Source organism: Nicotiana attenuata, chromosome 1, assembly GCF_001879085.1.
Source record: "Nicotiana attenuata strain UT chromosome 1, NIATTr2, whole genome shotgun sequence".
In the NCBI taxonomy this organism is placed as follows: Eukaryota; Viridiplantae; Streptophyta; class Magnoliopsida; order Solanales; family Solanaceae; genus Nicotiana; species Nicotiana attenuata.
This window is the reverse complement of record NC_031989.1, coordinates 104,312,409-104,383,326: the sequence shown is the minus strand read 5'-3', so window position 1 is coordinate 104,383,326 and position 70,918 is coordinate 104,312,409. Positions and strand designations below refer to the sequence as shown.

The 70,918-nt window shown below is 37.2% G+C and overlaps 3 protein-coding genes and 2 pseudogenes across 3 annotated transcripts; 1 reads left to right on the top strand and 4 right to left on the bottom strand.

Moving 5' to 3' along the window:
* LOC109239261 (inactive protein RESTRICTED TEV MOVEMENT 2-like) lies at window positions 10,983-12,934 on the top strand. Its single transcript, XM_019405810.1, has 2 exons — window positions 10,983-11,297; window positions 12,285-12,934. The coding sequence occupies exons 1-2, from the start codon at window positions 11,183-11,185 to the stop codon at window positions 12,932-12,934; spliced, it is 765 nt and encodes a 254-aa protein (XP_019261355.1). The 5' UTR covers window positions 10,983-11,182.
* LOC109231570 lies at window positions 11,184-17,055 on the bottom strand (annotated as a pseudogene).
* Window positions 32,148-45,973, bottom strand: LOC109239254 (annotated as a pseudogene).
* LOC109231579 (putative pentatricopeptide repeat-containing protein At1g12700, mitochondrial) lies at window positions 50,276-52,183 on the bottom strand. Its single transcript, XM_019397234.1, has one exon. It carries the CDS (start codon window positions 52,127-52,129, stop codon window positions 50,381-50,383), a length of 1,749 nt encoding a protein of 582 aa, XP_019252779.1. The 5' UTR covers window positions 52,130-52,183; the 3' UTR covers window positions 50,276-50,380.
* Window positions 61,739-63,541, bottom strand: LOC109241947 (putative pentatricopeptide repeat-containing protein At1g12700, mitochondrial). Its single transcript, XM_019408776.1, has one exon. The coding sequence runs from the start codon at window positions 63,539-63,541 to the stop codon at window positions 61,739-61,741; it is 1,803 nt and encodes a 600-aa protein (XP_019264321.1).

Genomic DNA, 70,918 nt, shown 5'->3' with positions numbered 1-70,918 from the left:
CATCTCGGAATTCGATAATTTTTACACCAATAGATTCCTTATCTTCCCACGAGTTCAAAAATACCAAAAACTCAGAAATGCACCTCAAATGGCCCATCAAAACCTCAATCATAGGTCTCCAATCCTAAACCTAGCTTCCTAATTTCACCTTAATTTCCACAATTCTAGCTCTAATCCATGAAATATAGCATAAGACGAGTTTAGGTCCAAAATCCTTACCTCAATGAAGTTCCCTTGAAATCCCTCTTCCAAATCGTCCAAAAAGCTCCCAAACCGAGTAAAAAATGGTGAAATAACCCAAAATTCTCGAAGGACTCTTTTTAATTCTTCTGTCCAGTTGTTCCGCATCTGCGGCACAATTGCCGCTTCTGCGGTACCGCATATGCGGTCTATCCTCCGCTTCTGCGGAAATCACTTAACGGACCAATTCCGCATCTGCGGTCCACTCTCCGCACCTGCGACTCCGCAGGTGCGGTCCATAAGAAACTCACAGGACGTACCCAAATAACGAGCAAAGTATGATGACACATAAGAATAGGTGGAACCAGGATCAAATAATACAGAGGCATCTCTGTGGCAGACTGAAACAATACCTGTAATAACAGCATCGGAAGCAAGAGCATCGGGTCTGCCTGGAAGAGCATAGAAACGGGCCTGACCGCCCCCTGATCGACCTCCCCCTCTGGGGCGACCCCTGGCTGACTGACCTCCACCCCTAGCTGGCTGGGCGGGTGGTGAAGTAACTGGAGCAGAAGTCAAGGGCTGACCCCTCTGCTGAGACTGACCATCATGAAGACGAGGATACTTCCTCCTCATATGCCCAAACTCTTCGCACTTATAGCAACTCCCCGGTGATGGGGATGGGGACTGAAGGGAACCCCTGGCACCGGAATGACCAGTAGAAGGACCTAGCATGGAGGAACCCTGGACCGACGGAGCACGGGACGAACTCTGAGCTGGAAGGGCACTAAGTGATGAGTGGCCCTGATGAGAACTGTGAAAACCATGACCAGATGATGCCGCGATAACCTGGGCGAGCCGAATGTGCCTACCTGAAAGAACGGCCCCTGCCCTACTGGAACTGGCCCCTCGAAGGAGTACCACTAAAGCTACCAGATCCCTGAGGCCTCTTGGCCTCCCTTTCCTCTCGCTCCTGACGGCGAACCGACTCAATCTCACGGGCGATATCAACCACCTCCTCGAATGTAGCACCTGTCACCCTCTCCCTAGTCATAAGAATCCGGAGCTGATATGTGAGGCCATCAACAAACCTCCTGATCCTCTCTTGATCTGTGGGGACCAACCAAACCGCATGACGGGCTAACTCAGAGAACCGCATCTCATACTGCATCACCGTCATCTCCCCCTGACGCAGCTGCTCAAACTGCCTGCGCAGCTCTTCTCGGCGCGACTGTGGTACATACTTCTCCAGGAAGAGAACAGAGAACTGCTGCCAAGTAAGGGGCGCTGCACCAGCAGGCCTACGCCTCTCATACGCCTCCCACCAAGTGAAGGCAGCCCCAGAAAATTGAAAGGTAGTAAATGCCACACCACTAGTCTCAAGAATCCCTATTGTACGAAGCATCCGCTGGCACTTATCCAAGAAACCCTGGGCATCCTCGCCCTCTGCACCGCTGAATGTCGGAGGCTGGAGTCTACCAAACCTCTCAAGTCGATGCTGCTCATCATCCGGCATAACTGGTACCACAAACTCCTGAGCTGGTGCAACCGGCTGGGCTGGAGGTGCCCCGGTGTCTGGAGTCCCTACACAACCTGCTCAGGTGTGCGAGCAACGGGGGTCTGGATGTCTCCCCCGGTCTGAGAAATAGCTGCGGCCGTAGTAGCTGAGACCGCCTGAGCCAAACCGGTACACACTGATAAGATCTAAGCTAAAGCCTCTTGAAGGCCTGGAATCACAATAGGCACAGCTGGTGCCTGAGCTGGTTCTGCTGTAGCGTCCACAACTGGGACCTGATCCGGAACTGGGGCAGCTGGTGGATCTGCAGGTGCTGCTCTAGCTGCTCTGCCTCTGCCACGGCCTCGACCGCGACCTCGGCCTCTAATGGCCCCAGCTGGTGGTACTGGTGGTCGTCCATCCTGCCCGGTAGCACGTGTTCTCCCCATCTGTGAGAGAATGGAAAAATAGAAGTTTAGTACTCGGATCAACAATTCGCACGACAAGAATTTCAAGAATATGAAGTTTTTCCTAAAGGTTCTGCAGCCTCTCGAGGATAAATACAGACGTCTCCGTACCGATCCGCGAGACTCTACTAAACCGGCTCATGACTCGCGAGACCTATGTAACCTAGGCTCTGATACCAAATTGTCACGACCCCAAATAGCGGTCGTGATGGCGCCTATCACATTACTAGGCAAGCCAACTAAACAATTAACCACAACCTTTTTCCTTAAACATTAAGCCATTTTTACGCAGGTTTAAATACTATATTTTTATAATAAGCGTTTAAAATAATAGATAAATTTGCGGAAGTCAATAAAACATGAACTACACAGCCCCACAAATCTGGTGTCACGAGTCTAGAGCCTCTAATACATGTCTGAATACCTACTACACCAATAGTTTAAGAAATGCGGAAAAGATAACAAGATAGAGGGGAGAAACAGAGCTGCGAACGCCGTGCAGCTACCTGGAAATCTCCGCCAACACGCTGGATCAGCTAAACATTCCGAATAACCTGAAATTTTGCATACACATAACGAAGCTACTGCAACTCTCAGAATTCCATTCCGACCCCTATATCAAAATCTCGCATATCAACCAGAAATCGCCAAAATATCAACTTCGCCAATTCAAGCCTAAATCTACTCCAAACTTCCAAAACCCATTCCGATCACACTCCTAAGCCATAAATCACCTCCCGAAGCTAAACGAACCATCGGAACTCACATCCGAGCCCTCTAACACATAAGTCAACATCCGGTTGACTTTTCCAACTTAAGCCTTCTAAAAAGAGACTAAGTGTCTCAAACTTCACCAAAACCAAGCCGAATTCAATCCGACCAACCCGATACCTCAAAACACGGATGAACAAAATAATAAGAAACAGAAATAGGGGAAACGGAGCGGTAACTCATGAGACGACTGATCGAGTCGTCATAGAGAAACCAGGCATAATAAAACATCTAGCAAAACTACACTTAAATAGAGAATAATTCCAGTTTTAGCATTCAAGCCAAAGTGAGCGACAAACTAAAATAGATGAAAATATGTTCGGATTTAGTGATGCATCTTCGAAATCAATTAGGAAATATGGCTTGAGTAACTCAAATATCTACATACCTAAATGCAGTGAAATCAGCAAAATCAGACCAAATGAAGGCCGTGGAGACTAAATACAAAGGTCAGCCAAGCAGAAATAGCAAAATCAGCAGATCCAGACAAAGAGCAGGGCCAATTTTTCAACCACAGCAATATCTAGAACCCAGAATATGAAAGAGGAAAAAATAGCAATGTCGAACAAGGATGAAGCCTGGTCTTCTATCCTCTCTTTTTGTGAAATTTTTTTTGGATTACAGATCTAAGATTTAATTAAGAGCTTCTCCTTCTTTTCAATTGGTTTCAGATGTGTGTGTTTTGAGGGAGTGAGGTATGTGAATCGTGAGAATGAGAGACGTTTTTATTCTTCAGAGAAAATGGGAATGGAGGTGATGGCATCGGTTCTTAGAAGGGAAGGTTATGTTGTCTCAAAAATGGAAAAATGAAGGCAGGAGGGTTGCGCCGATGCTCGCTTTTTTCAGAGAAAGGGAGGGTCTGATCCTTCTTTAGGAAATTAGGGATTATCTTTATTAATGGGTAGGGAAAGGGGAAATGGGCTAGGCGGGTATTGGTATTGGAATTGGGCTGGGGTTTAAAATTAATTTGGGCCATTTTAGGAATTGGCCCAATTTTAAAAGAAACAAGACCAAAAATATGTTCTTCCTATTTTCCTTTTCTTTGTTTTTTCCTTTTTCTTTTCTTTAATCAATTAAAATCCTAGATCCATCTATTTTTGTAGAAATTAAAATTCTTTGTTTATTTTTAACAATAAAATAACTCATTAACTTAAAACTAAAGAAATGCTAATTTTAAAGTCTAAAATCTAAATATGCAAAAATGACCATTTTTTTTTATTTTTACTTAATAAAATTAATTCCTACATGCAAATTGAACCTAAGATGGCATGAAATTAAAACGTGTATGATTTTTTTATGAATTTAAAATATTAAAAATGCATGGAATGCAACTAAATAAAGAAAAAATCCTAAAAATCAATTAAAATTATTTTTGGTCTATTTTTAGGAGTTAGTTTCATGTAGGGCAAAAATTAGGTGCTCACAGCTACCCCTCTTTGCTCGGAAACATGAAAAGTTTTCGGGCAAAGATAAAGTGAGCAATTACGAGAAATTTTTGCCCGTTTGATACTCCATTTGGAAGCATTTTGAAAAAGTTTGACCGAACCTTGCTTCGGAGGTTGCCTACATATCCTTGGCTATAAAGGTTTCAGGTCAGTGTAGTTCTGGAAGTTTTGGTAGCTGGGATTACCAAGAAACTGTGATTTCACTGATGTTGTTGTTGTTTCTACTTGCTGAGCTCCTTATTACACCGAAATGAGATGATAAGCTAAACTAGCTAAGCCTATTAACTACGAGTTACAGGATTCCTATCTATAATCTTCTAAAGCTTGATCTTGAGTCTTGGCTGGTTCTTCCTGCAGACTCTGATCTGAATCTTGATGCTCGTTAGCTGCAACCTCTAGTTCATTCTTCTTCAGCTTTTCGGATCAAGGCGAGACATGCAAAGCTTGTGACTTCAATCATATATTGAGCAGTCCGCATCTTTTCTCTGCCTCTGCACTTTGGCTTCACATCTTTTCTTTTATTCTTTTTCTTTTATTCTTGATCGAGACTTCTTCTTTTGGTCGCCTCAAAACTTGTGCTCAAGATAAAAACCCGCTCAGGCACCAAAACAAACAAACAAACGAAATTTTCTGCCACAGTTTTCACTAGGAAAATTTCGTGAGTTATTGTAACAAAAATCTAAACTACTTCTTTATTGAAAGCAATAAAATCAGGATTGGATATCCTTGGGAAAAAGAGATCAGGGAGTGGGGACGCTATATCTAAAATGAAATCAACTGGGGATTGGAGGCCATAAGTTGGAAAGATTACCAGGTTATGCTGGCATCAACTAAGGAGTGGGACCTCATGTTGGGAAAAGATTACCAGGTTATGCTGGCATCAACTAGCGAGTGGGACCCTATGCTGGAAAAGATTACCAGGTTGTGCTGGCATCAACTAGAAAGTGGGACCCTATGTTGGAAGAGTCATCGGGTTATGCCAGAAGAGTCATCGGGTTATGCCGGAAAAGTCATCGGGTTATGCCGGAAGATTCATCGGTTTATGCCGGAAGAGTCATCGGGTTATGCCGAAAAAAAGTCATCGGGTTATGCCGGAAAAGTCATCGGGTTATTACGGAAAAGTTATCGGGTTATGTCGGAAAGTCATCGAGTTATGCCGGAAAAGTCATCGGGTTATGCCGGAATCAATTAGGGAGTGGGACCCTATGTTGAAAAGATTACTAGGTTATGCTTGCATCGACTAGGGAATGGGACCCTATGTTGGAAAAGACGTAGCTAGAGATTGGAGACCCTATGCTACCATGATTTTGAATTTTTCTTCTTTTTTTTTTCATTTTCACCATCATTTTTAATTTCAAGACTGAGTAAAAGCAGGAAAGAATTTTGGAAGAGACTTCCCTTTTTGGCGTTGTTGCTGCAAAGCTGTTTTTTAGCTCTTGCGCAGCTTCCTTTTGTTGCACCTGCTTCTTGCAAGGTTGCTTTTGGATTGCACCCATTTCCTGTTTTTTTAAACAAAGAACAACTTGTCAGTTTGAAACAGTGGTTGGTTTTGTGGCCTTGAGCGTTTCAGTCACTTGATTCCGGCCTTCTCAACTGCAACTGGTCGCTTCCTGAATACCGATTGCATTTCTGACCCTGGAGAAACTCTGGCTTTTCCGGACTTTGCCATGATGATTGGTCGGTGGGCCTCACCCTTTTCGACTTTATTTTGCCTCTATAGGCCTTTCCTTTCTGACTTGTTGTTTTTTTTTTTTTTCTTCTTCTTTTTTTTTCTTTTTTTTTTAACTTCGGAGCATTGAGGAACTTTTGGCTCCTCAAACATTTTCGCAACGGCTAGTCGCGTGGGGCTTAACCTTTTCCAACTTTTTTTTTCCGCCTTCATAAGCCTTTCATTTCTGGCTTCTTTCTTCCAACTCTAGTTTCAGAGCATTTGGGATCCTTTCGCTTCTCAAATCTTTGCCGAGAGAGTTAGCCACGTGGGACTTAACCTTTTTCAACTTTATTTTTCCATTGTGGGCATTTGACTTTGATTTCCTTTCTTTTCATGAGTTTTTGATTTCAAAGCATCGGCCATCATGGCCAATCGAAGTCGACTCGATGCACCTGCCGAGGCTGGGTATCTTCTTGAATATTGGCTCGTATCAAACAAAAGCCCAGTAAATCAATCTTGCCGACCTTTCTTTGCCTCGGTTTTGGAAAAGAGTTAGACCGAAAGGGATTCAAAGAAAACAAACAATGGAATGGAGAATGAGTGTAAACAAGAAATGTCCCTATCGGGGAAAGGAAAGAAGGACTTATCTGGAGTGCATGCGGACTTCAATGAGCATGACATGCCTTTTGGACTGGATGCCTGATCTGTGAAAACCGTCTGACTTTCAAAAATTCATCACAACTTTCGCCTCGAAACTGAGAAACATTGCCCAAGACTGTGTCAATGTCAGTGATTGTAGATCCTCTTTTTCGAACAGTGGTGCCCTTTGCGGGTTTTCACGAGCTGACCTCTCTCATTTCTCTTCTCACCATCGCCTTGTAGTGCTCTTTGCGAGTTTTTCACTAACAAGACTCTCTCATTTTAGTTTCTCCACTTAGTGTCGCCTCACGGTGCCCGTGTGGGTTTCCACCGATAAGACTCTCATTTTATTTCTCTCACTTTAATTGCATCGGATCCAAGTAGTTGTATTCCCCGATCCTTGAACATGCTCACCGATTGATCGGAAGGACTTGAAAGGATTCGGGTAAAAATGATTTGGACAGAATTACAACTTTGGAACCATTCAGGCGGGATCATCGCCGAACCATTATAACATATGCCCTAGTTTCATTTTGGGGGAATTTGGATTTTTATTTTGGTGTGACTGAACCCCAGGGAGAGGCTGCATACGTATCCTTTCGGAATCAAGTCGAACGTAGTTCAGGAAACTTTATTTTTAATTTTCTTTTTTTTTTTTACTTCTGTTTTGTTTTGTTTTCTCCTTCTTTTTCCTTTCCTTTTTTTTCATTTTTCATTTCATTTTCTTTTGTCTCTTCTTCCACCTTTTTTCTTTTTTGTATCTTTCTTTTCTTTCTTTCTTTTTTTCATTCTTCATTTTATTTTTCAATCAATTTTTTTTCAATAACACTTTCAGGTTCCAAAGAGGGTAATCATAGAAAAGTAACCGGCTCAAAAGGTTTACCATGGGTTGATAGTGTTTGGGTAGCGAGAATAAAAGCCTTCTTCATCCCAACCGGAGAACATTAATGTTATATAGAGGATCCAATATAGTACCTTTGACTGCATTTGTATTGACAGTTGTTTCAGAGACGTTTCCTTCGATGTCCCAAATACAACGCTCTCTTTTGGCAGTACTCTTGTTGCAATGTATGGACCTTTTCAATTTGGAGCCAATTTTCCTTTAGCTGTTCCAATTCTTTGTTTTATTTCCTTAAGCTTATCTTCTTTGCATTCTGACTCTTGATTCATTATTTTGAAGTCTGACAGCGTTTTGGGATCTGGGAATGAAGTCCGCAAGCATGTCATGTTATTAAAATCTGCATTTAACATAACTGAAAAGAGAATAAGAAAAGCGACAAGATTAAGCGGTAAAAAGCGGCATTTAGCACATTAGGCTCAAACATGTAAAAATCAGATAGTAAATAAAGTCAAGTATAACAGTTATTCTAAGCTCGAATTCTTGACTTTCCAGCAGAGTCGCGAGAGCTGTCACGCCTCCTTTTTTCCACCGAAGAGGGGATATAAGGGAGTTTTTCCAATTAAAGTGACATTAATCGAAATGGGATTATTTTATTTATTTTCAGAGTCGCCGCTTGGGATATTTATTGTGGTGTCCCAAGTCACCGGTTTATTTTAAATCCCAAATCGAGGAGAATCGACTTTATTTAAAAGTCTGCGAAACCAGAAATTCTAAGATAAGGAATTCTGTTAACCCGGGAGAAGGTGTTAGGCATTCTCGGGTTCCGTGGTTCTAGCACGGTCGCTTAACTATTAATAATTGGCCTATTATCTGATTTACTACATGTTTTAAACTATTGTGCATTTTTAACTTTATAACCGCCTTTTAATTATTTTAACCGCTTTTAGGATTTATGAAATTATTTCTTGAACAAGTTACGATTGTCGTATACTTCCCGTTCTGGGACACACCGCAAACCACGCTACATGAAATGTACCAGTGATTCGCGACATGTTTATTTTATTAGTGTTCAAAGTTGTTATGATCGCGTCACATGAAATGCACACCCGATTTTGGGAATTAGGTATTATAACTATGTCACAAAAATCGTACCCATAGTCATGATGATTTAGTTTCGCGCCTAAAGCAAGCTACGATGTTCATTACTTATTTCCCTAAGCTAACTTTGAGATTTGTTGTAAGGTCACGACTTATGGAAGTAACTTTGTGGAAATAGGATAAGTTTAATCGCTAGAAATTATTTACAACTTTACACTTCTTACTACTATATCTATTGACAAGATTCGGCCCAGCCGCTCATTTATGAGTTTTGGCCAGAGAACTCATGGGCACAAAAGCCCAATAGTGCACCAAACTAAATTTTAACCTGATTTCAAAGTTGTCTTTAAAGCATATTACTCCAAACGTTAACACATGATTCGACCAAGTTGAAAAATCATTATACAAAATCATAGCTCAAAATTTTTAATAACAACCTATAAACTATCCTTATACAAATTGAGTTTGGATAAGGCTGCCGACAAAGAAATCTCCAGTAATTGTTCTGCTCAAAGCTAGATTCTATATATTCATATTCAATACACAGCAATTTCACCACTTTCACTTTTCAATTGTTTGAAACAGACACAAAATCATTTGGCTTCAAAATTCTACGATTCAGATTTAATAATCAATTACTAATTTCAGCTCAAGTAATCAATTAAAATAATCAGTCGAAGAAATAGCTAACATAGAAACGACAAGGCAATTCCGGTGATGAATTCACGAGAAACGAGGCATAATAAAACATCTAGCAAAATTACACTTAAACAGAGAATAATTCCAGTTTTAGCATTCAAGCCAAAGTGAGCGACAAACTAAAATAGATAAAAATATGTTCGGATACAGTGATGCATCTTCAAAATCAATCAGGAAATATGGCTTGAGTAACTCAAATATCTACATACCTAAATGCAGTGAAATCAGCAAAATCGGACCAAATGAAGGCCGTGGAGACTAAATACGAAGCTCAGCCAAGCAGAAATAGCAAAATCAGCAGATTCGGACAAAGAGCAGGGCCAATTTTTCAACCACAGCAATATCTAGAACCCAGAATATGAAAGAGGAAAAAACAGCAACGTCGAACAAAGATGAAGCCTGGTCTTCTATCCTCTCTTGTTGTGAAATTTTTTTTTGGATTACAGATCTAAGATTTAATTAAGAACTTCTCCTTCTTTTCAATTGGTTTCAGATGTGTATATTTTGAGGGAGTGAGGTATGTGAATCGTGAGAATGAGAGACGTTTTTATTCTTCAGAGAAAATGGGGATAGAGGTGATGGCATCGGGTTCTTAGAAGGGAGAGTTCTGTCGTCTCAAAAATGGAAAAATGAATGCAGGAGGGTTGCGCCGATACTCGCTTTTTTCAGAGAAAGGGAGGGTCTGATCCTTCTTTAGGAAATTAGGGATTATTTTTATTAATGGTAGGGAAAGGGGAAATGGGCTAGGCGGGCATTGGTATTGGAATTGGGCTGGGATTTAAAATTAATTTGGGCCATTTTAGGAATTGGCCCAATTTTAAAAGAAACAAGACCAAAAATATGTTCTTCCTATTTTCCTTTTCTATATTTTTTCCTTTTTCTTTTCTTTAATCAATTAAAATCCTAAATCAATCTATTTTTGTAGAAATTAACATTCTTTATTTATTTTTAACATTAAAACAACTAATTAACTTAAAACTAAAGAAAAATACTAATTTTAAAGACTAAAATCTGAATATGCAAAAATGACCATTTTTATTTTTATTTTTACTTAATAAAATTATTCCTACATGCAAATTGAACCTAAGATGGCATGAAATTAAAACGTGACAATTTTTATGATTTTTTTATGATTTTAAAATATTACAAATGCATGGAATGCAACTAAATAAAGAAAAACTCCTAAAAATCAATTAATGTTATTTTTGATCTATTTTTAGGAGTTATTTTCATGTAGGGCAAAAATTAGGTGCTCACATATACAATTTAGGGGAAGGTCGGATAAATGAACCCCACATAGAAGAATATAGGAAAAAAATATAAAATTGGTCGATCGGTTGAAACTAATTGCATTCGCTAGCCCAAAAACATATAAAATATGTATATTTTTTGTATATGATACACATATATACAAAAAAAAAATATTTTGTCGGCTATTATTTTTAGGAGCGGCTAAAATATACATTTCTCGAAGAATGTACCAACTTCTCTCGTGCCAAAAGATACATTTCCAACAATAAAAGAAACTCTCTTCAGCATGCAGGAAGAATACCACAAAGTTACCCAAAGAAACTTCTGCGGGAAAAATTGTTCAATAGGAAACTGCAAATTTTGAACTTCAGGTTTCCTATTGTGGGAGTTTTTCTCATGTTTATTTATTGCACAAAAAAACTATGTAGAGTAAATAAAAAGGTTTACTAAAAAAGGAATGGGAATAAGTTAAGGAATATATAATCTGAAAGAAAACAAAGAAAGCAATTCAAGAAAGTTCTCTTTGAGGAATTTTCTGTGTATATATACACTACAAACTTCATCCTATCCATCAACAAGAACAAAGAACGAAGGATAAAAGGAAATATAACATAATAACAAAAAGGAAAGAAAGAAACACAGGAAATGAATTCAAAGGGAGCTTCAGCTGCTACACCAACTCAAATATATGAAGATTTTGTGCCAACATCAAAACTGGTTCAAGAAGAACTCTCTGACACTCTTCACCTTAATATTCCAGGTGCTATTCTTTACTCATATTATCTGTTTCCTCCTCCCACCACTGACGGATTAACAGCCTCTCTACCGGATCCCACTCGTGGGAACACATTGGATATGTTGTTGTGGATTCAGTATATTATATTGCATCTAACTCGCACTATATATATATATATATATATATGCAAGTGCTCGCCCATGTGAGAAACATGTTGGCACATATATAAAGAGTAAACAAACTGACGTAAAATCTGGATTCACCACTGCCTCCCGCCAAAGTGGTGCTGCAATACATTTGCGACAGAATGATTTAGACTGATCCAGTATTTAAAAGCAGTGGGTGAACCTCTCAATATATATTGATACTTTAAATAAAAAATTCCTTAAAATTTCTACAGAACATATATACAGATGACTCCATCTAGTGCATAGTATATGTTGGATTCCCCGCTGGTGATTAACCTTACAACATGATGAGAAATTACAGGGATTCTATAAAATGAAAATTTTGCTATACTGCTATATGAGATTTTTTCCGCTATGCTCAGAATACCCCCACTGGTGATTAACCTTACAACATGATGAGAAATTACAGGGATTCTATAAAATGAAAATTTTGCTATACTGCTATATGAGATTTTTTCCGCTATGCTCAGAATACCCCGACTGGTGATTAACCTTACAACATGATGAGAAATTACAGGGATTCTATAAAATGAAAATTTTGCTATACTGCTATATGAGATTTTTTCCGCTATGCTCAGAATACTGTTAATAATTCTCAAGAAAATGAAAAGTTCATAATCGGATGAAGATGGCGTATCTCACAGTAACTTATTCCATGCCTTATGTCAACTAAGATATCTGAGTAGTCATGTATCCACATCAGGCGCGACTGTTGTTATTTTCTCAATAATTTTCATAGTTAACCTTAAAGATTGAAATTCTATCTTCTGGAACATATTGATTTCATATATGATAACACACTGATCGAGATTGAAATCATCAGGTTTCAAGAAGGAACAGGTGAGGGTTCAACTGACCAGAACGGGAATTCTGAAGATCAGCGGAGAAAGGCTGATTGGGCAGAATAAATGGCAGAGGTTTCAGAAGGACTTTCCTGTTGCAGAAAATTGTGACAAAAGTAAAATCAGTGCAAAGTTTGAAAATGGCATTCTTCATGTTAAACAGCCAAAACTGATAACTTCAACACTGAAAAATGATAAGGAATTGCCAGCCTCAGAAGCTGAGAACACCCCTGCTAAAAGACAGAAGACCTCTTTACGAGATGAATTTACTAAGCAGGATAATGCTGATATTAATAACTCTGCTAAAGAGCCAGCAAAAGAAGAACGAAACAACACTAGTCCTAAAACCACTGAGCAAACAGAGGCTAGAAATCTTGAAGAAAAATCACCAGCAGATAAAAGTAGTTCAAGTAGTTCTTACAGTGAATCTGAAAGTGATGAATCGTCTGATGATTCGACGCATGATGAGACAACCGGAAACGCTAGCTGTTTCGCTGCAAACCTGAAGAAGCCAAGGAAAATGATGAAAATGACTCTTGTTGCTCTGTTGATTCTTGGTATTGGGATCTATGTCGCCAACATGATGAAGTCTGCGAACGAAGCTGAAGAAATGGATCTAGTTTTTCTGTAGCCCAAAATTGGTTGGGATATTTGCATTTCCTCCCAGCTGACTGTGAATAGAATAACTATTCAATTTCTAAACTGTAATCAATCAATTTGTTTGAATAAATCATAAGTGCTAACGAGGTGAAATGGTCTGCATCTCATGTGTGCTTTCTAAAGGGGCGAGCAAATGACCAAATCCAAGTCCTAATCGCTCATTTAACTCGACAGATAAAGCAGAAAAGGTGACTGTAAAAGGGAAATGGGATCAGGAAGCAGAGTATCTGCATCTGAGGTCTCTAACCATCTAGCAGCAGTTAAAGATATGACAAGAAGAACTCGGGCAGTTCCAGTTAGTCAACTAAAATATGACAAGAACTTACCCGGCTAAGTTCATATTAATACAACTTAACTTCCAAACAACTTCAATGTTTCAGAAAATAAATTATAAAAATACCTTAAATAGATGATAGCTATAATCATCCTTGCCAGCCTCTGTGTTCAAGAGGACACTAAACGTAAGTAACATGCCTCTGCAGTCTTCGTCATGGTAGAATTTGCATTCGGGATGATAGATGAATCGGATGGTGTCATTGCAACTGATGATATAGTTAGGCAAATGGCACAATGATTCCACTGCAGAAGGTGGCTTCTCATTTACATTGAAGATGCATCAACCTTTTCAGCACCTTGGACTGTGGAGATGGATATTTAGAGTGAGCCATCTCTTCTTCATCTTCCAAAGGTATGAATACTTAGTTGCATCAGAACCGGTAATAATAAGCCAATCACATTAGTTGGAACGGGTACATGGTGAAAAATACGAGACGGATCTCTGGATTGTTCTTGACAGCCAGAAATGAACAGAGTGAATCCATGCAAGGTTCAATTTTGATAAGTTCACCTTCCAATTCCGAGAAAACAGTTGAAGGATCATCGGTAAGGAAGGATTTGCCTGAAATGGGAAAAGATGTCAATTTACTGTACATAAGTGAAATTTTCAAAGTCATCCAACAGCATTAAAATGTCATTGTTTGTTAATCTCAAGACAAACATCTATTAGCTTGAACAAAGTCTCCTTAACATCGATTTGGCTTGTGTAAAGAAGGCGGAAGAGAATACGAACATTTTGTTAAAGCCATATAAGCAACCTCGGCAGCATAATACCTGAAGACTAGTAAAGAGCACTGAAATGCTATTCCTAGACTTACAATGTATCCTGAATGAATGTAAATCCGAGATCAAGTAGAAAGCTTCCCAGGACTTTCTAAACGGCAAACCCTCTCTTGACATTAATGCAGCCTTCTCAAGATCTTCAACCTCATCGTTAATAGCCAAAACAATTTGATAACAAGTCTAAAATCTGAAAAGCAATAAAACATCAGTCAACATAGATGTGTGTGATGCCAAATGGGGGAAAGAAAAGCGTTGAAGCTTAAGAATACAAACCTCGGTTTGTCATCTCAGTTTAAAATGGTAACACAGACTGTAAGCATTCCCTTCATTGGGTGCTTGCTCATGCTTTGTGCAGTGAAGACCAGAACACAGTCATTTGTTTTGTGCGACTGACATCCATAATGCGAGGCTTAACATCGCATCCATAACATTAAACCCATTCTTCCGCTGTAAAAGCTTCTCCTGGAGTTTGACTACTTTGCTGATTTCCTCTGTAAAAGGAATAACTGCACTAGTATATAGCGAACTTGTTAGCCTTGTATTCTAGTCGAAATTTTCTCATCTCTAAAGTCGCATTGTATTCTAGTCGAAAGTTTTCTAATCTGTAAAGCCACATTATATTCTAGTCGAAGTTTTCTTAGCTCTAAAGTCGGAGAAGAGTATTGTTTCCTGGAGAAGAATATACCAGCCATGCTTCACTCCGTCATGGAGAAAGAAGCTTCTCATCTGATAGGAAGCTGTTATTGATTCTCAAAATGATAGAAAATGATACGACTGCTAAACACCATTGAAAAAACTATTCTTAGACTTTTGATGTGTATAGAAAAGAAAACTCACATCATTTCTCATATTAAGAGTGAAATAAAATATGATATCCAAGATAAAGTAGAGTGGCATAACAATCAAACATTAGAACCGATGTACCTCCTCAACAAGCTTACTTGGATGTTCTAACTGCCATTCTTTCACCTTCTGCATTTCCATTAGATGTGATTTTCTTTGCAGAGGTAAAGGAAATTACATCATAATGGTAAATATAGCTGAATAAACCAAGTGAAATAAATATTCACTTATTACTTCCCGAGTGAAATTGTGGTATCATCCCCACTTGTGGGAATTCACTGGGTTTGTTGTTGTTGTTGAGTGAGTGAAACTGTGGTATCATGTTAAACAAAGAAGGATCCTCGGCGATAAGGTGTATAAGTAACTTTGCTGTAGCTGCATCAAATGAGAAGCCCCTTCCAGTCATTTCCTTCAAAAGAGTTGTCATTTCACTAGTTCTGCGAAACTTGAGAAATCCTCGAACAATAATATTGTACGTGGCATTATCTGGAGAACAACCATTATCTTCCATTTTTTTAAGCATATCTTTAGCTTCATCTAACAACCCTTCTAGACAAAACCCATTTATTATCATATTGTAAGTTATCACATTGGGAGACAATCCAATTAAAGAAAGCTTCACAAAAATAGCACGAGCTTCGTCGACCTTACCATTTCTACATAATCCGTCAATTACAATACCGTAAAGTTCAATATCAGTATATTCTTTCTTTCTTTCCAACTCATGAAAAAGCAATAAAGCTTTCTCAACACGCCCATTCAGAAAATAACCACCAAGCAAATGCCATTAGTGCATATATTAGGTTTGAGCCCTGTAGATAGCATCTCAGCAAAGAATTTATCGGCAAAGTCAGTTCTTCCAACTTCAAATAGACCTTGCAAGATAGTACTATATGTAACAATGTTAGGTTTCGGTCCATTTCGAGAAATTACACGAAACAAATGCATGGCTTCATCCAATTTCTTTTTCTTACAGTATCCATTAATTAATATGTTATAGCTAATAATGGTAGGCTCAATGCTCTTATCTATCATAGAATCGAAAAGTCTCCTTGCTCTATCCATTTGACCGCGCAAGCAATATCCATCAATTATCACATTGTAGGTGACCACATTAGGCTCTACGCCTTTTTCAATCATGTGTCTCATTACCTCCTCAGCATCTTCAACTTTCCCTTCTTTGCATAATCCATCTGTTACAATGGCCAAAGTGCGCACATTTGGATAAATATTAAGATTTACCATTTCAAAGAACAAAGGCCTAACCTTTTCCCACTTACCAAACTTACAGAGACCATCAATCAATGAATTATATGTGACAATGTCTAGAGGAATGCCTTTTTGTTTCATCTCTTCAAAAAGGCTAATTGCGGCATCTAACATTCTATCTTTGCATAGGGCATCTATAACAATGTTATAGATGTATTCATTGGGCTTAGTGCTTCCTTGTTCCATTACCCGTAGCAAATCAAAAGTTTTTTGAGTATGGCCACTTTTGCTAAGCCCATTCATGACTGTGGAATACATGAATTCATTCGGCTCACAAATATTCTCTCTCACCAACTTTTTGAACAAGTTAATTGCATCTTTTATCTTATTTTCCGCAAAGAGTCCCCTTAGTAAGGTGCTAAAGGTGACAACATTAAATGAAATGCCATTCTTCAAGTAAATGGCTAACACCGAAAATCCGCAATCAGAACGATGCATTAGGCAATAACTGTTAATCACAATACACAAGATGTAATCACTAATTGGGATATCAGATTTCAGCATTTGTCGAAAAAGGGAAACAACAGCAGCATAATGCTTCATATTTACCATAGTCTTTAATAATTTAGAGAAGCTAAAAACAGAAGGAAGAGGCTGCGTCCTAACCATTCGACGAAAGAGACTCAGAGCATCATCTAAACACTTGACATTCTCAATATTGCTATGAGGTGAAGAATAATATCTGATTGCAATTGCCGAAGCAGAATGGGAATTAGCAAAGAAGGAGATAAAGCTGGGAATAATACCATTGGAAGAGCAACGAAGCAGAGAAATTCTCGTCATCTGATTGCAATTGCTGAAGAGAAATTCTGTTTGCACTTTGCCCTAATTTGTTTGTGCTACGGATGAAATACAGCCAAGTAAATTTCTTGTTCACGTGACATTTTCTTAAAATAAACCTTTATTTCATTAATTTTTGAATTTAATATTATTTGTTTGTAATCGACTTTTTCAGGCTGAATTTGTGAAAAAACTTGGCCATTATTTAGGTTGAATTTCTTTTAAGCTAAAAGTAATAGAGGCTGAAAGCCAATCGTTTTATAGAATTGGCACAAAAGAAATAGAAAAAATACGTAAAAGGTGTTTGGCTAAGTTTATAAGCTGGTCAAACTAGTTTATAAGTACTTTTCGGCTTATCTACGTCTTTGGTAAAATTAAAAGTGCTTATAATCCAAGTACTTATAAGTCAAAAATAAGCCAAAAGCCATAAGCTGGTCACCCCCAACTTATTAATTTTTAGCTTATAAGCACTTTAAGTTTAACCAAGATTTTTACTATTTTATCCTTAAAATATTTTTTTTTAGAACAAAACTCCTACATCCATACTCACTGCCTCAGTATTTAACCTAAACNTTAGGTTTATTTTTTACGGAGAAACTTTTGTCAATTTATTAATTATTATAACTTATGATTATATGTTTATCATAAAATAAATTATATTTATCATAAAAATTATCTTATCTAAGCACAGTTGCATTTAAAATAAAATGACAAATAAAATATTTTGTATTTGAATCGATCTGGAACCTAAAATTTTGAAGAAATTACGCCCTTATAAATGTAAACAGTTCTAAGGTTATATAAGTCATTTTACAGAAAGGGAGCTTATCATCACTTTTTTATCAAATACTGCAGCAACTTATTTTTCAGCACTTGTACCCAAACATGTAACTGCTTATTTATTAAATCAATTTGAGCCCTTAAAAGTGCTTTTTAGCACCTAATGCTTATCAGCTACTTCAAATCAGCTAATCCAAACGGACTCGTAGTTTTAAAACAAATTATGATTGCATTTGAAGAAGAAATACAAAAATATAAAGTCGATACTCCATTATTTGGATAAAAAAAAATAATTGGCTAGAATAACATAACTCTAGCAACTTTTTTCTCTTCAGATTTGACCTCAGAAAAGGAGAAGTATTACATCTAAATAGCAAGAAATACACAGTTGAAACTCCATAATTTTAGCTAAGAAAAGTGATTCGGCTAAAAATAATAAATTCTAACTTAATTTTTATAGATTTGGCACGACAAAATAAGAAATATTCAATGAAAAAAGGTAGCCATAACATCTAAAGATGAATAAAGGTAAATGCACAGTTGGTACTTTATTATTTTGGTTAAAAAAAATTTTATTTGGCTAAATTTAATGGAGTTAAGTTTTTCTAAGAACCCTTAACACAATATACTTCACTTATGAAAGTACATATAGAACACATCAATTAATTACCCACATATCTATTTAGTCAGAAAACAATAACTATCATATAAACTTGCCCCCTAATTAAAGGAAATTATCTATATGAAGCAAATCCACTCCATCCATTTTTAACTTTGGACCATAATTTTAAAAAAAAAATCCATTATACAAAGTCTTTTATTATGGGAACCTTAATTGTTATTTTCTTTTATACAATAAACAATTATTCAGTAAACTATTCATTGTATACTATTATATATAGCATGTAAATATTACAAGTAAAATAAAATATAAACAATAAATAAAAATAAAGATATATTTGGTTTAAAAACTATATTCCAAATTAGAATATTCTGGTATATTTGGCTTGAATACTGTATTTTAAATTAGAATATCATGTGTATTTAGTTTAAGTATTGTTTTCTTTATTAGAATATTTTGGTATATTGGTTGGAATTATGTATTCTTCATTAAATTATTATAATTTGATATGTTCGGTTTGAATATTGTATTCCAAATTAAAATATAATATACTATTATATATAACATGTTAATATTACAAGTAAAATAAAATATACACAACAAATAATGTAACGACCCGATCGGTCGTCTTGTGTAATTGCACCCCGTTAACCCTTTTATTGCTTCATATATGTGAGTTTATGCTTTTATGACTTGCGGGGTTGGTTAATTTCATTCGGGGAAGCTTTCGGGTTGATTTAGACCCTTAATTCTAGACTTAGAAGTCTAAATTTGAAAATGTTGACCAAACTTTGACTTTTGTGAAAACGATTCCATAACTGTATTTTTATGACTCCGATAGCTTCGTATCGTGATTTCGGACTTGGATGTATGCCCGAAATTGATTTTGGAAGTCCGTAGGTTGATTTATGTTGATTTGCCGAAATTTGGCAATTTTAAGTTGAAAGTTCGACCGTAGGTCTACTTTTAGCTATCGAGCTCGGAATTGGATTTTAGGACTTGGAATAGGTTCGTTATGGTATTTAGAACTTGTCTGCAAAATTTGGCATCGTTCGGAGTTGATTCGATAGGATTCGGATGCTTAGTTGAAATTTTAGAAGTTCTTAAAAATCTCTTTGAAAGTCGTGTGTTTTAGAGTTTAGTTCGTAGTTTTAGATGTTAATTTTGTGTTTTGATCGCTCGAACGAGTTTGTATGATGTTTTTAGACTTGAATGAATATTTGGTTTGAAGCCTCGAGTGCTCGGGTGAGTTTCGGACGCTTAGGGAGTGTTGATGGGATTGAAGTTTGTTGTTTTTTTCTACATGCCTCTGATCTCGCATTTGCGAGATTTTCGTACGCATTGCGAAGTGCCCAAGCCTGCTGGTTTCGCATTTGATAACTCTTCTGGGATGGACTAGGATCGCAATTGCGATGATTTTGTCGCAAATGCGAAGGCAACAGTGATTGCAAATGCGATCCAACCTTGCATTTGCGAAGAGTCCCTTAAGCTTTCAGTGCTGCAATTGCGAGGCTTTGTTCGCAATGGCGAGGGTTCGCATGTCGCAATTGTGATGTCTGCAACGGATCAAATAGTTGGGAGATGGGATTTTTGAGTTCATTCTCTCATTTTTGAACCCTAGACTCGGTAGGAGACGACTAGGAGAGGGGATTTTCACCTACAAACCTTGGGTAAGTGATCCTAATCTATTTCTAATCATATTCCATCAACTTATCTTAGATTTTAATATCAAAATCACGTGAATCAAAGTAGAATTTATGAAACTTTGTTAAGTTTTTAAAAAAATAAGAAATTGAGTTTTGAGACTCGATTTGGACTGGGATTTTGAAACTAATCACATATATAAACTCGTGGGGTCATGGGTAGACGAAATCTACCATTGGACCCGGATTTTGACCGAGGCGATCCCCGGGTTGACTTTTGTTGACTTTTTGAGAAAAGTGTAAAAGTCTTAACTTTATCTATTGCAATTGAATTCTCTAGCATTGTTTGATGTTACCGAGTCGATTTTGGTTAGATTTGAGCCGTGTAGAGACGGACTTTAAGGGAAAAGCTATTTCCGAGTTGTGAATTGGCCTATTCAAGGTAAGTGTCTTACCTAACTTCGTGTCGGGGAACTACCCCTTAGGATTTTATATTGTTTGATTAAATTATGCTACGTGAAGTCCGTGTACGCAAGGTGACGAGTGGGTACACGGATTGTACGTAGTATTTGACTAGCTTAGGCTATTTAGACTAATGCCTTATTATGTTCTAAACCCTCATAGTCAAATTATCCTTAATTGTGTTATAATATCCTTAAATGCCTTAGTTGACTTGTTTAGTATTTGTTCTACTTCCTACGTGCTAAATTACTTCCATGCTCTAGTTGAACTGGTTGTCTTCTTTATTGTCACATGCTATTTCTTCATTGTTAATTATCATTGTTGAAGTAATTGTTCATGTTATCCCATTACTTGCTGAATTCCATTATTTGAGGCTCATTGTTGAATATTATCTCTTTACTGTGAAGTTAGTCTTTTCTAATATTGTAGTTATACATTGTTTCTCTCATTGTCGAGTTATTGGTGTGGAAGTTGCGGAAGTCGTTAATACGTTGAGGCGATGTTGGTTATTGTTGAAACATCTATCTTGTTGAGCACTTTCCATTCATTGTTGTTGTTGGCAAGTTGTGACATATGGGAACATGTGGTGCGAATTGTTATTGTGATACGATATTGATGTGCATGCGGCGGTATAGGCTTGGGTTGATATGCATGCGGCGGTATAAGGTGGGACTTATGTGCGTGTTGCTTGTAGGGGAACTACGTGAAGCCACGCGGCATCATAAGGTGGGCTAAATTGCGTGTAGCTATTTCGGAAAAACAATTTTCAAAACCTATTTTTCAAATGTAAGGCTCACGTGGCGGTATAAATAAAGATTGTGATTGAAATTGAGAAAAGTGAATACGAGGCAGTACCTCAGTTGTGATTTTTGATTATGCGAGACGATACCTCGGTTTTGATTTCATTATACACGAGGCAGTACCTCGATGTGATTCTTGTTGTTTATTTCACGTTGCAAAGTGTTCTGGTGGAAAATATATCTGTTGTTTTATTCTTTATTGTACATTTAGTTGTTGTCCGTACATGACCATTATAGTCCTTTAGTTGCTTCTTTTTGTTATTTCTACTGTTGATTTTCTGATATTAGATCGTGCTATCATCTTGTTCCATATTAGTTACTTCTTGCATCCATTTTATATTCGTATTTTATTTTTGTATTGTTTTATTGTATCCTAGTAGGTGTCTCGACCTGGCCTCGTCATTACTCTACTGAGATTAGGCTTGACATTTACTCGGTATTGTTGTGATGCTATGCTTCAGCACATCTTTTTGTGCACATCCAGGTACGTCAGCTCGTGCCGGTCGGTAGAGATTTCCTGCTAGCTGCTTTTACCGGAGACTTCAAGGTATGCTTGTTCGGCGTCCGCAGGCCTCGGAGTCACCTTCCCTTATTTTCATTACTGTTGTATTTCTGTTTTGGACAGTGATGTAGTAGTACTCTAGTTGCATTCTATAGAGCTTATGACTCAGTACCACCGGTTTTGGCGTGTGAAATTTTGAGATTCCGCTTTTGGAGGATTTTTATCTGTTGTTCAGTTATTTTCCGCAAATTTGTAAATTCGTATCTGTTTAGTTTTCATTATTGTTAGGCTTACCTAGTCGTGGAGACTAGGTGCCATCACGACATCCTACGGAGGAAAATTGGGGTCGTGACAAATAAAAATAAAGATATATTTTGTTTGAATACTATATTCCAAATTAGAATATTGTGGTATGTTTGATTTAAGTATGTAATGTTTCGAATATGTATTTTGAATTAGAATACTATGGCGTGTTTGGTTTAAATATTGTATTCTTTATTAGAATATTTTGGTATGTTGGTTTGAATTATATATTCTTCATTAAACTATTGTGATTTGGTATATTTGGTTTGAATATTGTATTCCAAAATAGAATATTGTGGTATGTTTGATTTGAATACTATATTCAAAATTAGAATATTGTGGTATGTTTGATTTGGATATGTATTCTAAATTTGAATATTGTGGTATGTTCGATTTGAATATTGTATTTCACTTTAGAATATTGTACTAGTTTGTTTGATTTGAATATTGTATTTTTCACTATGTTATTGTGGTGTATTGATGTAAATAGTAGTATATTTTAATATTTTATTTTAGTTAAGATATTGTATCCCAGATTAGAATATTTTCACCTTATATTAGCGTTTCTTTTGATTACATAGATAGAAGAGAAGAAAAAAACGATGAAGCACTTGATAGAGAAATTATTGGGGTTTGGACTTTTGGGTTGTAAGGTATAATCCCTATTCCTTAAAACGTGGGATGAGAGTGCTTTAAGGGATTTATTAAGTTGGACTGAGAGACAATTTAGTACCTAAAAGGTAAAATCTGTTTAATGATATATAATGACATTAACATTATTTAAAGTAAATAAAGTTTTATAAAGTAGATATACAAAGTAAAATAAATATTTTAAATGTATATGAAATTAATTGGTGTTTCCAATGGGCATACTGCGTAAATTTGGATTCAAAGGGAGCTGGTTCAACAAGAACACTTTGACAGTACTCTTCTTCTTAATCTTCCAGGTGCTCTTCTTCTTTTTATTTTTTTATTTTTTTTGGGTTTCCCATCTGGTTTCCGATACTCGCATTGGAGCTCGACTATATCCGGATTCGCGCCGGGTAGCGCCCCATTCGGAAGATAGCACTCTCTACCAAGAATTTTTTCATATCCAGGGCTCGAACTCGAGACCTCTGATTAAAGGAGGAGTAATCCCATTCACTGCACCACATCCTTTGGTGATCAGGTGCTCTTCTTTTAGTTATTCCTGTCATTAATAAGAATTTATTATTATATATAATAATGGAAGACTCATAAAATTGAATCCAACTTGCTTGAAATTGCGGTATAGTTATTATAGTCGTCGTTGATTAATTGTTTCCTTCCTCCTCTTGCCAACACGGTGCATGCAATGGTTTGTTTTTTTTTTTTAAGATGGAAAGTAATTTATAAATGATTCACCTATGAGCTAAAACTTGATACTTAGAGGAGGAAGTAGAAAGAAATCTTTATCTGCCCATGCAACTACAGGAAATTCATTGCAAAATCAATAGAATTTATTTGATTTTTCCTACAAAAATTCATATCGTATGAATCTGCCCATGCAACTAAATTACAACATAACGAGAAATTACAGGAACTCTTTAAAATAAAAATTTTGTTGAACTGCAAGATGATATTTTTTTCACTATCCTTAAATCTGTTAAGTTGATTAATACAGAATTTTAATTCTTAATTGATTCAAAGACAAAATAATTTGTATTTTAATTCACTTTCAATTTAACCTGATTATCTAAGATAATTTTATATAAGTTACTACCCTAATGGTACCTACGTGTATAGTGTCACGTGCCAAAAAATGAATAAGCTCATAGTTATTGGTTGTGTATGCACTATTGAGGATTTATAACTGCAATAGTATTACTTTACTCAAAAAGACAATCTACGCCAAATTGAATTTGTGCACAGTGACATCGATTTTTTTAGTTTTACTTTTAACAATTCACTCATCATACTGCCCTCGAAAATGAATTGCAAAGTATAGCCAAAATAACGATTTATAAGTAATTTAATTTCAGCAAATCAAAAGATTTCTTCTCTAAGAACTGCACCCCTCATGATCGGAATTTTGTCCTCACATCTTTCAACATGCACGAGCAGGGGCGGATTTAGGGGGCGCAAGGGTGTTCACCCGAACACTCTTCGCCGAAAAATTACACAGTATATATAAGGCAAAATTTGGTTTTTACCTCTATATATTAAGTTTTGAACATCCTTAACACAATCCAAAAGTGTAGTTTAGTGGTCAAGGGGGTTCAACATCTACATAAGATCATGGGTTCAATTCCCACAAGCTACAAAAAAACTTTTTTTGAACCCCCTTCGTGGAGATCCTGCATCCGCCACTGTGCACGAGAGAACTTTAATTAACTCCACTCTTAATAACTTGCCTAACCACGTAATGCAACAGAAATTTTCATAAAGCACTATCTTTTAGTGGTAATTAGCTATCTATAGATACCATTTGCTATATTACGGATTGTAAATACGTTTTCTGTTGTTATAAGATGTATTAGATGTATTTAAGCTACTATATTCATGAATACAGTAGCAAAAATAGGCGTGAATCAGGGAAGTCCAGCTAATCAGTTGTTGTATTCGAGTGTATTTGACTGTATTCATGGCGTGAAACATGGGATTACAGCTGGACAGATTATTGTATTCGATTGTATTCACGGCATGAAACAGGGGATTACACTGTTTTTAAACAGAAAGTGAATCAATTAACATAATAGACTCCTAATATAACTCAACAAACTCAATTATAACACACAAATTTTGTATTTCCAGTTATAAAAGATATTCTCAACCGAAAAATACCCAAAAAAAATAGCAATCTTCAGAAAAATTATATAATACATCTGAATACATAAATTATATTAATTAAAAAAAAAAACATATGAATACATTCATGGCATATAGTGAGACAGTGAATACAATGAAATACATAGAATACAGCGGGATACATTGAAATACAATGAAAAAAAGATAGTGAATACAATGAAATACATCGAGATACATTGAATTACAATGAAAAAAAAGACAACTGAAAAACATGAAAATACAGCGTGATACGTTGAAATACATTGAAATATATTAACAGAAAATCAAGTTGCTCAGCCCCAAACTCGTTCGTATTTGTTCAAGAACAAACCCTAATTTTCGGCGAATCCGCCGTCAAGCAAAAACCCTCAACTCTTTTGCCTTTCTCTCTCTCTTTCTCTTCACCGAATATCCCTGTAACTCATTAGAACAAATGAAAAGAATGGAAAAACCCTAGCACACAACTAGAAATCAGAGGCGCCGCACGATATAGACATAGTAATTCACGTTATTCACCGACACCACCAAAAACACATCCGGATATCTTGGTAGTCTTGTTTGGGTTAAGTCTTCAAGCAACAGAAGAAACAAGAAGTGACTTGATGGATCCGTCTCCCATCTCCTCCCCTCCTCCATCATGTGTGTCTAGTCCATTAATTGACTCCTCAGTTCATCGTACAACTTCAAATTCTCACTTCAAATACAGAAATACTAGCCTTAATAAAGTTGATGTCGGTTGAATAACGTGAAGGGCATGTATCAAAGTAGAGAGAGAAAGAAAATAGTGTAACTGAATAGCGTATTTAGTGGCTTAGGGGTAGGAGGTAACCAAAATTAGATATTTTGCTATAAACATTAAAAGGTATCTATAGAATATAATTTTTTTAAATGGTATTTATTTAAAATAAATAAGGTGTTAACCTTTGCTATAGGAGGTAAAAATTCTTATTTTATACCACAAGGGTCCGCAACCCACTCGTAGTTCTTTATTTGGACAAACCTCCTTAGCGAGTGGCAACTCTTTCAGAAAGGACTTAAGTGGATTATTGGTAATAACACACTTATAAAGTTCTGGACCGACTCTTGACTAGATGCTAACACGTCTCCTCGATATTGTTTGCCACTACTCCGCCAAGCCCTCTGTGATACCGTCTCCACCTACTTCTCCAATGGTCAATGGGACTTGACAACCCTACCTTTGGAACTACCGTCCCAAATTTCAAAGTTTATCCTCACTATTACTTATGTCCCCTCATATCACCATTCCCCTGATTCTTTTGCTTGGACCCTCACACCACATGGAACTTTCACCACTAAATCACTCTACAATGAGTTGCTCCCTACGCCCCCAGGGCTTTCCTTTACTTGGATTTGGAAATTATGTGTCCCTCCAAAAATTAAACACTTCCTCTGTTTTGCTGCCACAATCGCCTACACATTGTGGCGCACTACCACCACTAAGGCATTACTAACACTGCAAATTGTGCTCTCTGCCCTTTTAGCCCAGAAACTATTTCTCATTTATTCCTCATTTGTCCACCAGCCACACAACATTGAACCGATTTTCTCATGCTTCCTATCGTTGTTACCCTAGACTAGATGGTAGTGAGACCCCACAATGATATCCCTAATCCCTTTAATATTCCCAACTCCATCCTCATACCTTTCTTCCTATGGCATATTTGGTTAGCTAGAAATGCTAAAGTTTTTCGTTCCCATGCAACACCTTTCAAAATATCAAGACGTAAACAAAGCGGCTGAATTTTACTAACTCGCCATTCTACAGTTTTGCACACATACTCAAATTCCAATGCAAATAAAAGGGCACCCTCCTAGCTTTAACACATTCTATATACACACGGTTCAGCTAGGTTAAATACAAGCCAGGGAGGGGTTTTGGTGTCATACGTGACTCGTCCGACAGTTGGCTCAAAGGTTTTGCGGTCCACCTTATCACTAATGGGAGTATTGAAAATGAGCTGCTTGTGCTCTATAATGGATTGCAATTGACTTTTACTCATGGCTACAAGCCACACGAAGTAGATACTTAAACAGTTATCACTATCTTACAGAGCTCACACCCCTTATTTAATAATATTCTTCATGACTGCAGGTTCCTAATACGGCAGTTGGATGATCCCGTCATACTAGTACGAGAAGGTGCAAATAAAGGTTGGAGATCTACTAGCAAAATTTGGTTGCAACATGGATAGCTCTGAAGGCGTCACTGTTTTTGCACAACCTCCAGATTTTGCTGAGACGGCTTTGGAGGATGACCGCCTAGTAACACTTTTTGTTAGACAAGCTGTACCATCTACTTTACCACCAACTAGTTGTTTGTCACATCCACCTAGATGACTTGTTTGTAATTCCACGACTACGGGGATGACTAGCACTAGTTCCACCCCTAGATCCCCCTTTTGTAACGACCCATCACGAGGGCGCCCCCTTAGGTTTTCGCCTATGCTATCTTTAGCTCCTTGTACTACACAATGTTTATGTCATGACCCTAGTTCACCAACCGTGAACATGTCATGACGGCACCTGGTCCCCATGACCAGGTAAGCCTAACATTTGCGGAAATATAATAATTGCGAAAAAATAGAGAAAATCAAATCAAATATCTAAAGAAACTGTACTGAATGCCGCATGGCAAGTACAACTCAATATCACAAGTCTAAAACAATTCCCAAAATTCGGAAACTCACAAATCACAAGCTAAGGGATACATAAGAGGCTCTGACTCAAGAATATCTATACAAAGGAGAAATGCTGAAAGAGCTATACTTATTACAGAAAACTGGAAAGGGACTCCTCGGTCTGCGGACGTAGCAGATATACCTCGAAGTCTCTACCGATACGCCTCCTTCCAAGGCTGACAGAATTGAGTGGGAGTACCTGTATCTGCACAACAAAAATGTGCAGAAGAGTAGCATGAGCACACCACGGCGGTGCCCAGTAAGTATCAAGACTAACCTCGGTGGAGTAGTGACGAGGAACAGTCAAGGCACCTACCGGTCAATAAACAGTATAATCATAGGAATAATGGAAATGACATATAAATATGTAAAGACTGCATGAATGACCAAGAACGCTACAATTCACAATAAGGGAAAAATACAACACGTAACAACGAGAATATAATAAATGAGGATAGGAAATGACGACAGAATCACAATCCACATCCTAAGGCCACAACACAGCAATGGGGAAAACAAGTCAATAACTCATATCCTACAATGATGTTCACAAAGGTCTTACCCAACCCTTTCCACAATTTCACCAAGTCTCGGACAAACCACAACTCGCGAAGATCCAGCATCTGAAATCTAACTTTGGCATCATATGCTCATCAATCTCATGGTCATACCGACAACTAACTGGCTAACTAGGGCCACTCTCACAAATATAATGGATAAACGAGGGCGTACCTCCACCCTTAGCAAAATCAGGAGGAATTCACCTCTAATAGGGGTGTTCAGCTACGTGTATGCTTGTACAAATGTTTCTAACAAAATTCTACCAGCTAGTAAACATGAAAAGGAGAACGGACCGCACGTGCGATGTTCCCTCACAACTTCCAAGCGATAAAGATCATACCGGTAAGCAACCCACAATCACATTATTAAACAAATAGGAATGCCTCCACAGGCCGTCACAATTCTCTACAATCATCCCCTGACATAGCCCACCTTATTCCGCCACGTGTGCAAATAATAAGATAATAGGTACCGCCTTATTTCGCCACACGTGCATCACAATGTTCCCTCCTTATTCCGCCACATGCGCAACCCACATATAAGCATATAACATATCCCGCCTTATTACGCCGCATGTGCAAAACATCAATAACAACAACAGCACGGCAAAGACCTCGTGCAACCCTTCAAAATCAATCGCACGGCAGAAACCTCGTGCATCACAATATTCACAATCGCACGGCAGAAACCTCGTGCATCACAGTATCAACAACCGCACGGCAGAAACCTCGTGCATCACAATATTCTCAGCCGCACGGCAGAAACCTCGTGCATCACAATATCAACAACCGCACGGCAGAAACCTCGTGCATCACAATATCAACAAATGACAATATATACAGGAACAAAGCAAGATAATCAACTCAAGAGATTCCGTTCACCAAAAGACGGTACAACTAACGTACGAGGAAATAACTGTAACAGGGAAATACTAAGCGCAATAAGAACAACTCAACAAGGGAGAAATAATATGAAACAACTATTCCATAATACTCAGTTCTACAACAAGGAAGTTAACATGAATCAAATAATTACAATTAAGGAAGTATAAACCAAACATAGGATACCTAACTTCTTTCCAATTAAGACCAATTAATTACACGAGAGATAGAAATAATACTTTCCAGATAAAGACAAGCAGTTAGGAATGATAATGTGACTACAGAAGGGCAAATGTCTACAGTTAAACAAGTAAAAGTCATTTAGGCAACAAGAATAACCAAAAAGGGCAGATAAATTCCAAGTAAGTCGTGTAGAGGTGGAACTAATAACAGGGAACTCAATCGTATCAAGAACAACTTCATATTCGGTGATTACAAGGACCTAAGAGCCTAAAAGGGGCAATTTTCCACAAATAAATCCGAGCACGCACTCGTCACCTCGTGTACAGGGAATACAATCAACAAAGAAGACTCAAATCCTAAGGGGAAGTCCCCCACACAAGGTTAGGCAAGATACTTACCTCGAACCGGCTAAAATCAACTAGCAACTACGTACTTGCCACGAGTACTTGACTCCAAATGGCCCAAATCTATTCAATTAAATCACACATTGTAAATAACATCTCAAGAAACTGAATTCTACTATTTAATTCAAAGCTAAGGCGTGAAATTAGGCAAAATGACCAAAACGCCCCTCAGGCCAACATCTCGGAATCGGATAATTTTTTACATTTTCAGAACCCTCGTACTATCACGAGTCTAACCATATAAAAATCTCCCAAATCGGAGGTCAAATGCTCACTCAAAATCCCAAAGTTTGGCCTAAGAAGTTCTAACCAAATTCCTCCAATTTTAGTCCCAAATTCGAATTTTAAATGATGGATTTAACTACAAAATAATGAAATATAACTAGAAGGATTAAGAAATGTTACCCAATAAATCTTCTCTTCAAAACCCACTCAAAATCGCCCTCTCCCGAGCTCTCAATTGATTTTGTAACTTATGAACTCAAACCCTCGACATTTCTATTTTTGCCCAGGGATTTCCGCTTCTGCGGACAAGGGACCGCTTCTGCGGTCCCGCATATGCGGAAAAGCAACCGCTTCTGCGGTTTTCGCTTAATGGACCAGAGTCCGCTTCTGCGGACACATAACGCTCCTGCGGTTCCGCTTCTGCGGAATGGCGACCGCTTCTGCGGTTCCTGAGAGGGAGGGCTAATCTCGCTTCTGCGACGACCAAGGCCGCTTCTGCGGTTCCCAAGCCGCAGAAGCGGAAAGATACCAGAAGCAGCAGTGCTGCTATTTCTCAACTTCCAAAACTCTTCCGTTAACCACCCGAAATCATCCCGAGGCCCCCGGGACCTCAACCAAAAGTACCAATACCACCTAATACCTTATTCAAACTTGTACCAATCTTGAAAACACCTAAACAACGCCGGAAACCCGAATTAATCAAAGATTCAAGCCTAAGAACTTCAAATTCCAACCAAACACGCTTTCGATCAAAAAACCTACCCGAACCTCGTCCGAATGACCTGAAATTTTGCACACACATCCCAAATGATATGACGGAACTACTGCAACTTCCGGAATTCCAATCCGAACCTCAGATCAAAAACTCACTATCGGACCGGAAACTTCAAAAATTCAAACTTCGGCATTTCAAACCTAAATGAGCTACGAGCCTCCAAAATACATTCCGAACAAGCTCCCAACCCCGAAATCACCTAACGGAGCTACCGGAACCATCGGATTTCCATTCCGAGGTCGTCTTCACACTGTTCTGATTACGGACCATTTTTCAACTCTTAAGCTCTCATTTAGGGACTAAGTGTCCTAAAACTCTCCAAAACTCAACACCGAACGTCCCGGCAAGCCAAAACAGCAGAAATGAACTTAGGGAAAACAGTTAATGGGGGATCGGGGCGTGAATTCTAAAAACGACCGGTCGGGTCGTTACAGTTTACCTTAATATAAATAGTTTTGTCCTTTGGACCAATGAAAACAACAGCAGCATGTACAATTCAATAATCACCATTATTTGGAGACACTCAGTTTTTTTAGAGATTTAAAGTAGAAACAAAAGCAAATATTAAGTAAAGAACCAGAGAGAAAACACAGCTAAATCGCAGAGATAATGCAGAAAAAAGAAAACGAGAGAAAACCTTAACTTAGCCACTGAAATCATAGAGAAATATTGCAAAAAAATTTGTGCAAGAAATGGAGTAAAGGAAAAGGAGACGAGATGTGAAGAAACAAGAAAGAAAAAGTAACGCTTGGTCTAAGGCTTTTGTAATTGAGCGTAGTGTTAGAATTACGAAAAAAACCTATAAGGGTTACAAATGTAAAATTATTGATCAACTCAAAATAGCTTAAAAGCCAGAAAGTCATAAGTTGAGATTGCTCAACTTGGCTTTTCGTTAGTTTTAAGCATTTTTTTAATTTAATTCAAGCACTTTTTGATGTTGTCAAATACAAAAAACAAAAAATTTAAGCTTTGTTTGACCCGCCTAAAAGCCAACCCAAATGGGCTCTTCGCCATTCATGTCATTCATTATCTGTTTCTTCCTCCTATAAATGACGGATCTAGACTAGAGGCGAATTCGGTAGAATCAATTGCATCTAACTCGAACTTCATATGTGTGTGCTCGCCCGCATGTGAGCGAGTGCGAGGAAAAAAATCGAAAAACCCACTAATTCAAACCCACCTTTCTCGACATGTCACCTTTTTCGAACATGTGCCTTACTACGGAGCTCGGGGCTTTGAGATTCCCTGTGATGGTGGGCCATTATGTTCCCTCATTGAAACTATTGAGGAGTTTATGTGAGACAACATCAGAATTCTCCGATTTAATAGAGTCATTAACCTTACAACATGATGAGAAATACAACGGACTTAAAAATCTATGCTATACTGCTATATGAATTCTTTTGGGAAGAAGAAATGAAGGCACATTCCAAATTCAAAGTTCACTATTCTGAGAAATTTTTGTGTCCACTTCATGCACATTTTCATTATAATTTTCATAGCTAACTGTGAAAGATTATTCTCTAGCTTCTGCTATGTATTGACTTCATATGTGATTACGCACAGGTAAACATTAAAATTCCACAGGTTTCAAGAAGAACATCTGAGGGTTCAACAGAACATGAATTCTGAAAATCAGTGGACAAAGGCCGGCTGCACAGAACAAATGGCAAAGATTTCAGAAGGACTTTCCTGTTGCATAAAATTGTAAGAAGCAAAATCAGTGCAATGTTTGAAAATGGCATTCTTCATGTCAAACAGCAAAAACTGATAACTTCAACAGTGAAAAGGCAGGCCATAGAAGCTGAGAATACCCCTGTTAAAAGACAGAAGACCTCTTTAAGAGATGAATATACCAAGCAGGATAATGCTGATAATAACCTTGCTAAAGAGCCAGCCAAAAATAAAATGCACACTAGTCCTAAAAAGCTAAAAATCTTGCAAAAAAATCGCCAGCAGATAAAAATAGTTCAAGTAGTTCTTACCGTGAATCTGAATATGAATCAACAGATGATTCGACCGGAGATGCTAGCTGTTTGGCTGCAAAACTTACGAAGCCAAGGAAAGTGGTGAAAATGACTCTTGTTGCTCTGTTGGTTCTTGGTACTGGGCTTTACATCGCCAGTATCATGAACATGAAGTCACCATTTCATAGCTAGTTGAACTGAAATGCCACAGGATTTACTGGACAAAATTCTATACCTGACTAGCTATCTGACTAGAACCAAATCAATGGATTCACATTCGTCCTAATTACAACAAGTACATTTTGAAGTGCAAAGAATACCAAACAATCACATCATCAGTAGGTATTCTGCCCTCCAAAGTAGCAATCTCAGACAATTGCCAGAATTCAGAAATCTACATATTATTTCTTGAAGAAAAAATTTCTCTTTAACTCTTGCATATAGCAATTTCAAACAGGACTTTTCGATGCTAATTCAAGCTCACTTGGTGCTGGCCAACTGCGTGCAGAGGAGCTTAGCAACAACTACCATGTTGCTGAGAGCAGGAATAACTTCAGAGGATGTTGGTATGAAGGACTGCAGGCATTTTTTTGATTCTGTCAGCAATTTCTTCTGTTGATGGAATCCTTGGCGAATGGATGTCGTATACTCCAGGACCAATGCCAGCCCCATACTTCACTCCCTTGTGGAACACAGACAAAATTCCTCATCTGCCCTGGAGTTCTCGATGGTGATCATGTCAGCATCCATGTCGATAATTGAATGGATGATGATGTCATTGAAGTCTGAATAGTGTGGGTGTAAATCTGTCACAAACTAGGGACAAGATGATTAGATCCTTTTAAAAGAAAAATAATAATTTGGTTTAAAATATTTGTCACTTTAGAAAACAAGAAGGCGGTAATTATATTTCCCATTTCCACCCTTACTACTTCAAGAAGGCAAATAGTCATTACTGACCCAATTTAAAGAAAAGATAAGGGTAATTTAATCAAAAGTCCCTTATGGTTAGTGCTACCAAATGAAAATTTTAATTAGTGTACCAAAACCTTAACGGCAGATAAAAAACAACCAGAAAGAGTATCAAGAAATTTCATAATAACACAAAACACATCCCTTACGAGACAAATTTACTAAACAGGATAATGCTGGTAATACCCCTGCTAAAGAGTCAGCAAAAGAAGAACAAATGAACACTAGTCCTAAAACCAGTGAGCAAACAGAAGCTAAAATCTGAAGATGAATAAACAGATGATTTGATGGATGATGAAACAACCAGAGACGTAGCTGTTTGGCTGCAAACCTGAAGAAGCCAAGGAAAGTGATGAAAATGACTTTTGCTGCTCTTTCAGTTCTTAGTCTCGGGTTCTATGTCGCCAACGTGATGAAGTCTGCGAACGAAGCTGAAGAATGAGACTATTCTTTCTGTAACTCAAATTTGGTTGGGACATTTGCATTTCCTCCCAGCTATGATTGTGAATAGAATAACTAACAAAGTTTCCCTTTTTTTTTGAGAAGGTAACATATTTGTATATTAACATATAAACTTCACTAGAACTGTGAAGTCACCCATAATTATAAAGGGGAGTGCATAAAAACCAAACACTTCTAATCCTTGATCTTCTCACGAGGATTCGAGAACATCACAAATGTATTCATGATCCTCCAAAAACTTTCCTTTACACCAAAAATAGAAAAGAACTAGACATTTCATCTTCATCTTCCGGATGTTACTGAACTTGAAGCATGTTCAAAGCATCTCTGAATCCTCTCTTCCCAAATTGTCCACCATATGCAGGCTGGGACATTTCTCCATCTCTCTTTATGTCTAGAAAGATTACCTTCTTTATTGCAGCAAGCTAGAACTTCAAGTATTCTTCCTAGCATAGCCCAAATTGTTCTTAGCATCAATATAAGTTCCTCTTAAGTTGATGAAAATCATCCATAATTGTACAGTCAACTTGCAATTCAAAAAGAGATGACTTATCGTCTCTGCCTCCCCTCCACATAAGTAACATCTAGAGCATAAATGGTCTCCTCTCTTGATTAAATTATCTTGTGTCTGAACTGCCTTTTTTGCTAATAAACATGTAAAGCAAGCAACTTTGTAGGGAATTTTGACTTTCTATTTCAGCTTCCATGGCCAACATCCAACCTGATTATTATGCAATCGTTCAACTTGTTATGAATCTAAAAAATATCATTTGAATAAATCACAAGAAAGGATGGTTACAATGCAGTATTTTTCAAGAAAGGATGGCCAATAATAGCAGATGAAGTTTATCAAGCAGTCAAAACCCTTTTTGTCACAGGGAAGTTGTACAGGGCAGTGAACTGTACAGCCATCACTATCTTGCCTAAAGTCCCAAATCCCACAAACATCAGAGAATATAGACCTATAGCTTGCTGCACTGTGCTGTATAAACTGATAGCTAAGGTTCTTGCTAATAGAATACAGAAAGTCATTTCATCCATTATTTCAGAAACTCAGGCTGGATTCATCCCAGGAAGAAAGGTTGCAGATAATGTGATTCTTGCTCATGAACTAGTCAAAGCCTACTCTAGAAAGAATATCTCTCCTAGATGCCTTATCAAAGTGGACATTCAAAAAGCTTATGACACAGTAGACTGGAGATACTTGCATCAAATGTTGGAGGCACTGGGATTTCCCACTAAATTCATCAGCTGGACCATGGAGTGTGTGACAACAGTGAACTACACAATTCTTGTTAATGGTGAAACAACAAAGCATTTTGATGCAGCTAGGGGACTGAGACAAGGGGACCCTATGTCACCCTTTTTATTTGCCATAGCTATGGAATATCTCAGCAGGAGTTTAAAGACCTTAAAGCAGGAGAAAGCATACCATTACCACCCTTTGTGTGCAAGACTGAACTTAACTCACTTGAGTTTTGCAGATGACCTCCTGATCTTTGCAAGAGGAGATGTAACTTCAGTAAGTCAAGTTCATGATAGATTCCAGATCTTTTCAGCAGCTTCAGGACTTAGTGCTAATCTAGCAAAAAGTTCTATCTATTTTGGAGGAGTCAGTGAAGAGGCACAAAAGGAGATTCAGAAAAAACTAGGATACAGTCAAGGGTCATTGCCTTTCAAATACTTAGGCATCCCTCTTGACTCCAAGAAGCTATCTATCATGCAATGACAGCCACTTATTGACAAAATAGTGGCAAGAATCTCATCTTGGACATCTAAGACATTGCCGTATGCAGGTAGAATTCAATTGGTTCAGCATGTTATCTTTGGCATCCAAGCATACTGGGCTCAGATTTTCATCATGCCAACTAAAGTGGTCAAGACAATTGAGGCTTATTGCAGAAGTTATGTCTGGTCAGGGGAGAATGTAATCACAAAAAAGGCACTGGTATCTTGGGAGAGGATGTGTGCACCAAAAGCTACAGGGGGACTAAATCTGGTTAATCTGGCATTGTGGAACAAAGCAGCAATAACAAAGTATACATGGGAGCTGGCAAATAAGAAGGACAAACTGTGGATTAAATGGATCCATAGTTACTACATTAAAGATCAGTCTTTTTATACTATGAGGGTGCCACAACAAACATCATTGATGCTGAAGAAAATATTTGAAGCAAGAACTAATATGGCAGGGATTACTGGCAATCAAGATAAACAGAAGACAGTGATCAAGCAGGTGTATATGCAGCTGATAGGGGAGATGCCAAAGGTAGCATGGAAGGGACTAATGTATCAAAACCAGGCTAGACCAAAAGCAGTATTTATACTGTGGTTGCTGATGCATGGAAGACTCCAAACTGCTGATAGGCTGAAGAAATGGAAGATCCCAGTAGATGAACTATGCTGTTTTTGTAAACAAGCTTTGATGAAAATCCTCCATAATTGTACGGTCAACTTGCAATTCGAAAAGAGATGACTTATTGTCTCTGCCTCCTCTCCACATACGTAACATCTAGAGCATAAGTGTCTCCTCTCTTGATTAAATTGTCTTGTATCTGAACTACCTCTTTTGCTAATAACCATGTAAAGCAAGCAACTTCATAGGGAATTTTGACTTTCCATTTCAGCTTCCATGGCCAACATCCAACCTGATTATTATGTAATCGTTCAACTTGTTATGAATCTAAAAAAACATCATTTGAATAAATCACAAATGCTAATGAGGTCAGTGAAAAGTCAGAGCATCATCTTGCATTTGCCAAAAGAAGGTAAGGAGGGAGAGGGAGAGACAAGACGAAGATTAGTAAGAACATAAAAGATATCTCAAGGTTGAGCAGCTACTTAACAGATTATCTACTGATGATCATTGTCTATTGGATTGCTAATCCAAAGCTATATGCAAGCACAATATGAGATGATCTATCTCCAGTACAAATGTAGCAAGAATAACCTGAAAATGGTCTTATATGGTACAGCTAATGCGTATCTCCACATGAGAGAAAGAGAGAGAGTATGTGTAAAATTAGACAAACAGTAGGAATAGGACGAATGTCCACTACCAAAGTCATGCTTTGTTCACCTAAGCCTGAAGAAGATAGCAACCACAAATAAACAGAACAAAAGGAATAACTAGGGCCATAAACAAAGAATTAAAACCTTTAATATCATATTAATAGCCACTTAACTTCCACAACACTTCTATGTTTCAGAAAATATTATAGAAAGGTTCCTTAAAGAGATCATAACTATAGTCATCCTTGTTTCAGTTTAGCCTCTATGTTCAAGAGGACGATAAACGTAAGTAACAAGCCTCTAGCAATACATGATTAGGCGCTACACTTCTCATTTGGAAATTCCAAGCTCACAGTAACCCACTTATCTTCACCAATAGGAAGCACAACAGAATCATTGGGCAAGAACTAACCTGGAATGGATTTGTACACTCTGAAGTCTGACCCTGTTACAAACGAGGTAATTTTGGTTTCTACAGTCTTCCTCGCGCTAGAATTTGCATTCGAGACAGTAGAGGAATGGATTGGTGCCATTGCAGCTGATGATAGAGTTTCTTTATGCAACTGGAACATTGATACCACACAACTTAAAAAAGAACTCGGGGAGTTCCAGTTAATCAACTAAAGTATGACAAGAACTTACCCTGTTAAGTTCATATTAATACCACTTAACTTCCAAAAAGCACTTCAATGTTTCAGAAAATAAATTATATAAATACTTTAAATCGATGGTAGCTATAATAGTCCTTGATTCAGTCTAGCCTCTGTGTTTCAGAGGACGATAAACGTAAGTAACATGTTTCTACTGTAATGCATAATTAGCTACACTTCTTATTGAGGAATTCCAAGCTCACAGCAACCCACTTATCTTCACAAATAGGAAGCACAATAGTACCAGTGGGGAAGACCTCACCTGGAATGGATTTGTACACTCTGACCCTGTTAGAAAGGAGGTAACTTTTGGTTTCTGTAGTCTTCCTCGCACTCAAAAATTTGCATTAGACAAAAGAAACCAAGAGATTATTTCCTGGAGAAAGTATTCTCCTAATTCTTGCATATAAGGGTAAAGCTGCTATGGCAATTTCAAACATGACTTTTTGTTGGATCAACTATGGTAATTCAAGCTCACTTGATGCTGGCCAACCGTGCACAGTGGTGCTTAGGAGCTGGTACCATGTTATCATGTAAGCTCTGGTGTTACATTTATGGTATGTTACCAAGACCTAAGAAACTATCAAAAATATTGTTTCTACAGCTATTACTAAGTTATAGAAAGTTGTTATTGATTATTGAAAAGATGGAAAACTATTACCTTCGTAACTAAATACCATGGAAAATGATTTTCCTAGACTTAACATGTGCACATAAGGAAACTTTCATTTCTCATATTAAGACTGCAATAAAATATGATTTCCAAGATAAGGTAGAATTGAAAAACGATCAAAATAGATGTACCTCCTCAATAAGCTTGCTTGGACAGCTCAAGCAATGTTCTAACTGCCATTCTTTTAGCTTCCGCAATTCCATTAGATGTGATTTTTTTCGCAGAGGTGAAAGGAAATTGCATCACAGTAATAAGCCAAGCTGAATAAACCAAGTGAATAAAAATTCACTTCTTACTTCCCGAGTGAAACTGTGGTATCATGTTTAGCAAAGAAGGATTCTCTGCTATAAGGTGTATCAGTAACTTTGTTGTAGCTGCATCAAATGAGAAGCCCCTTTCATTCATTTCCTTCAAAAAAGTTGTAATTTCACTTATTTTGCTAAACTTGAGAAATCCTCGCAGAATAACATTGTAGGTGCCATTGTTTGGCGAACAACCATTCTCCTCCATTTTTCTTAGCATACTTTTAGCTTCATCTAACAATCCTTCTATACAAAATCCATTTATAATTGTATTGTATGTTATCACATCAGGAAACAATCCAATTAAAGAAAGCTTCTCAAAAATAGCATGAGCTTTGTCGAGCTCACCATTTTTGCACAACCCGTTAATTACAACATTGTACAATTCAATATCAGTATTTTCTCTCTGTATTTCCAACTCATGAAATAGCACCATAGCTTTCTCAACAAGTCCATTCTGAAAATAACCACAGAGCAAAATGAGATTAGTGCATAAATTAGGTTCGAGCCTCGTAGATTGCATCTTAACAAAGAATTTTTGCGCAAAGTCAATTCTACCAACATCAAATAGACCTTTCAAAATAATACTGTAGGTGAAAATGTCAGGTCTCAATCCATTTCGAGAAATTTCATGAAACAAATCCATGGCCTCATCCAATTTATTGTTCTTACAATATCCATTTATTAATGTGCTATAGCTAACAATGTCAGGCTTAATGCTCTGATCTATCATGGAATCGAAAAGTCTCCTTGCTCTATCCATTTGTCCGCGCAAGCAATATCCATTAATTATCACATTGTAAGTGACCACATTAGTCTCTACATCTTTTGCAATCATGAGTCTCATTACCTCCTCAGCATCTTCAACTTTCCCTTCTTTGCATAGTCCATCAGTTACTATAGCCAAGGTGCGCACATTTGGATAAATATTAAGATTTACCATTTCAGAGAACAAAGTCCTAACCTTTTCCCACTGACCAAACTTACAGAGCCCATCAATCAATGAATTGTATGTGACAATATCCAGAGGAATGCCTATTTGTTTCATCTCTTCAAATAGGCTAAATGCAGCATCTAACATTCTATCTTTGCATAGGGCATCTATTACAATGTTATAGATGTATGCATTGGGCTTAGTGCTTCCTTGTTCCATTACTCGTAGCAAACCCAAAGCTTTTTGAGTATGGCCCCTTTTGCTAAGCCCATTCATGACAATCGAATACATGAATACGTTAGGCTCACAAATATCCTCTCACCAACTTTTTGAACAAGTTAACTGCGTCTTTGATCTTATTTTCAGCAAAGAGTCCCCTTAATAAGGTGTTAAAGGTGACAACATCAAATGGAATGCCACTCTTCAAGTAAATGGCTAACATTGAAAATCCGCAGTCAGAACGATGCATTAGGCAATAATTGTTGATCACTATATTCAAGATGAAATTATTAATTGGGATGTTCAATTTCAGCATTTCTCGAACAAGTGAAAGAACAGCAGAGTAATGTTTTCTATTTACCATAGTCTTTAATAATTTCGCGAAGCAAGAAACAGAAGGAAGAGGCTGCGTTCTTACCATTCGATGGAAGAGAGTCAGAGCATCATCTGAACACTTGACGTTCTCAAAACTGAATGTATTGCTATTATATGAAGAATAAAATCTGATTGCAATTGTCGAAGAAGAAGGTGAAATAGCAGAAAAAGAGATAAAGGGAATAATACCATTGGAAGAGTAACGAAGCAGAGAGATTCTCGTCATCTGATTGCAATTGCCGAACAGAAGATTATTGTTTGCTATCTCTGTATGCCCTAATTTTTTTCCAGAAAACTTGTTCGTGATACTAATGACTAATGAGTACTATTTGGATCATCTTTTTCAGGCTAAATTTATAAAAATAAAAATTCTCGACTGTAACTCTATTATTTAGGCTGATTTTTTCTTATTTAGCTAAAAGTAATGGATTTTCCGCCAATTCGTTTGACAGATTTGCACATCTATATTAATTTGGATAAAAAATTTAATTGGCTTAGAATACCGAACCTAGCAACTTATTTTATTAGAAATTTGACTCCCCACCCCACCCAAAGAAAAAGAACAATTTTAATAAATAGCCACTACATCTAGAGAAAAATTATTAAAAATACACAATTGAACTCCATGTTTTTTGCTAAAATAAAGTTTTTTCAGCTAAAAATAATGAGTTCTGAGCAAAAAAGCATTTTATATAGATTTGCCTCAAAAAGAAGAAATATACAAATAGAAAAAATAATCATAGCATCTAAAGATGATTAAAAGGAAATACGTAGATGGTAAGACTTTCTTTATTTGGCTAAAAAATTAGAGTTCATCCATATTATTATTTTTTTTTATATATTTGGCCCGAAAAAGAAGAAATACACAGTCGAAACAAATAATTGTTGGATCTAAAAAAAATACAAAGTTAAGATAAATATGCATTTTATATTTAGATGAAACAACAAGAAATACTAATTTGGAGCAAATAAATAATTTTATATGACTACGTGAAAATATGAAAATACCCCATTTAGAAGTTGAATTTTTGTTATTTTTCAGTCTCACCTTCCTAAAAGATATATATATATATATATATTGGACAAAGTAGGCTTATGGCAAGCCCCCTCGTGTCGCAATGGTGTGGGGCGTCAAAGGCTGTTACCTCGTGGAACTCGAAGGGGCTGAAGTTCGACGCAAAGCTTTTTGGTTGTTAAGTTATAGCAGGACTGAGCAACATTCAACAACAGCGTAAGTCCTTCTAGTTTGCATTAAAATGGCTTAAGTAGCCCCCGAGGAGCCCGTTTATTCTCTACGTCTGAGCTTTCGACCTGCGGCATCTGATAGAACCCCGTTGGCAATAACCACAGTAGTAGTTGCGGAAATACTGGGCCGGGAGAGGACAACCTCTCGTTCCCGCTCCTCTTTCTTCGCTTCGGGGACGGAGGTCCTACAGTAGGTAACAGTAGACACAAGCAAGTTGACCGAACGGGACCAGTGCTTCTACTCCTCCATCGAGGTGCCGTTCTTATATATAAATGAAGGTGTCAACTATATAAATCCTCACTATCCATGTCGTTCATATGAGTTCATTCCTAGTCTTAATATATGTCTTCAAGTTTTCTGCAAACTATATACTTCCTCTGTTCCATTTCATATAGCAAACTTTCCTTTCCTTTAGTATGTTCCAAATATATATATATATATATATATATATATATATATATATATATATATATATATATATATTTCCTCTATTCCATTTCATATAGCAAACTTTCTTTTAGTATATTCCAAAAATAGTAATATATATACGATTACGGGATGGGTCTCCAACACCCGATTTCGTAAAATTTTATTTAAGTTTTCTACAAAGTATATAGGACTCATCTGTTCTATTTCATATAATACTCTTTCCTTTACTATGTTTCAAAAAGAATGGCACCTTTCAATAATTGGAAACTTGTTATCGTTAAACTTCACATGACATAGAGAATACCCTGATACGTCCATAATAATACCACTTAACTTCCACAAACACTTTAATGTTCCACAAACAAAAATATAAAAATACTTCAAACAGATAGCTATAATTATTCTTGATTCGTGTTAGCCTTTGTGTTTTAGACACGATAACGTAAGTAACATGCCTCTACTGTAATAAATGATCAGCTATACTTGTCATTGGGGAACTCCAAGCTGCACCTATATCTGGATTTGTACACTCATGACCTTGTTAAAAAGGAGGTAACTTTTGGTTTCTGCAATCTTCCTCGCGCTAGAATTTGCATTCGAGACTGTAGGGATACAAGATGGTGTCATTGCAGCTGATGGTATAGTTTCTCTGGGAAAATGGCACAATGATTTCACTGAAGAAGACTTTCTCATTTAAAGTGAGCTCTTGCACGTCCCACAAAATTGGAGATGCATTACCTTATCGGCATCTATAAACAGTGGAGAGAAATTGAGTCATCTCCTCTTCATCTGCTAAGGCACAAATACTTAGTTGCATCAGAACCAGTAATGATAAGCCAATCACAATAATCGGAATGATTACATAGTGAAAACAATAAGACTTTGGTTCAAGAGAAGTGAAATAAGACAACTTTTAGACGAAGGGAGTATCACCTTATATTCCCTGAATCCATTTGCTATTAAGTAATACTCCCTCGGTTTCATTTTGTTTGTTGTAGTTTAACTTGGTATTAAGTTTAATAAAGAAATTAACACTTTTGAAACTTGTGATCTTAAATATTAAATAACATTTGTGTGACTATAAAAAAATTTAATTAAGAAAATATTGAAATGTGTAAATTTGTTTTTAAACAGACTAATAAAAGTAGTGCCAAGAAAAGGGGAATGCAGGGAGCTCAATCATCATAAGTGACAATATGTCGATAGAACTTTTCATGACCTACAAAGGATCAACATAATTCATTAATTGGTGTGTATTATCTTTAACTACTCCACATATACATGTGGTTAAGGGGTAAACTGCAATTATTCAAGAAAAATTACAACTGACTAAATCCCAAAGGAAAGAAACAGTCTAACTGACACATTCAGATGCAAATAAAATTTTCACTTTCTCATTTTTTTCATGTCCTAAGAAATAGGAGCACTACTTTCTTAACAAGATAAAGTTAAAGTTTTACCTGTACTTTATTGTGCTTTCCTTCTTTTTTGTCCCTTAACTTTTTCCACCTTTTTTCTAAACATACGTCACTCAAAATTGCCAACACCTCCAAAACCCTACTTACTTTGCGGTTACAAAGGAGCTAACTTTTGGTTTCTGAACTATTCGTCGCACTAGAATTTGCATTTGGGATGGTAGATGAATCGGAAGGTGTCATAGCAGCTCATGATCTAGCTTCACTAGGCAAATGTCAAAACGATTTAACTGATGAAAATGACTTCTCATAAGATGAAGTAACCTTTTCCGCACCAATGGACTGTGGAGATGTATGTTTACTGTTTAGAGTGATCAATCTCCTCTTCATCTGCCAAAGGCATGAACATTTAATTGCATCAGAACCAGTAATGACAGGCCAATCACATTAGTCAGAAGTATTTAAATGAATAAGAAGCAATCTCAATCGTAATGAAACCAAAATCTCAAAAAAAAAAGAGTTAAGTGTATTATATATCAAGTGTAAGAGAAAAACCATCTTAAGCTTTTCACCACACTTGAGGTCAGAAGTATTTAGATGATCCTGCAGATTTTGGCATGTTTCCTCAATTTTGGTTAGTCCACTACATGTTATAGTTTTAAGTGAACCACCTAATAATAAGCAGAGAAACATGTAATTTACTATAAAATTGTACCCGTGAAACATCTAGTGAATCAACTGCTTGCAGCAAGGTTTGGAACAGAAGGAAAAAGTTTAGGACTCAAGCAATGTTCTAATTACCATATTCTTTCAGCTTCCGCAATTCTGTTGATGTGAGTTCTTTTGCAGAGTAAAAGGAAATTGTGTCATAGTGATAGGCAAAGCTGCTAAATCAAGTGAAATAAATATCACTTCTTATTTCCAAGGAAAACTGTGGTATCATGTTAAGCAAAGAAGGATCCTTCGCTATAACATCTATTAGTAACTCTACAGTACTTGCATCAAATGCGAAGTCCCTTTCGGTCATTTCCTTCAAAAAAATTTTCATTTCACTTATTTTGCTAAACTTCAGAAATCCTCGCACAATAACATTGTAGGTGCCATTGTTTCGCGAACAACCATTCTCCTCCATTTTTCTTAGCATATTTTTAGCTTCATCTAACAATCCTTCTAGACAAAATCCATTTATAATTGTATTGTATGTTATCACATCGGGAAACAATCCACTTAAGGAAAGCTTCTCAAAAATAGCACGAGCTTTGTCGAGCTGACTATTTTTGCACAATCCGTTAGTTACAACATTGTAAAATTCAATATCAGTATCTTCTCTCTGTATTTCCAACTTATGAAATAGCGACATAGCTTTCTCGACAAGTCCATTCTGAAAATAACCACGGAGCAAAATGAGATTAGTGCAAAAATTAGGTTTGAGCCCAGTAGATTGCATCTCAACAAAAAAAATTTGCGCAAAGTCAGTTTTTCCAACATCAAATAGAACTTTCAAAATGATACTGTAGGTGAAAATGTCGGATCTCAATCCATTTCGAGAAATTTCATGAAATAAATCCATGTCCTCAACCAATTTATTGTTCTTACAATATCCATTTATTAATGTGCTATAGGTAACAATGTCAGGCTTAATGCTTTTATCTATCATCGAATCAAAAATTCTCCTTGCTCTATCCATTTGGCCGCGCAAGCAATATCCATCGATTATAACATTGTAGGTGACTATATTTGGCTCTACACCTTTTCCAATCATGTGTCTCATTACCTCCTTAGCATATTCGACTTTTCCCTCTTTGCATAGTCCATCTTGTCACTATGGTCAAGGTGCGCACATTTGGATAAATATTCGAATTTACCATTTCAGGGAGCAAAGTCCTAACCTTTTCCCACTGTCCAAACTTACAGAGACCATCAATCAATGAATTATACGTGACAATGTCCGCAGTGATGCCTTTTTGTTTCATCTCATTCAAAAGATTAATTGCAGCATCTACCATTCTATCTTTGCATAAGGCATGTATAACAATGCTGTAGATGTACGCATCGGGCTTAATGTTCCCTTGTTCCATTACCCTAAGCAAATCAAAAGTTTTTTTAGTATGGCCCTTTTCATGACGGTCGAATACATGACTTCATTAGGCTCACAAATATTCTCTTTCACCAACTTTTTGAACAAGGTAAACACATCTTTTATCTTATTTTCCGCGAAGAGTCCCCTTACTAAGGTACTAAAGCTCACAATATCAAATGAAATTCCACCCTTCAAGTAAATGGCTATCACCGAAAATCCGCAGTCAGAATGATGCATTAGGCAATAACTGTTAATCACAATATTCAAGATGAAACCATTAATTGGGACACCCAATTTCCGCATTTCTTCAAAAAGGGAAACAACAACAGAGTAATGCTTCATATTTACCTTAGACTTTAATAATTTCGAGAAGTCAAAAACAAAAGGAAGAGGCTGCGTTCTTACCATTCGATTGAAGAGACTCACAGCATTATCTAAACACTTAACGTTATCAAACCTTCTTGTTGCCCCAAATTTACCCTTTGTCGGAATGGATGTATTGCTATGAGATGAAGCATAATCTCGGATTGAAATTGCCCAACTAATACGTGTAATAGCAGAAAATGAGATAAAGGGAATACTATTGCAAGAGTAACGCAACAGAGAAGTTCTCGTCATCTTCAATGGCTAAGGAAACTCTCGAATTTCTGAAACCCTAATTTAGGATACGGAAACGGGTCACATATTTTTATCCGTAGAAAATGAGTCACATTTGCTACTTTCAAATACATATTTACCCATTTACTTTCAAATATTATTCATATCTATTCTGCCCTTTATTTCGTTAAAATAGCACAAGCTAACCAATTTTTAGACTGGTCATTCAAAAATAGCTAGTATTTGCAAAGTCATTAAAAAATAGCCATTATTTTGCTGCAACAGGGACCGCTCCAGCATAATATACTGGAGATCGGTACACTTGTGTATGAACTTCCAGCATATTATGCTGGAACTCCAACACGCGGAAAGTTCCAGCATAATATACTGGAGATTGGAGCACTTGTGAATGAACTTCCAACATATTATACTGGACCGGTATATTATACTGGAACTCCAGTATATTATGCTAGAGTGTTTTCCAAATTTTGAACAGTGTTTTCGTTCAGATGTATCTTTACATGAAAAGTGGCTAAATTTCGATTACTTTTGAATTTGTTGCTATTTTTGAATAACCACTTGTAAATCTGGCTATTTTTGAATTTCACACCTTTATTTCACTATTCCTATATAAATAAAAGTCCATACAGTTATACTATAGACCAAATATGCCCCATTCGTTTACTAACCGTGTTCAGCACTAAAATAGGCACGTAAGGCCTAGAACAACAACAACAACATACCCAATAGTCTGGGAAGGGTAGTGTGTATGCAGACCTTACTACCTTATGAGTATAGAGAGGCTGTTTTCAATAGACTCTCGGCTTAGACACGTGGAAGGCCTACGATTAATTAAAGTAGGGAAATTACCAGCTATGTCCATTTATAAGTAGCTCATTACAAAAATTGGCCAATTCATAAAATATTACTAATATTAGCCAAATAGCTATTTGTAGCAAAATTAGGTCAAATTTTTGCTTTTTTTGAGTGGGTGTTATTAGAATAGATTGAGTACATCTTAAAGAGTTCGAATCTCAGTTTTGGGATGATTTGGTGAAGTTTTCAGGTGGTTTGAATTGAAAATTCGAAGTAAAAATCGAACATGAAAAAAAATGATATGTGTATCACATTGTGTATCGTTTGTGTATCACATATGTATCATATTTGTATCAATTATGTATCACATGTATATCCATGTATACCTGTGTGTGAGATACATGCGTGATACATGTGTCGCATAAGAACTTTTTTGAACTCGATTTAATTACGAATTTTGATATAAAATCAGTCCAAATCATCTCCAATCTTCCTCAAATTTTGTATATTGACTCATCTATATGTTTTCAATGAATTTCAACTATACTCATTGAAAAAAGTTCTAGAAAGATTACCTTATTTATTCCGGCAAGCTAGAACTTCAAGTATTCTTCCTAGCATAGCCCATAAAATTCCCCTTAGGTTGATGAAAATCCTCCATAATTGTACGGTCAACTTGCAATTCGAAAAGAGATGACTTATTGTCTCTGCCTCCTCTCCACATACGTAACATCTAGAGCATAAGTGTCTCCTCTCTTGATTAAATTGTCTTGTGTCTGAACTACCTCTTTTGCTAATAACCATGTAAAGCAAGCAACTTCATAGGGAATTTTGACTTTCCATTTCAGCTTCCATGGCCAACATCCAACCTGATTATTATGTAATCGTTCAACTTGTTATGAATCTAAAAAAACATCATTTGAATAAATCACAAATGCTAATGAGGTCAGTGAAAAGTCATAGCATCATCTTGCATTTGCCAAAAGAAGGTAAGGAGGGAGAGGGAGAGACAAGACATAGATTAGTAAGAACATAAAAGATATCTCAAGGTTGAGCAGCTACTTAACAGATTATCTACTGATGATCATTGTCTATTGGATTGCTAATCCAAAGCTATATGCAAGCACAATATGAGATGATCTGTCTCCAGTACAGATGTAGCAAGAATAACCTGAAAATGGTCTTATATGGTACAGCTAATGCGTATCTCCACATGAGAGAAAGAGAGAGAGAGTATGTGTAAAATTAGACAAACAGTAGGAATAGGACGAATGTCCACTACCAAAGTCATGTTTTGTTCACCTAAGCCTGAAGAAGATAGCAACCGCAAATAAACAGAACAAAAGGAATAACTAGGGCCATAAACAAAGAACTAAAACCTTTAATATCATATTAATAGCCACTTAACTTCCACAACAACACTTTTATGTTTCAGAAAATATTATAGAAAGGTTCCTTAAAAAGATCGTAACTGTAGTCATCCTTGTTTCAGTTTAGCCTCTATGTTCAAGAGGACGATAGACGTAAGTAACAAGCCTCTAATAATATATAATTAGGCGCTACACTTCTCACTGGGGAATTCCAAGCTCACAGAAACCACTTATCTTCACCAATAGGAAGCACAACAGAATCCTTGGGCAAGAACTAACCTGGAATGGATTTGTACACTCTGATCCTGTTACAAACGAGGTAATTTTGGTTTCTACAGTCTTCCTCGCGCTAGAGTTTGCATTTGAGACAGCAGAGGAATGAATTGGTGCCATTGTAGCTGATGATAGAGTTTCTTTAGGCAACTGGAACATTGATACCCCGCACACCCCGCAAAATTGAAGATGCATTAAACTTTTCAGCACCTATGGACTGTAGAGAGGTATGTTTAGAGTGAAGACTGAATGAGTACATGATGCAGAAAACTTTGAAGTTTGAATTTGGACATCCAACTATGGAGTTCCCTTGCTATTTGGTAATCAAAAGCAAGCTTTCACAAGGAGAGCTTTTCAGAGCTAGTTGAGTCACCTGGCTGACGAGTCTTTCCGTGAAATTATTAGAAGTTAGTTGTCCTAGCAGCGTAAAGTAAAAAAAATCATTAGTGGAGTTTACTTTCACGTAGGCACAAACACAAAAAATTTACTTTTTGCTTTTCTTCAGGCTGGGGAACATCTTTCACAGTGAATCCATGCAAGTTTCGATTACAAAAATTTCACCTTTCAAGTCCGAGGACACAGTATGGAAGCATTTTACTGAAATTAGGAAAGATGTCAATTTGCTCTACAAAAGTATATTATTCGATAGCCTTCCAACTGCATTAACATGTCATCATTAAGTTAATCTCAGGGAAAATATCTATTAGCCTGAACTAAGTGTCCTTAACATCTATTTGGATCAATATGAAACCCTATTGTTCTCACTAAAGGGAGAGCAAATTACCAAATCCAAGTCCTAAGTGCTTATTCAACTGAGAGATAAAGTAGAAAAGGTTACTATAAAAGGGAAATGGGATCAAGAAGCATAATATCTGCATCTGAGGCCTCTAACCATCAAGCAGCAATTAAGATATGAACTTATTTAAGTAGTTGTCGTTTTGTAATACCATAATGAAAACTCAATTTAAAAAAGAACTTTGGCAGTTCCAGTTAATCAACTAAAATATGACAAGAACTTACCCTATTACGTTCATATTAATACCACTTAACTTCCAAAAAGCACTTCAATATTTCAGAAAATAAATTATAAAAATACTTTATATAGATGGTAGCTATAATAGTCCTTCATTCAGTCTAGCCTCTGTGTTTCAGAAGACGATAAACGTAAGTAACATGTTTCTACTGTAATACATATTTAGCTACACTTCTCATTGGGGAATTCCAAGCTCACAGCAATCCACTTACTTCACAAATAGGAAGCACAATAGTACCAGTGGGGAAGACCTCATCCGAAATGGATTTGTACACTCTTACCCTGTTAGAAAGGAGGTAACTTTTGGTTTCTGTAGTCTTGCATTAGACAAAAGAAACCAAGAGATTATTTCCCGGAGAAAGTATTCTCCCTAATTCTTGCATACAAGGGTAAAACTGCTATGGCAGTTTCAAACATGACTTTTTGTCGGATCAACTATGGTAATTCAAGCTCACTTGATGCTGGCCATCTGTGTGCAGTGATGCTTAGGAGTTGGTACCATGTTATCATGTAAGCTGTGGTGTTACATTTATGGTTATGTTACCAAGACCTAAGAAACTATCAAAAATATTGTTTCTACGACTATTACTAAGTTACAGAAAGTTGTTGTTGATTATTGAAAGGATAGAAAACTATTACCTGAATAACTAAATACCACGGAAAATGATTTTCCTAGACTTAACATGTGCACATAAGGAAACTTTCATTTCTCATATTAAGACTGCAATAGAATATGATTTCTAAGATAAAGTAGAATTGAAAAACAATCAAAATAGATGTGCCTCCTCAATAAGCTTGCTTGGACAGCTCAAGCAATGTTCTAATTGCCATTCTTTTAGCTTCGACAATTCCATTAGATGTGATTTCTTTCGCAGAGGTGAAAGGAAAGTGCATCACAGTAATAAGTCTAGCTGAATAAACCAAGTGAATAAAAATTCACTTCTTATTTCCCGAATGAAACTGTGGTATCATGTTTAGCAAAGAAGGATTCTCTGCTAGAAGGTGTATCAGTAACTTTGCTGTAGCTGCATCAAATGAGAAGCCCCTTTCATTCATTTCCTTCAAAAAAGTTGTAATTTCACTGATTTTGCTGAACTTGAGAAATCCTCGCAGAACAACATTGTAGGTGCCATTGTTTGGTGAACAACCATTCTCCTCCATTTTTCTTAACATATTTTTAGATTCATCTAACAATCCTTCTAGACAAAATCCATTTATAATTGTGTTGTATGTTATCACATTGGGAAACAATCCAATTAAAGAAAGCTTCTCAAAAACAACATGAGCTTTGTCAAACGAACCATTTTTGCACAATCCATTAATTACAACATTGTGAAATTCAATATCAGTATTTTCTCTCTGTATTTCCAACTCATGAAATAGCGACATAGCTTTCTCAACAAGTCCATTCTGAAAATAACCACGGAGCAAAATGAGATTAGTGCATAAATTAGGTTTGAGCCCTGTAGATTGCATCTTAACAAAGAATTTTTGCGCAAAATCAGTTCTTCCAACATCAAACAGGCCTTTCAAAATAATACTGTAGGTGAAACTGTCAGGTCTCAATCCATTTCGAGAAATTTCATGAAACAAATGCATGGTCTCATCCAATTTATTGTCCTTACAATATCCATTTATTAATATATTATAGCTAACAATGTCAGGCTTAATGCTCTTACCTATCATGGAATCGAAATGTCTCCTTGCTCTATCCATTTGACCGCGCAAGCAATATCCATCAATTATCACATTGTAGGTGACCACATTAGGCTCCACACCTTTTCGAATCATGTGTCTCATTACCTCTTCGACATCTTCAACTTTTCCTTCTTTGCATAGTCCATCGGTTACTATAGTCAAGGTGCAGACATCTGGATAAATATTAAGATTTACCATTTCGAAGAACAAAGTCCTAACCTCTTCCCACCGACCAAGCTTACAGAAACCATATGTGACAAAGTTTGGAGGAATGCCTTTTTGTTTCGTCTCTTCAAAAAGGCTAAATGCAGCATCCAACATTCTATCTTTGCATAGGGCATCTATAACAATGTTATAGATGTATGCATCGGGCTTAGTGCTTCCTTGTTCCATTACCCTAAGCAAATCAAAAGTTTTTTGAGTATGACCCCTTTTGCTAAGCCCATTCATGACAATCGAATACATGAAATCGTTAGGCTCACAAATATCCTCTCTCACCAACTTTTTGAACAAGTTAATTGCGTCTTTGATCTTATTTTCAGCAAAGAGTCCCCTTAGTAAGGTGCTAAAGGTGACAACATCAAATGGAATGCCATTCTTCAAGTAAATGGCTAACATTGAAAATCCGCAGTCAGAACGATGCATTAGGCAATAATTGTTGATCACTATATTCAAGATGAAATTATTAACTGGGATGTTCAATTTCAGCATTTTTCGAACAAGTGAAATAACAGCAGAGTAATGCTTCATGTTTACCATAGTCTTTAATAATTTCGAGAAGCTAAAAACAGAAGGAAGAGGCTGCGTTCTGATCATCCGACGAAAGAGGCTCAGAGCATCATCTAAACACTTGACATTCTCAATATTGCAGTGAAATGAAGAATAATATCTGATTGCAAATGCCGAAGCAGAAGGTGAAATAGCAGAAAAAGAGAGAAAGGGAAAAATACCATTGGAAGAGTAACGAAGCAGAGAAATTCTCGTCATCTGATTGCAATTGCCGAAGAGAAAATTATTGTATGCTATCTCTGTATGCCCTAATTTTTTTAGAAAACTTGTTCGTGATACTAATTAGTAACTGTATTATTTAGGCTGATTTTTCATATTTAGCTAAAAGTAATGGATTTTCGGCCAATTCGTTTAGGCTGATTTTTTATATATTTAGCTAAAAGTAATGGATTTTCCGCCAATTCCTTTGACGGGAAGCGGGCGGTTAGCCACTAATAACACATGTATTTATTTTTAAGCCACTATTTAAAATGTCTTTAGTTTTTAGCCACTGCTTTAATAAACTTTAATTGCCCGAAAGAAAATATCCTTCTGCTCATGTCCTTAACTCTTGAACTTAACTTCAGGACTTCAGGACTACATGTCCTTAACTTTTGAACTTGTAACTCTAAGTTTAGGACTTCAGGACTACATGTCCTTAACTTTTGAACTTGGAACTCAAACTTAAGGACCAAGCGTCCTTAACTTTTGAACTTGTAAGTCAAAGTTAAGGACCTATTGCCCTTAACTTTTGAACTTGTAACTATAAGTTAAGGACTGTCTGTCCTTAACTTTTAAACTTGTGTCCTTAACTATTGAACTTAACTTCAGGACTACATGTCCTTAACTTTTGAACTTGAAACTCTAAGTTCAGGACTTCAGGACTACATGTACTTAACTTTTAAATTTAACTTTAGGACTTCAGGACTACATGTCCTTAACACAATTATCTAAACTTTTGAATTCCTAATTATCTATTGTTTAAGAAAATCTAAAAGTCACTTCTTTTAGAAAACCAAAAGTCACGTCCTCCCACGTCTGTGATTATTATGAGTGAATGGTTTTGCCAGGCAATTCAACTCCTGAAAGCAAATACAAAAGGAAATGAGAGGCTTATAAATTTTATATGATTAATGCATTTCGTTTCTTCTGTTCAAAATTGGATTTCATATATGAAAATAATGGAAACACTCATACGGACCCCAGAACGCCATTGCAAAAGGAGAAGTGGATCTATAAGGAATGAATCTGAAAATGGCGTATTTCCGTTTGGGAAGGAAAGGGTAATACTGCCTTTTCGTATTAATTTTAATAGACTAGTGGCTACTTTTGCTCAGCATTAAAAATGCTGAATAAAAAGTAAATATCACTTAAAAAGTGGTTACCCCACACAATTTTTACTTCGTTTGACAGATTTGCACCCAAAAAAAAATACGCAGGTTTTAGAAAAATTATCATTTATCTAAAGAAGAAATAAAAAGTATACATACAGTTGAAACTATATTAATTTGGATAAAAAATTTAATTGGTTTAGAATACCTGCAACTTTTTTTATTAGAATTTGACCCTGAAAAAAAAATGCACAATTTTAATAAATAGCCACTACATCTAGAGAAAAATTATTAAAAATACACAATTGAACTCCATGTTTTTGGCTAAAATAAAGTTTTTCCAGCTAAAAATAATGAGTTTTAGCCAAAAAAGAATTTTATATAGATTTGGCTCGAAAAGAAGAAATATACAAATGGAAAAAATAGTCATAGCATCTAAAGATGATTAAAAGGAAATACGTAGATGGCAAAACTTTATTTATTTGGCTAAAAAATAGAGTTCAGCCATATTTTTTTTTTTTTACATATTTGGCCCGAAAAAGAAGAAATACACAGTTGAAACAAATAATTATTGAATCTAAAAAAAATACAAAGCTAAGATAAATATGCATTTTATATTTTGGATGAAACAAGAAGAAATACTAATTTGGAGCAAATAAATAATTTTATGACTACGTGAAAATATGAAAATATCACATTTAGAAGCTGATTTTTTTTTATTTTTCAGTCTCACCTGCCTAAATGAAAATACCTATATATATATATATATATAGGACAAAGTAGGCTTATGGGCAAGCCCCCTCATGTCGCAATGGTGTGGGGCGTCAGAGGCTGTTATCTCGTCGCCAACTCGAAGGGGCTGAGGTTCGACGCAAAGCTTTTTGGTTGTTAAGTAACAGCGTAAGTCCTTCTGGTTTGCATTAAAAGTGGCTTAAGTATCCCCCGAGGATGTCACGACCCCAAACCCGGTCGTGATGGCGCCCAACAACATTGCTAGGCAAGCCAGACCACAATCGTTCCCAATTTAACCGTAAACCTCAAATTGACAATCTAAAGAGATTATAATAGTTTTAGAATAATAATAATCCGATATTTATAATATAATAATACTGAGAAAAACTACGAAGTCTGATAAAAACTCCCAAAGACCTGGGGTCACGAGTCTAGAGCCTCTAAACAATCTGAGTAATAATAATAGAACAAAAATACTCATGTCTGGAAATGTCTATATAAATAATACTGAAATGGGAAGAGTAGTCAGGTCCTACGAACGTCAAGCAGCTACCTCAACAACTCTGATAAGCTCTGGAAACAAAGACTGCTCAGCTAAGCCTCCGGTGTACCTGAATCTGCACACAAGGTGCAGGGAGTAGGGGTGAGTACTACCGACTCAGTGAGTAATAAGCATATAAAATGTCTGAAGATAAGAAATCCACGAAATGCCACAAAGCAAAGCTAAAACTAACAGTCTTACATCTTACTACGATCTAACAGCAAAACAACTTCAAATAATACAGTCAAGTAAAATGTAATGATGCAATGCAATGCACATGACCGCTACGGCGTGTAGCCCGATCCATTTAACGTCGACGGCGCTCACTGGGGGTGTGTACAGACTCCGGAGGGGCTCTTTCAGCCCAAACGCAATATAATCATATCATTCGCTGTGGCGTGAAGCCCGATCCATACTCAGTCCACAATATGCATATGAGTCATATAACAAGTTCAACCACTTTTCCCAATTTCCAATTTATTAAGAAGAATATACTTTAGATATTTAACTTCAGGAAAAGTGACTTAGCATTTCATAACAGTGATTAAACACAGGATTGAGATCAATGAACATACAAAGCATGCTATCACAATGGCATTCATCCTCTAAGGATGCTACAGATCGGCACAAGGCCCCAAACACGGCAATAAGCCCAGACATATTCAATACAGGGTGCGTATCAGTCGCCAATATAGAATTTTTCTTGTTCGGGATGGAATAAGTCTCAATCCCCAGTCATAACTAATCCCGCACCTGCCATGGGGTGCGAGTCACGCCCTACAATAGCGTCACAATGTGATAAGCCGGGGTTTCAAACCCTCAGGCCATCATATACACCAACTACTCACCTCTAACCGGCCGTAGAATGGTCCGCAATGCCTTTTCCTTTCGTATAGACCTTCTCGCGCGTCGAATCTAGTCAAAATCACAACGAATACATAAATATGGGGTAAAGAATCATAACCCAATCAAAAATACTCGAAAAGTACTAAAATTCACGAAGTTGGTAAAACCCGAGCCCCTGACCCACTTCTCAAAAAATTCCGAAAATCACACCAACGGATTTCTCGTCTCGCCACGAGTCCGTGCATATAAAGTTTACCAAAAACGGAGCTCGTTTGACCCTCCAAATTCCATTTTTACATCACAGCTATTCAAGCCCTAGCTTAACTCGTTTTTGATGAATTTTATACAGTTTACATGTAATTTCTATCATAAATTCGAATATTTAGGCCAAGGAACTTACCTCCAATTGATTCTCAGTCAAAACCCTCGAATTTCCTTGTCCAAAGCTCTCAAGAACGTCAACAATGGAGGAAAAATAAGAAAGGGTCGCGGATGAAATATTATTTTAAAACCCTTCTGTCGCCCAGTTTTTCCCTTACGCGAAAGCGGTCAAAGCCCCGCGCTCGCGATGACCAAAATTCGTTGACCAATATTTAACCTTACGCGAACGCGGCTACCATCCCGCGAACGCCAAGCTTCAGAATCTCCAACTACGCGAACGCGTCCCTGTGGCCGCGATCGCGATGAACAATTTCTCAGGACCTCATTTTCCTTCTACGCGAACGCGTTACACTGCATGCGAACGCGATGCTTCAGCTGCTAACACTACGCGAACGCGATCGCTTATACGCAAACGCGATGCACCAGGCCATCAATCTTTACGAGAATGCGAGCCTGCCTCCGCGAACGCGAAGGCCAAAACAGGCCTGCATTGCTGTTGCATTTCTGCTGCACTTTTCATGTTCAAAATTACCCGTTAGCCATCCGAAATCACCCCGAGGCCGTCGGGACCTCAACCAAATGCACAGATATGTTCTATTACTTCATTCAAACTTGCTCGTAACATAAAAACACTATCATAAACATCAAAATCATCAAATTACCACGGATTCAAGCCTAAGTTAAACTAAAACTTCCGAAACTTGCATTTGATCTAAAACCCGACCTAAACACCTCCGAATGATCTGAAACTTTGCACGCACATCCAAGATCATCTAATGGAGCTACTGCAACTCTCGGAATTCCATTCTGACCCTCGGATCAAAATCTCACCTACCATCCGGAATTCGCCAAAAATCCAACCTTAGCCAATTCAAGCCTAATTCTACACCAGACCTCCAAATTCAATTCTGATTGCGCTCCTAAGTCACAAATCATCCCCCGGAACTAGTCGAATCATCAGAAATCCATTCCGATCCTTCCAACTCATAAGTCAACATTCGGTTGACTTTTCCAAATAATCCTTCTCATAAAGAGACTTATTGTCTCATTTCTAACCGAACTCTAACCAAATTACTTCAAATTCTCCAAACACATATAATGAAACATATAGAAGCATAAAACGAGGAAAACAGGGCGGTAACTCCCGTAACGACGGGTCGGGTCGTTACAGAGGAGTTCGTTTATTCTTTACGTTTGAGTTTTCAAAGATATGACGACCGACAGCATCTAATGGATCCCCGTTGGCAATAACCACGGTAGTAGTTGCGGAACTACTGGGTCGGGAGAGGACAACCTCTTGTTCCCGGTCCTCTTTCTTCGCTTCAGGGACGGAGGTCCTACAGTAGGTAACAGTAAGCACAAGCAAGTTGACCGAAGGGGACCAGCGCATCTACTCCTCCGCCGAGGTGTCGTTCTTATATATAAATGAAGGTGTCCATTATATAAACCCTCACTATCCATGCCGTTCATATGAGTTCATTTCTAGTCTTAATATATGTCTTCAAGTTTTCTATAAACTATATATTTCCTCTGTTCCATTTCATATAGCAAACTTTCCTTTAGTATGTTCCAAAAATAGCGTGTATATATATTTCCTCTGTTCCATTTCATACAGCAAACTTTCCTTCAGTATGTTCCAAAAATAGCAATATATATACGTATGGGATGGGTCTCCAACACCCGATGTCATAAAATTTTATTTAAGTTTTCTGCAAAGTATATAGTACTCATGTGTTCCATTTCATATAATACTCTTTCCTTTACTATATTTCAAAAAAAATGGCACCTTTCAATAATTGGAAACTTGTTATCGTTAAACTTCACATGCCATAGAGAGAGACAAAGAGAGTGTGTGTAAGGGGAAGTAAAAGAAAAAGAGAATACCCTGATACGTCCATAATAATACCACTTAACTTCCACAAACACTTTAATGTTCCACAAACAAAAATATAAAAATACTTCAAACAGATAGCTATAATTATTCTTGATTCGTTTTAGCCTCTGCGTTTTAGACACGATAACGTAAGTAACATGCCTCTATTGTAATACATGATCAGCTATACTTCTCATTGGGGGACTCCAAGCTGCACCTATATCTGGATTTGTACACTCTGACCTCGTTACAAAGGAGGTAACTTTTGGTTTTTGCAATCTTCCTCGCGCTAGAATTTGCATTCGAGGCTGTAGGGATACAAGATGGTGTCATTGCAGCTGACAGTATAGTTTCTCAAGGCAAATGGCACAAAGATTTCACTGAAGAAGACTTTCTCATTTAAATTGAGCTCTTGCACGTCCCGCTAAATTGGAGATGCATTACCTTTTCAGCACCTACGGACCGTGGAGAGCAATGTTCAGATTGAGCCATCTCCTCTTCATCTGCAAAGGCATGAATACCTAGTTGCATCAAAACCAGTAATAATAAGCCAATCACATTAGTCGGAATGAGTACATAGTGAGAACAATAAGACGGACCTCTGAATGTTTCTTGACCACCAGAAATGGACCGTGCATCTGTGCAACCTTCAGTAAGCAGAGTAGAAGTAACTGATACCAAAATTAGACTTTGGTTCAAGAGAAGTGAAATAAGACAACTTTTAGAAGAAGGGAGTATCGCCTTATATACGTTTCTATTTCTATTGATATATTTATGAGCATATGATAATACTGCATTCCCTGAATCCATTTGCTATGATATACTCCCTCGGTTTCATTTTGTTTGTTATAGTTTGACTTGGCATAATGTTTAATAAAAAAATGTAGCCTTTTAAAACTCGTGATCTTAAATATTACATAATATTTGTGTGGCTATAAAAACTTCTCATTAAGTAAATAATGAAATATGTAATTTGTTTTAACCAGACTAATAAAACATAATGCCAAGCAAAGTGGAATGGAGGGAGCTCAATGATAAATGATGAAAAGTGCATATTTTTTAGTATATTTGCATATTAATTCTTGTGTGTGTCGCGGGAGATTACATGATTTTCTAAATGAAATATACTCATTATGTATTTCTTATGTGTAGGAACGAGTTTGGATGATAAATGATTAAAAGATGACAATTCGACACAAAAAGAAGAAATTAAAGGAGTGGGAGCTCGTCTATTTCGTGCGTGGCACGAAGTCGGACGCGAAAAAGGAGAAAAGTTAAGGCACAAAACAGCGAAGCGAAGCAAAGGCACGGAGCGCTTCGCGAAATGGAAGAATCTCAAAAGCTGGATCCGCGTCAAAGTCCGCGTCTAGACGCGAAGGCAAACGCGGATCCGCGTCAAAGTCCGCGTCTCGACGCGAAGGCAGACGCGGATTCCAGCTCTCCCATCCGAAGTTGGATTGAAGAATTCCGCCCCTCATCAACCCTAGGTTATATAAATACATCCTAAAACACCACTTTGAGGGAGGAGACACTACTTTAGGGTTAGACAACACCCTTGGAGGCAAGAACACGCTAGGAGCAAGGAGGAAGATTTAACTACGAGTTTTTCCCCTTCTTCTTCCTATTTTATTGTTGGTTATGAATTGGAGTATTGTGTTTTCACATACTTTTATGAATAGCTAATTTATTATCTAGAGTTTTGATGGAACCTTTTGGGGATGAATTAGTTGTTATATTAATATAGTTTTGAGTTAGTTGTTAATCTCTATTTGTTCAACTACGTTTTGATTTTGGTTAATTGAAAGGATCCTCAATTAGCCGTTCCTATTTATTATGTATCTGCTTGAGAGAGAGTGCATATTTAGGTAGTTGTTTGAACAACATCACTCCCGGAGTATAGGCGAGACATAACCGAGGGTTTAGAGGTTGGATTAGAGATAACGATACCTCGGGTGCGATCTAAGTGAACTGTAATGTGAATCTAGCTAGCGTAGCTTGAGAGAGTGCGTCTAGTAAATTATCATAATTGCTTGAGAGAGATTTATGATAGCTGGAGAGTTCATGATTGATAGAGGCAACTAAGTCAAAGCTATAAGAAACATACAATTAATGAAATCAACAGTTGGGGAAATCATAACTCTAGACCTCCTTAATTTAGTCTCCAAACCTTTGTCTCGTTAGTTGATAATTTTACCGTTTTATAGTATTTGTTGGTTAATTAGTTAGATATAAAAATCTTAATATTATAATTTAGAAATTGTTCAAACTTGTCTTCTTTGTGATATTGAACAATTACAGCGAAACCTTAGTTCTCTGTGGGATTCGACTCCGGACTTTCAGATCGAATTATATTTGCAGCTGTAAATGCTACTGTGTTAAAACACAAAATCAGAAAGACTGTTGGAAGAAAAAAAAACCAGGAAAACAGTAAAGTATAAAAGATATTCCGAGTCCATAATTTGCTTGTGCGTCCTTAAGGAATTTTAACCCCCTCACATGTTGCCAAGGTAATGGATTAAATCCTCCCAGGATGAAACGGAATAAACCTTCCTGCAACAGTGACAATACAAACTGCAGGATACCAACGAACTCAAAGAACGGAGCAAAATCACACTTACGAAATTTAGAAGAGATTCTGCGAAATAGAATGCAGGATTTTCAGAAGGAAGGAAGTTCTGTAATTTTTTCAGTGTGTCGAAAATGCATCCATGCCTCAGAATTTATAGGCAATTATCGGAGAGGTGTGATGTCTGTTCAGGAAAAGTGTCTGTTCAGAAGGGAAATATTAACGTTCATCGTTTTTGGATTCCAGATTTCAGTTAATTTCGTTAATTATCTGACTGGCTTTTAATTAATTATTAAATAATTAATTAAATAAATTTTATCCAAAAATAATCTTATCGATCATTTTCCGAATCCGAAGCCGAAGCCGAAGCCGAAGCCGAAGCCGAAGCCGAGATGAGCGAGCGACAACGACGGCGCGAGGGTTCATTCTCTTCAACTCATTTTAAGAGCTCTAAGAAGTGATCCTATATATATACACACAAATGTAGTTGTCCCTCACTAATGAGGGACAAAGTTCAAGACAAAAGCTCACTTCATTCAAATTTTCATTTCCCTCCATTTTATTTCCCACCATTTCCAATTCACACTCTTAGACTTTTAAAGCCCAATGCTTAAAGTCTTTAAAGCCCAATGCTTAAAGTCCAACAGCAGCGACCGCTTATCCTTTTTAGGACTAGAGTTGGGCGTGATTACTCAATCATCAAAAGTGACAATATGTCGATAGAACTTTTCATGACCTACTTTCATGTACACATAAAGGATCAACATAATTCATTAGTTATAAGCAGCTAAGCAGTTGGTAAATTTGCAATGTGAACTACCCTAATTGGTGTGCTTATTTTCAGATTGAAAATAGGTGTATTATCTTTAGCTACTCCATATATACATGTATCTAAGGGGTAAACTGCAATTATTCAAGAAAAATTACAACTGATTAAATCCCAAAGGAAAGAAACAGATAGTCGTAGTAACCTTTTCCGCACCAATGGCCTGTCGAGATATATGCTTAGAGTGATCAACCTCCTCTTCATCTGCCAAAGACATGAATATTTAATTGCATCAGAACCAGTAATGACAAGCCAATCACATTAGTCAGAAGTATTTAAATGAATAAGAAGCAATCTCAATCGTAATGAAACCAAAATCTCAAATAAATAAATAAATAAATAAATAAGTGTACTATATATCAAGTGTAAGAGAAAAACCATCTTAAGCTTTTCACCTCACTTGAGGTCAGAAGTATTTAGATGATCCTGCAGATTTTGGCGTGCTTCCTCAATTTTGGATAGTCCACTACATGCTATAGTTTTAAGTGAACCACCTAATAATAAGCAGAGAAACATGTAATTTACTATAAAATTGTACATGTGAAACATCTAGTGAATCAACTGCTTGCAGCAAGGTTTGGAACAGAAGGAAAAAGTTTAGGACTCAAGCAATGTTCTAATAACCATATTCTTTCAGCTTCCGCAATTCTGTTTATGTGAGTTCTTTTGCAGAGTAAAAGGAAATTGTGTCATAGTGACATGCAAAGCTGAATAAATCAAATGAAATAAATATCACTTCTTATTTCCCAAGGGAAACTGTGGTATCATGTTAAGCAAAGAAGGACCCTTCGCTATAACATCTATTAGTAACTCTACAGTACTTGCATCAAATGAGAAGTCCCTTTCGGTCATTTCCTTCAAAAAAGTTGTCATTTCACTTATTTTGCTAAACTTTAGAAATCCTCGCACAATAATATTGTAGGTGCCATTGTTTGGCGAACAACCATTCTCCTCCATTTTTCTTAGCATATTTTTAGCATCATCTAACAATCCTTCTAGACAAAATCCATTTATAATTGTATTGTATGTTATCACATCGGGAAACAATCTAATTAAGGAAAGCTTCTCAAAAATAGCACGAGCTTTGTCGAGCTGACCATTTTTGCACAATCCGTTAATTACAACATTGTAAAATTCAATATCAGTATCTTCTCTCTGTATTTCCAACTTACGAAATAGCGACATAGCTTTCTCGACAAGTCCATTATGAAAATAACCACGGAGCAAAATAAGATTAGTGCAAAAATTAGGTTTGAGCCCTGTAGATTGCATCTCAACAAAAAAAATTTGCGCAAAGTCAGTTCTTCCAACATCAAATAGTCCTTTCAAAATGATACTGTAGGTGAAAATGTCGGATCTCAATCCATTTCGAGAAATTTCATGAAATAAGTCCATGGCCTCATCCAATTTATTGTTCTTACAATATCCATTTATTAATGTGCTATAGCTAACAATGTCAGGCTTAATGCTCTTATCTATCATCGATTCAAAAATTCTCCTTGCTCTATCCATTTGGCCGCGCAAGCAATATCCGTCGATTATAACATTGTAGGTGACTATATTTGGCTCTACACCTTTTCCAATCATGTGTCTCATTACCTCCTCAGCATCTTCGACTTTTCCCTCTTTGCATAGTCCATCTGTCACTATGGTCAAGGTGTGCACATTTGGATAAATATTCGAATTTACCATTTCAGAGAGCAAAGTCCTAACCTTTTCCCACTGTCCAAACTTACAGAGACCATCAATCAATGAATTATACGTGACAATGTCCGCAGTGATGCCTTTTTGTTTCATCTCATTCAAAAGATTAATTGCAGCATCTACCATTCTATCTTTGCATAAGGCATGTATAACAATGCTATAGATGTACGGATCGGGCTTAATGTTCCCTTGTTCCATTACCCTAAGCAAATCAAAAGTTTTTTTAGTATGGCCCCTTTTGCTAAGCCCATTCATGACGGTCGAATACATGACTTCATTAGGCTCACAAATATTCTCTTTCACCAACTTTTTAAACAAGGTAACTGCATCTTTTATCTTATTTTCAGCAAAGAGTCCCCTTACTAAGGTACTAAAGATCACAATATCAAATGAAATTCCACTCTTCAAGTAAATGGCTAACACCGAAAATCCGCAGTCAGAGCGATGCATTAGGCAATAACTGTTAATCACAATATTCAAGATGAAACCATTAATTGGGATACGCAATTTTCGCATTTCTTCAAAAAGGGAAACAACAACAGAGTAATGCTTCATATTTACCATAGACTTTAATAATTTCGAGAAGTCGAAAACAGAAGGAAGAGGCTGCGTTCTTACCATTCGATTAAAGAGACTCACAGCATTATCTAAACACATGACGTTATCAAACCTTCTTGTTGCCCCAAATTTACCCTTTGTCGGAATGGATGTATTGCTATGAGATGAAGAATAATCTCGAATTGAAATTGCCCAACCAATACGTGTAATAGCAGAAAATGAGATAAAGGGAATACTATTGCAAGAGTAACGCAACAGAGAAATTTTCGTCATCTTCAATGGCTAAGGAATCTCTCGAATTTCTGAAAGGACTTCTCCAGTGAACCCTAATTTTAGGATACGGAAACGGGTCATATTTTTTTATCCGTAGAAAATGTTAAAATATCATGGTATAGCCAGTTTTCACACTGGTCAATGAAAAATAGCCAGCGTTTACCAAGTCAATGAAAAATAGCCACTATTTTGCCGCAACAGGTACCGGTCCAGTATAATATACGGGAGTTCTGGTGCATTTGTGTACGAACTCCAGCATATTATGCTGGACCGGTATACTTTGCTAACTCCTGTAAATTTTGCGGGAGATTGGAGCACCAGTGCTCCAAACTCCAGTATATTATACTGGATAATTATACTTGCTGGAACTCCCGTAAAATTTGCGGGAGTTCCAGCATAATTATGCTTGAACTCCCGTAAAATTTGCGGGAGTTCCAGCATAGTTATCCTGGAACTCCCGTAAAATTTATGGGAGTTCCAGCATACTTATGCTGGAACTCCCGTAAAATTTGCGGGCGTATTTTTCCGGATTTTGAACAGTGTTTTCGCTCAGATTTAAAGTGGCTAAATTTCGATGACTTTTGAAACTTGGCTATTTTTCAACGACCAGTGATAAATCTGGCTATTTTTGAATTTCTCCCGTAGAAAATGAGTCACATTTGCTACTTTCAAATACAATATTTACCCATTTACTTTCAAATATTATTCATATCTATTCTACTACCCTTTATTTCACTATTCCTATATAAAAGTCCATACAGTTATACTATAGACCAAATATGCCCCATTCGTTAATAACCGTGTTCAGCACTAAAATAGGCACGTAAGGCCTACAATAACAACAACAACAACATACCCAATAGTCTGGAAATGTACTACCTTGTGAGGATAGAGAGGCTCTTTTCTAATAGACTCTCGGCTCAGACACGTGGAAGGCCTACGATTAATTAAAGTATCCCCCTCTCCCCTCTTAAATCTATATCTCTGTTTTATATCTGTATATATATATATATATATATATATATATATATATATATATATATACCATATTAGAAGCACAAACTGTTTAACCAAAAATTAGATTTTAGGTCAAAGCTTGAATTTAGAAGAACACGGGTTACTGATAATCGGAAAAGAGTATATAAAGAAAGGAATTTGTGAATAATATGATCAGAAAGCAAGTAAATCAAAGTATATTCCAATAGTATTTTTTCGTGCTTACAGCTATTTGTGACTTTCCTTTTATAGCCATTTTGGGAACACAGACTTTACCTTTGTTATAATAAGACAATTATGGGCAATTAATGACTTTAAATGTTACGTTATGCAATCATATATGTTAAATACATATTCTCTAACATTTCCAGTATTTAATACTCATTGAATGTTGTATCTAGGCTTTTTTTTGCTGTCAGATTCATTCCTTTGACTCTTCACAATCTTTGACCTTTAAATGTCTTGAATAGGTACGAGCGTTGAATTACTTGTATGACTGCTCGTGCCTTCTCCATTTAACTTGTTAGTATGTGCTGTTGCTCGTATCTGTTGTTGCTCGTATTTGTTAACCAACCTTAATTCTTTGACTGTTTGACCAGTCTACGTGTCATGACACGTCACCATATATATATATAAATACAATTTTTCCCAATACAGATAGTCCCTCCACTTTCCATTTATTCATCAGTTTGAATATTTGGGAAGTGGAATTCATTAAAGGAGAATTTTTGTCAGCATTAATGCTCTGACAGAGTTGACGCTTCAATCATCACTTCTATTTAATATTTTAAACACGTGTCATCTTCTTATTGGTTCCACAGTTTTACAACACTTTCTCAGGCTTTCTTTTCGGCTCCACTGTTCATGACCAGTTACCATTATTGTGACCCTTCCATTACTGCATTTTTACTTTTGACGGTCACCCATCAGTATAAATACGATTTTTCCTTTCACCTTTTAGCACATAAAACTTTTTTTCTCGAACACTTGAACTGTGCAAATCTCTGTTTACTTCTTCTTCTTCCTCATCATGTCTTCTTCGAACCCTAACCCTAAGAGAGTTCCTATTTTAGACAATTTTCCCAATGCCCCTGTTAGACATAGAAGAGGTGGGAGACTTCGTAGCTTAGGATCCTCTCGTGGTGGCCGTTTTGCCATGCCTTCTCCTAGCCCTGGTTCTTCCTCTAGAACTAGAGGTTCTTTTACCCAAAAATCATCTTCTAAGAGCAAGGAGGCCTCTGAACCATTACAGGAGCCCTTGGTAGAAGAGATAGTCCCTAACGATTATCTTTTCACCACGATAGACAATCACTTCAAACCCAAGTTTCTGGTCTAGATCGTACCGATGCTTACCCCACTTTGGTTACAGAAATTTTAGCTCCCATAGTCCGTAAAGATTGTCACTGGAGTAATGATTTTCCCATTGTAATCCCCAATCCAAATCAAAGAATTACCTCCTATATGACTGGTCTTTCTTTTGTTTACACATACCCTTTTACTCTTGGTTTTAAACCAGCTATTGATCCAGTGATTCTTGATTTCTGTCGCTTCTTCAAAGTTTGTTTAGCATAGATTGGCCCGCTGGTATGGAGGGTTGTTGCTTGTTTAAGGCATCTGGCCAATTTGGCAGATGTTAATTTCACCTTCCCTCACCTAATTCATCTATACTCCCCTAGACTTTTTCGTAATGGCGTCTTTACCTTAGTGGATAGGAGTATGAGGGTTTTGGTGAGCCCAGAAGATGATAAGGATCGTGGCTGGTATGCCCAATTTGTTGCTGACCCCACAGTTGGTTTAGTGGGTGAACAAAACGTTCCCTTCCCTGAGAAGTGGAACTTTGCACGTAAGTCTCTCATCTCTCTCGTACCTCTTTCCTTCGAGTTTATCAATTTCTTTAACTTTGTTTCCCTCTTTTTTTAGCAACCATGGGAGTTGTGGAGAACATTCCCAATTTTCGTGGTTGGGTAGATAAATTGTTGAAGATCGCGCCTATGGAGGCTAGGTCTTGGAAATTTATTTCCAATTGTCATGGTTGGAAAGTAAAGACTCACGGTATGAGTTTTTGTCTTTCTCATATGTAAATTTTTTTCCCTTTATTGCTTTAACTTTCAACCTTCTCTTTGTCAGGTTTTGCTATTCGAGGTGTTACTGCTGAAGCAGTTGCGGCCTCTCGTTTAGGAACCCAACTTTCCATAGAAAGTGCTCAGGATATTCTTCTGAAAAGAAAAACCACAGACGATGATAGCTCCGACGAAGAAGAGGAGGATGGTTCCTTGGTGACAAGGCCAAGAGTTAGGAGACGTATCGTCTCTGACGAAGCTGAAGTTTCTCATCATCTTTCTCCTACCGGGTTTGTTAATCTTGTCTCTCATGATGACGTTGCCACCCCTCATGACACTCATGAGTCGATTAACCAGCTTTTTGTTAGTGGTTTTGAGAGTGGTGAGTTAGGACCTGTTTTGGATGAACCTCCCCTATCTTCCTCTTCAACTCCCATATCTTCAGTTCCTTCTCTTCCTTCTTCTGTCGTGCCTTTGGTTCCTTCCTTACCTGCTTCCATCTGCTTCCAGAACCTCCCTCTGCTATTTTTACTTCTTCTACCGCTCCTCCTTCTACTGTCCATAATACAGAAGTGGGTTCTACAAGTAGAAGGATTGCTATGAGGAACGTGACTATCGAAGTTCCTGCTAACAACGTCTTTTGAGGAATTCTGGTCAGGCGAATGTTTGGCTTGAACCTTTAATAGGCCCAATTGAGAAAGAAAAACTGAATAGCCATAGTTGTCTGACCCCGATGAACGACATAGTTCATTCCACCTTGAAGGTATGTCCCTTCTTTCTTTAATTTGTCAGAATTTTTCTAGAATTCTAATTTTTCTTCCCTTATCATTTTCAGGCCAACCTTATTGGTACAAAGCTGATGAGCAGAGTTTCTTTATTAGAGAAGGTGGCACGTGACTCTGAAAAAGGCTGTTCTTGATTCATAGAGGGAAGCTCGTGACTTTCAGTTGGAAGCAGCTAATTGGAAGGAACAATTTGATAGTGCTCAAATTACTATAGAAGATTTGCAAGAGAACAAGAATAACCTGGAACAGCAGGTAAAAGCATTAACTTCAGAGCTTGCGGCTGTCAAAGCTTCTTCAAGTCAGGCTGAGAAAGAAAGAGAGCGTCTCGAGTCTTCTTTCTCAGAACAATTATCTAAGACAAGTGAAGAGATTAGAGAGCTGAGAGCTCTTTTAAGTCAAAAAGAAATTTATGCTGGAGATTTGATGCAAAATTTGACTCAGACCCAAGAAGATCTGCGAACTTCTGAAGACAAGGTGCAGTCCTTGGAAAAATCTCATGCCTCTCTCCAAGCTTCTTATAACTCAGCCTGAATGAAAATGAAGGTCTCAAAAATGAAATTGCTGCTTGGGAAAGAGATTATGAGCTTCTTGAAGATAAGGTTGCAGTTGATGTAAGCTGGGCTTTTCTGAACTCCCATCGTGATGCTTTAGTTGAAGCTAGCCAAGAAAACCTTTAATCTGGAGTCATAGTTAGCTAAGGTGATGGAGACTATTGAAAAAGCTCAACAACCACTGGACTTCCCTTCACCCGCGACGATTGAAGTTTTCGAAACTGAAGTTCCCGGAGTTGATGTTCCCGTGGGTGAAGTTCGTGAGTGAGGCTCCCTTGGCTGAAATTTGCAGTTGAAGTCCCCATGAACACTAAAATTGCCTCGGGTGGTGCACCCTCTTCAAGCTCAATCGTGCCTCTTGTTGCAAGTCAAGTTGAAACTGTTGTCTATTGATACTTCAATGGTTGAAAATCAACCCGCTTCTGTTGGCGATGGTGTTCCAGTTGAGCCCACTGATGATCCTTCTTCAGTCCTTCCTCTTAGTGAAAAAATTTACATCTGTTTCTAAATTCCCTTTTTGCAGGTTCCTGTTTGGAATACTGTGTTTAAAGTTCTTGGATTCATTTGAGAGTTTTTGTAATCAAACCCTTAGCTATCACTGAGGGTTTGATTTTTAGAAGTANAAATTCCCTTTTTTGGCAGGTTACCGATACTTGGAAAACTTATGTTTAAGGTTTTTTGGTTTCTTTATGTATAGTTTTTGATTTTTTTTGTAATCAAAGCCCTGCTTATCAGTTAGGGTTCGATTTTAAAAGTTCAAGTCCCCAAGTCTTGTTTAAGGGGCATTTTTAGCATGAACAGTTCGATGACTAAGTTTATACTTAGTCTTTAGTTTTAAAATATTAAGAAGTTTGTCTTTAAACTTCCATGTGTTCTATTCATGCCTTTTATTTTCAAGGACTTAAAGAATAGTCTGCATTTTTATTCTTTGAAAATGCTTTCATTAACCTCATGACTAAATAACATGAGTTTTATAAAAGAGGGCCCTTTTATATTTTGACACTTAATGAAGAAGACGTCTCAACTTCATAATGGTGTGATCATACGATAAAAGAAATAGGAACACACATGTTTTTTGCAATAGCTTCGAGAAATTTTTATTTCTGAACTTTGACAAGTTTTGAATAATACTTTACATGTGCTTGAATTACATCTATAACTTTCTCGTAACTGTTTTCCTTGTAACAGATTTATACAAAAGAAGAACAATAGATACGGGGTTTTTCCTTATAACCCGTTTTAGTACATAGTCCTTTTAACTCCAAAACATTAGGAAGAGTTTTGAGAGATGACTCCATTGTTCTTATGGAAAAGAATACTACGATGCCATGACTTCGTAACTTTCACTCCGCACTTGATTCTTCTAGGCTTGATTTTCTAAATCTTCTTTGCCTTTGCCTTTTTCATATACGTGACTGTATATACTATGTAGTCCCCCAAGTGTTTGAGTGTTGAAGTATGAAGCCTCGAGCACTTGGTAGCCTCTTTCGCCTGGTCCTTTTCCTGAAAAGGAAATACATACAGGACTTGGGGGTGCGATTATAGATGTAGACTGCTTAACCCGTGTATACTTCTATCAGAATAATTGTAACCCTGGGCTAGAAATTTTAGTTTATTCCACTTTGCCTTACAGGTCGTGACTCATCATTTAGTACGGGTTAGCGTTTTGCCTATCATCTAAAATCGTTAGTAAAACTTTAACAATTCAAAAACAAATATAATTTAACATGGTGATACCTGACCGTGGGTATTTCCTTAGAAGTAGTATCTCTTCAAATGAACTGCATTCCAATGTGAAGGAAGCACCTTCCCGTCCATTGTTTCCAACTCGTATGCTCCTTTTCCTGCAATATCTCGAACTCTGTAGGGTCCTTCCCAGGTTGGACTTAATTTACCAGCGTTGGCCGCCATTGTAGATTGAAAAACCTTTTTAAGCACGAAGTCCCCAGTTTTGAAGTATCGTAGTCGTGCTTTCCTGTTGTAATATCGTTCGATCACTTGTTTTTGTGCTGCCATTCTTATTAATGCGGCTTCTCTCTTGCCTTCCAGTAGATCCAAATTGACCCGCATCTCTTCATCATTAGACTCTTGTGTTGCTTGTGAGAATCTTGTACTTGGTTCCCCTATTTCAACTGGGATTAATGCTTCAGCTCCATAAACTAAAGAGAAAGGAGTTTCACCTGTGCTTGTCTTTGTTGTCGTGCGATATGCCCATAACACTCCGGGTAACACTTCAGGCCAATTACCCTTTGACTCCTCTAAACGCTTCTTCAAATTGTTGATTACGACTTTGTTCGTTGATTCTGCTTGCCCATTGCCTACTGGGTGATAAGGTGTAGATGTGATTCTCTTAATTTGCCAGCTTTTAAAAAACTCTGTGACTTGAACTCCGATAAATTGAGGGCCATTGTCGCATACAATCTCTTTTGGTACACCAAATCGGCAAATGATATTACGCCAAATGAAGTCTTTGACCTCCTTTTCTCGTACCTGTTTAAATGTTCCTGCCTCTACCCATTTAGTGAAATAATCAGTAAGTACGAGCAAAAATTTTACCTGTCCTTTTGCTTGTGGTAATGGACCCACGATATCCATTCCCCACTTCATGAATGGCCATGGTGATATGACCGGATGTAACAATTCCGCAGGTCTATGCATGTTGTTACCGTACCTTTGACATTTATCACATTTAGCTACGAAACTTTCCGCTTCTTCCTCCATTTTAGGCCAGTAGTATCCCGCTCTAATCAAGGTTCTTACCAGTGATCTTCCTCCTGCGTGATTCCCGCAATGCCCCTCATGTATTTTCCTCATTACATACTCTGTTTGAGAAGGTCCGAGGTATCTTGCTAATGGACCACCGAACATCTTACGATAAAGATTCCTTTGTTTTAAACAGTAACGAGCAGCCTTTTTTCGAAGTGCATGCGCTTGCTTCTTGTCATTAGGGACGATACCATATTATAAAAAAGCAACAATTTCGTT

Bases quoted from the DNA above. Each gene is read 5' to 3' on its own strand.
- LOC109239261 (XM_019405810.1), top strand. From the start codon at position 11,183: ATGAATTCAAAGGGAGCTTCAGCTGCTACACCAACTCAAATATATGAA. The intron at 11,298-12,284 runs GTGCTATTCTTT...TGAAATCATCAG, and splicing joins TCTTCACCTTAATATTCCAG to GTTTCAAGAAGGAACAGGTG.
- LOC109231579 (XM_019397234.1), bottom strand. From the start codon at position 52,129: ATGACGAGAATTTCTCTGCTTCGTTACTCTTCCAATGGTATTTTTCCC.
- LOC109241947 (XM_019408776.1), bottom strand. From the start codon at position 63,541: ATGACGAAAATTTCTCTGTTGCGTTACTCTTGCAATAGTATTCCCTTT.